General features: G+C 38.2%; 5 protein-coding genes and 1 pseudogene across 5 annotated transcripts; 1 reads left to right on the top strand and 5 right to left on the bottom strand.

The window, feature by feature from the left end:
• Positions 1-13,275: 13,275 nt before the first annotated feature.
• LOC112007207 (anthocyanidin 5,3-O-glucosyltransferase-like) lies at positions 13,276-14,678 on the bottom strand (annotated as a pseudogene).
• A 24,420-nt stretch (positions 14,679-39,098) lies between these two features.
• Positions 39,099-40,769, bottom strand: LOC136069070 (anthocyanidin 5,3-O-glucosyltransferase-like). Its single transcript, XM_065777160.1, has one exon. The coding sequence runs from the start codon at positions 40,692-40,694 to the stop codon at positions 39,276-39,278; it is 1,419 nt and encodes a 472-aa protein (XP_065633232.1). The 5' UTR covers positions 40,695-40,769; the 3' UTR covers positions 39,099-39,275.
• Positions 40,770-41,343: 574 nt separating this feature from the next.
• Positions 41,344-42,946, bottom strand: LOC111988380 (anthocyanidin 5,3-O-glucosyltransferase). The gene has a single exon (XM_024020169.2). The coding sequence runs from the start codon at positions 42,869-42,871 to the stop codon at positions 41,453-41,455; it is 1,419 nt and encodes a 472-aa protein (XP_023875937.1). The 5' UTR covers positions 42,872-42,946; the 3' UTR covers positions 41,344-41,452.
• Positions 42,947-51,381: 8,435 nt separating this feature from the next.
• On the bottom strand, positions 51,382-53,296 carry LOC111988369 (anthocyanidin 5,3-O-glucosyltransferase). Its single transcript, XM_024020157.2, has one exon. The coding sequence runs from the start codon at positions 52,947-52,949 to the stop codon at positions 51,522-51,524; it is 1,428 nt and encodes a 475-aa protein (XP_023875925.2). The 5' UTR covers positions 52,950-53,296; the 3' UTR covers positions 51,382-51,521.
• A 2,366-nt stretch (positions 53,297-55,662) lies between these two features.
• On the top strand, positions 55,663-57,533 carry LOC111988379 (UDP-glycosyltransferase 88B1). The gene has a single exon (XM_024020168.2). The coding sequence runs from the start codon at positions 55,782-55,784 to the stop codon at positions 57,204-57,206; it is 1,425 nt and encodes a 474-aa protein (XP_023875936.1). The 5' UTR covers positions 55,663-55,781; the 3' UTR covers positions 57,207-57,533.
• Positions 57,534-60,007: 2,474 nt separating this feature from the next.
• LOC111988373 (uncharacterized) lies at positions 60,008-60,877 on the bottom strand. The gene has a single exon (XM_024020162.1). The coding sequence runs from the start codon at positions 60,875-60,877 to the stop codon at positions 60,008-60,010; it is 870 nt and encodes a 289-aa protein (XP_023875930.1).
• Between the last annotated feature and the right edge of the window lie 11,212 nt (positions 60,878-72,089).

Raw genomic sequence — 72,089 nt, 5'->3', positions numbered from 1 at the left:
CCCATTTAACCTAAAACTTTTCATATTCTAAAGTTGGCAAACACCTATTAACAAATAGATATTAATATAAAATATTCAATAATTCCTTCAATATCGCAAGTTGTTCATGCTATAAAAAATTTGAGAGAATAACATCGCAAGCATCTTAACTCTTTCTTGCTTGGAACCTACAAAACACACACACCATATATATATATATATATATCATTATTACAATAGTGATGGAGACAAAACATGCCATTAAAGAAACAACCAATTATGATAGTGTTGGAGGCAAAAAAAAAAAAAAAATTATAAAAAAAAAAAAAAAAAACTAAAGAAGCAAGTGGTTTGGCTAGCATACCAGCTAGTTTATTTATATCAAAAGATATAAAAATCTTACAATCAAATAGAATCCTTCCCAAAAGTAAATAAGTACATGTGGTACATTCATGTAAATAAAATGTTTGTCAAGATGATCAGGTTTGGCAATAAAGAAGACAACAACTATTGATGAGGGTAATCTCCATCTTAAACTTGTGATAATGATAAAGATGCAATGACTAATAATTATGCAGATCTAGCATAATCTTATTTTTATTCAACTACAACAAAATGATGATAATTACCATAAAAAATTATATATAAAAAAGCCTTTTATGATATAGCACATCAAGGGGAATAAATAATAAACAAACCTATGAACCAAAGAAATTGCAGACACATATAAACAGAAGTAGAACACCCACTAAAGTGATTCATTTCCTTAGAAAATGTGGCTCAAGTCACATCAAACCCTAGAATAAAAAATTATGAAGATAAAAAAGACATTGTGACACTTCACAACAAAGGTTGGGTAATAGTGATAATATTTCTCCCTCTGTCCCAATTTGTTATTTAATTCAACCATTACTCCACATTAAAGGAGAAAGAATATGTATACCTTTCTAAATGAACTCCAAATGAAATTGTAAAATGGCAGCTTTATTTTTTTTTTCCCCATGTATGCCACATTCCATATGATACATATGTTTGGAAACCCATTCTTTTAGAGATATGTTAATTAATGTTAGCTACCTGAGGAGTTTCTCTTTCTCTCATACTGTAAAGCAATGTAATATTATTGTACATGCTTCAGCCCAAAAGCAAGACTTTCTTTTCCCTTATTAGTTGGATGGACATTGTTCCATTAGACGTTGATGTTTTTCTTTTTGCTGATTTTCCAGCTTCTTAATCACATTTCAAGCGTAGTCTTTTTCCTCAAAAAAAAAAAAAAAAAAAAAAACTAAACACATAAAGAAACAGAAAAATTTGTGTCTTGTGACTTCTTTTGTTATTCTTTAATGATAAACTTACCTTAATAGCTAATATTCCAGCTTCTTAATCACATTTCAAGCATAGTCTTTTTCCTCAAAAAAAAAAAAAAAAAAAAAAAAAAAACACTAAACACATAAAGAAACAGAAAAATTTGTGTCTTGTGACTTCTTTTGTTATTCTTTAATGATAAACTTACCTTAATAGCTAATTTTCCAGCTTCTTAATCACATTTCAAGCACAGTCTTTTTCCTCAAAAAAAAAAAAAAAAAAAAAAACACTAAACACATAAAGAAACAGAAAAATTTGTGTCTTGTGACTTCTTTTGTTATTCTTTAATAGAAACGTGGAACACTATGAATTTCTACTAGCATATGCTTATGCAAATTTCCAATAGTACTTAAATTTTAAAATTAGAATACATTTTTTTATAATTAAGAAATAAATACGTGGAGGAGTTTAAAATTGATCAATACCAGAATATAATTGATCGAATGCTCTACATCATATATTCAAGAATATATCCTATTTACTTTTTTTTCACTTGAGCTGGATTAATACATAATATTGCATACTAAATCAAATTAAACAACTTCAACACCACCAAAATAAAGAAGAACAATGAAGTGCTAATTTTTTTTTCTTTCTTTGTTGTATATTTGATGCTTTGCACAAAACTCGATATTTCTTTTTTGCTACAAAGGAAATAAGTTGCTATTCTACATAGACACTTATAGCAAAGGATAATGATACTAGCTAGTTCATGAGAATATCATCAACCCCAATTATTATTAGTATTTGAGAATACCAATAGTTCTTCAAATTCAATTTCTATTAGAAATTAGTACAATTTAATTTCATTAGACTATATATTCATGTTGGAACGTAAAAATTGAGCAAATCCACCTTAAACAGAGGCCCAAGAAGGTTAGCATCAAGAACTTCTGATATGTAACTACCAATTTTTGTGGGATTTGTTGGGTTAAGATAGCTTGACTCTGGTTAATTATTCAATTACTCAAGTTGATTAATTAAGATTAATTGCATGTAAAATGTGAAGGCACTAACAAATCACCAAAAATACTAAGTGTAGCGGAAAATAAATTAGACATGGTGATTTGTTGATAAATGGGGAAAACCTCGCAAGACAAAAACCCCACTAAGTGATTTTAATGTCACCACTCCCAAGAATCCAGTAATCAATAATCAAGTAGTTACAAGTATAAGGAATCTTACCAACTACCCTGGCTTATCCCGAAATTAATACCAACCTATAGTTGAACCTTTGCTCCAATACCCAATTGGACTTGATCTTGTAGTAGCCTTTTTTCCTTTGATGCATAAACCTCTGATTTGTGACTAACCCTTTGTACAGATCCTAGTATGTGACTAACTTCAGCAACTTGAATAGATGTTGTTGGCTGCAAAGTTCTTCACTTCATCAACAATGAAGATTGGAAAGCACTTGTTTACAAAACCCTATGGCATACAAACACTGTAGCTTCACACAGAGAAAATAAGTCTTTTGGCTTCTATATCCGTATGTGATAGCTCTTAAAATAAGCCTTATATATATTTAAGGTTGTGAGAAAAGCAACCCTGAAAAAATACTCAAGACTAGGCCAAATTTTAGATATGGAAATTCTAAAATCGTAATTCTCGATAGATCGAGCTGCTGTCAAGCTATCTATTGAGTTTCACATTAAGCCTCAATAGCAGGCATCTATCGAGACTTAATGAACAGTTTTTCTTCACTTGTTTCTTAGACCAATCTTTATGTCTTTAATACTTGACTTGAACAATATATTTCTTGAAGTATTAAACCTATCTTAAATCTACCTAATTACAACTAAAGTGTATTTTGTCAAAAGATTAGCCAATTACAATAAAATATGACCTTAACAGGATTCACGACGCTAAAGAACTTAATAACATATCACTGGTAAATTTTAATTATTTCAACCATCCCATACAAATAAAGAAAGCAATAAAAATTCTCACCAACAGCTATGAGTTGTAATACAAATTCTGGTCATCAATAGCCGTGAGTTGCAATACAAATTTCTAGTAATTCACTCCACACTTGAGTGATACTTATGCAACAACAATACAAATTCTCAATGTCAATGATACTCTGCATGAACTGTTCAACCTCTTTCATTAAACAATATCTACATAAACTGTTAAGCCTCTCTCACTTGTAGTTTCTACTTTAGTAGAAAATTCTTTTCCAATGTCAAGAATTCTCTACATATCATCAACTTTGGAGCCAAATATTCTTTTGGTTACCTAAACTATTCGGCCAGCAATGGAATATCCATATGAAGCAATAGGCATGTAATCGACTTATTTATATCCATGTGATGGCCCAGAGTACAATTAAATACAATAAAAGATAATAAAAGGAATTTTAAATTGATTCCAATGATGAAGGAGGGATTCACTTAAATGAGGAGACCAAGAAAAAAGGAGAACTATCATGTTTTGAGTATAGTATTGAATTTTAAACTTTATAATTCAATTCGCTAACTACTAAACACCTTACCAAATTGAATTTCTGTAGGTACGGATTACACCAGTCAATTGAATTTCTGTAGGAATGGATACTACTAAAACTCTATCATTCAATTTTCTAACTATTAAAACTCTATCATATGAATACTACTAAAACTCTATCACACGGAGTAAAAAATATAAACCAATAATGTTACAGTCTCAAACATTTAAAAAAAAAAAAAAAAAACTCAAATCAATTTTAAACATAGAAACAAACAATCATATGTCAATACAAATACCCAACCTGAATGCATAAAACCCCATTTATGACCCACAACACAAAAGAGGTAGTAACAAATTTAAAAAAGAAAGAAAAAAAAAGCAATAAAACTATTAATCTAATTCTTACATTGAACTATTATGCAAGACAGTCACAAGAATAGAGGTCAAGAGCAATTGGGATTTGGAGATACTTGAACTGAATCATCCAGCTTTTCAGTATTAATATAGTGTGAGGAGAGGAAGAGATGAAAGAGTTAGAAAGCCAAAGTCTGGCGTTAGGAAGTTGAAGGGTCGCTGTTTAAGATTGTAATTGTGGAACACAAAGGGTTGTCGTTTGAAATTGTAACTGTGGAACACAAAGGGTTGTCGTCTAAAATTGTAATTGTGAAAGAGATAAAGTTGGGAATTATTTTCTTTTTATTAGTGTATGTGCAAGTTGGATTTGAGCTTATATAGGAGAATAAAATAAGTTATCTAACAATACATCTACATGAGAAAGCTTGAAAAGATGCTAGTTTTGAAATAACACTCAAAAAAGAAGAAGAAAGTGATAGTAAGAACATGGAAAGACATAATATGTACGTGGAAAACCCTAAAAAGGGATGAAAAACCATGGTTTGAGAAAGAATGGAATGTTCTTGCTCTGCTCAGATTGTATTATGTGTGAAAAGAGGTCAATCTTGTATGATAAGGGTGTTATTCCTTCCTATCTTATCAACTTTCTACTCTCTTCTTCAAATAACTACTTGGGTTCTTGCCTAAAACTCTAGCTACATGTCCTTCTTATAATCTGAGGAATATGGCTGAGTACAAAGACAGGTGTCAAGTCATTATTTCTCTATTTTGGACATTTTCACAACTGTGATATTATCTACTGACTAGAGGATAGAAATTGCACCAATGTTGTACTGAGGCTCGTGGGTAGGTGACTTTGCCGCTGCTTAGGAAACAAGTCCTGAACATTGAGAGGGACATCAAGAGTACTGTGATTAATACATGTGTCTTTGAGTTGGTCTAACATGCATTCACCCAATAAAGGGTGTCCTCATAGTTTGTGACCTTATAAAGTCACTATCTCCCTTTTTGTGAGTGCTTGAGTACCATGTCAGGTGCAAATCTTAGTTCTTTCCCAAGGCAGTCACGCCTTTAGCACGTATCAAGAACAAGATCCCTTAGCCAACGCTTCATCTTCCTTTGCTCATAGCTGTTCCACGTGTAAGGTCCAGATTCCACCACATATGCATTCTCCCATGCCTTAGTGGTGATATGTACAATTAGTATTTTTAAATTTAGTAAAACTATTTTTAAATTGTAGGACAAATTCAGGAAAAAGAACAGTAATGACATGACTGCTGATGTAGTTCAACCTAAGCGTAGTAACATTTGTTAGGACATATGTATTTTCACTTGTTAAGAACATATGTCACTTATTTATGTAAATTGGCCAAATCCTTTGACAAAACGCACTCTACTTGTAATTGGGTAGTTCTAGGTGTTTTTAATACTTCAGGAAACAAGGTTTCAAGGTCAAGTATTGAAGTCATCAAGTTTGTCCAAGAAAAAGCAAGCTGAAGTGCAAATTCATTAAATCTCGACACCTACTCAATAGCTACCTCGACACTTGCTATCTGTCGAGATTTATAATTTCAGATTTTCTGATCTGATTTTCTTGGGATCTGTGAATATGCTTTTGTGCCTTCTTTTCTCCAAACCCTAAACATATAAAAGGATTGTTTTAAGAGCTGTCAAGTGGTACACAAGTTGGAAAAGCATTGAGCAATCTTTGTTCAAGCAAATTGTGATCAAAGATGAAGTTCTTGACCTAGTTTATCTTTTTTGAAGAAGTTGCTGGGTATTTGCACCAAAGGGTTTTGTGACCAAGCGTCTTCCTGATCTTCATCGTGTAGGATGAACTGAAGAACTTTGCAGCCAACCTCTCCTCCTTAGTTGGTGTTTTGAAGTCACGTACTGGGATCCACGCATTGGTTAGTCATGTACTTGGGAGTCGTGCATTAAAGGTGAAAATTGTCACTACAGATCAAGTCCAATTGGGTATTTGGATAAGGGTTCAATTGTAGGTTGGTAAGGTACTTGAGATTACTTTACTTGTAACCGCTTGATTTGATAATAGTGGAGTTTCGGGAGTGGTGACCTAAAAATCACCCGGTGGGGTTTTCGCCGCGAGGTTTTTCCCCATTCGTAAACAAATCACCGTGTCATTTAATTTCCACTGCATATTTAGTTTTTGGTGATTTGTTTGTGCTTCCACGCAATTGTATGATAAATTGATTAATTAATAACTTGGCTAATTAATTAATTGGTTTAATCAGAAGGGGTCATTCAGTTTGTGGCCTATCAAGTGCTATCAGAGCGGGCACACTCTGATTAGGTTTAATCTTTGCTGTGTTGATCCATTGACCCCTGTTTGTCATGGATAAAGGACAGTCATTAATCATACCTCCTTTATTTGATGACACTAACTATGCATACTGGAAAGTACGCATGAGAGCTTTCTTGCAGTCCTTAGATGAGAAGGTGTGGCAAGTTGTAGAGATTGGCTGGACTAAGCCAAAAGAAGAACTGGCCAATTGGGATGACGCAAAAATCAAGGCGGCTAACTTCAACAGCAAAGCGTTAAATGCCCTATTTAGCGCAATCACCAATGAGGAGTTCAAGAAGATATCCTCAACTGAAACTGCTAAGGAGGCTTGAACCATCCTCCAGACAACCTATGAAGGAACAAAGGCTGTCAAAGATTCAAAACTTCAGAGGCTCATTACAAGCTTTGAAGAAATTAAGATGGAGGAGGATGAGCCATTTGATGAGTTCTATGCCAAGCTCAAGGACATAGTGAACTCAGCCTTTAATCTTGAAGAAACCATCCCTGAACCTAAGGTTGTAAGGAAGGTGCTCAGATCTCTACCTGAGAGATTCCATGCCAAGATTACGGCAATAGAAGAATCAAAGGATATTGACAAAATTCCTTTAACTGAGCTGGTTGGAAACTTGCAGACCTACGATCTAGGACTATCTAGGATTGGCAAAACGAGTAAAGGCAAGAGCATGGCCTTGAAGGCAAAGAGCAGTGATACAGATGAGTCTTCCGATGATGAAGATTCCAAGATGAAGTCCTACATTACAAGGTAGTTCAAGAAGTTTATGAAGAATGCCAATGGGAGGAACTTCGACAAGGACCGCAGACAATCCAGTTCTTCTCAATTTAAGAGTTAAGACAAAGGGAAGAAGGATACTAAGGACAGCGGTCAGTACACTGTTCAGGCTGGACCAAAGTGCTTTGGATGTCATGGATTCGGTCACATGAAGTATGAATGCTCGATATATCTCAAGAGCATTGGGAAGAGTAAGGCACTTGCTGCAACTTTGAGTGACACTGAGCTTGAAGATGATTCCGACAATGAGGATGATGGAATCTTAAATGCCTTCACTACCACAGTCAATCCTACTAAAGGGATTGTTGAAGAAGTGGATGAAGAAGAAGAACTGGTGGAGTCCAAATTTGAGAAAATGGATGATCAAGATGATATCCATTCAGCCTATAAGAAGCTTTACAAACTCTCTGAGAAGCATGAGAAATTGTATAGGCTGGAAACCAAGAAGCTCAGTGATGTGGAACTTGATCGTGAAGAGTTGTCCACAAAGTTTGATGAGGCGAATCAAAATATTGGAGTACTGAGGTTTGAGAACAACTTTTTGGCTGAGAAGACCAAGAAGCTTGAAGTAGAGCTGTCTCAAGTCAGAGCTCAATTGGAGAGAACTTCAAGTGCAAAGCTTGAAGAGATGTTGAGCAATCAGAAAACTGCTTCGGATCGAACAGGCTTAGGGTATGGTCTTTCTTTCTCTAATACTGCTTCTACTAGTAATACTGTTTTTGTTTCTCCTGCTAATGACACTGAAATTGAGAACACTGATGTTAAAACTGATTTAGCTAGTGAGAACTTAGACAAGGGTAAATCTATCTTTGGAGCACCCCCTAATCAAGATAAGAAAGATGCTAAAAATCCTAGGGCTAAGAAGGCTAACTCTCAAAAGCCTAAACAAAAGAAGCAGCATCTCTGTTATTATTGTGGAGCTGCTGGTCATACTTGACCAAATTGCTATAAGTGCCTAACCATTCAATAGAGCAACGGCATTATAGCATCTGGAAGCCAAAATCAGTTTCAATCCTCTCTTGCTCCTCTTGGAGATCTTTTGAAAGCCCTCATGTTCCTTTCGAACTTGAACGGTTTCAATTCTTCTCCCTCACCGCCGATTCAAGGGTTTAATCAAAGGAAAGGTTCTTCCAAGGTGTGGAAGAAAAAGGACTCTAAGTGATTTCATCACTTTCTTTTCCCTTCTTGCTTTTCTTGTTTGTTGCATTGCTTGTGTGTTTTGCATTTTTTTTTAGTCAGTCTAGTTTTATGCTTTGTTTTGTTTAACATGTTTTTGTGTGTTTCCTTTCAGTTTTGTTTACTTTTGCTTTTAATATAAAAATTAAAAAAAAATTGAAAATCAGAAAAATACAAAAATAGTGTGTGTTTTGTGTACTTTGATACTTGTGTACCTTGGATGGCCATTGAAACAAAATTTCTAAACTTTGTATTTCTTGTAACTTAGATGAGCATCTCTATGCACAACTAAGCAAGTGAGCTTTGTGGCTCTTGTTTGTGATAAGTAAGATTAAGTTATCTCTTAAACTTAACACTCGTATCACTCTTTTTGACGGGTAGGACTAGAAAATCCTAAGAGAAAGGCATAAATAACCATCTCACCACTGTTGCCCGCCAATCATAATAAGACACCTGTATGCTTCGACATAGCAAAAGTGCAGTGTCAAAGACATTTGTATGCTTCAGCATATCAAAACTGCGATGTCAAATGCTTAACATCTTGGGTATTTCTTTTCTCTCTTTTTATGCCCATGTATGATATGCTAAAAAATAAAAGAAAATATGCAAAGAAAATAAAAAGCAAAAAGATTAAAATGTTTTAAATATGATTGCAAGCATGTTTTCTATGAGATGTGGGAGTTATAGGATGTACCTTAAAGGTGATAGTCCCCATCAAACAGTTATGATTGTGTGTGAGTTAAAGTTATTTTCTCATATCTCAGATCGTCATAACATGTATACACATATGCAATCTTGCGATATTTTTCACACATAACATGCAATATTCTTTGCTACTTTTGATACATGTGCAGGTACAATGTGATTTGGCCATCACAAGTGTTTACATGTGCTGATGTATGCTCACTAAAATGTCTTGACTTGTTTTTGAAAAATAAAATTGGTTAGACTTGTGCTTAATTCTTTGTTGAGAGATGATTTTGAGAGCTTTATATGTTATTTGGATCAATGATTGAGATGTTTGTTGGATTGCATTCATGGCTGTGTTTTTCAATTCTCGAAAAATTGCTTTTATTTGCTGGCTCGACACCTTCTCGATACCTGGTTATCTGTCGAGCTTCTCAAGCCTTTTTCTTATCGCAATCTCGACACCTCTTCGACACCTGATGGATCGATCGAGAAAGTTCTTGTCTCCTCGATACCTCCTCGATACCTGGTCGATCAATCGAGCTTTTGTTCTTTGAAACTGGTTCTTATTCCTCGACACCTTTCGATACCTGCAGCTGTCGACAGCCATTTCCTTGACACCTCTTCGACAGCTTCTTTGATACCTCTCGATACCTCAGCTGTCGAGAATTACTGAAGCTTCTATTTAAGGATCTGTCGCGATCTGCACTTCATTTTCTTGTTCTCTATCGATCTGCCCGCGGCTGTTCATCTCCCCAACCTCTTTTTCTCACTTAAATCCTTAAACCCACTTGATTTTCAGTCTTCCCTTGGTTTCTATCACTTGGTAAGATCTTATTTCCCTTCCTTTCTCATGCATTTCATGTTTTGAAACTGAGGTTTTGAGATTTTTGAAAATTTTTGGGGTTTTTCGAAATTGATGAGTTTTTCTTGAAATTTTGGTTTGGGTTTTCACTTAAACGTTTTCAAAATGTCATACATTGCATTTCATGTACATTAGAATGATATTTACATGCATTTAGATGTGTGCTCTATGTCTGTGTGCTGGTAGGATTGGATTGGGCTGAGTCCATGATGTTTTTCAATTTGCATGTCACATGTTCATGCATTCCCATGCATACGTACTTCTTGTTCAATATATTTGATATATGTGAACTGTGTTGGGTCTTTTTTTATTGTCTCTCTCTCTCTCTATCTCTTTCTCATTCTTTTACATTAGTAGTGTCTATGGCACCCAAACGTAAATCCACTCCGACTCGGAACCCTCTACGTTCTGGAGCTTCCTCTTCCTCTGATTCTGCTCCTCTTAACCTTCGGTTCCGTGATGGAGATGCCCACAAGGCATTTTTGGAGAACTTTTCTCGACGAGGTGTTCATTCGGAATGCCAAGTCATTTTAGCGGACTTCGTCGACACTGACCTTCCCTCTGTCATTCACAGTAGGGGATGGGAGTCACTGTGTGACGTCCCGGTCACTTGTCCTCTCGTGCTGATTCAGGAGTTTTACTCCAACATGCACGGGATAGATCGTTCAGTACCTCTTTTTTTCACTCACGTTCAAGGTATGCGCATCCTTGTCACACCGCAGCTCGTTGCGGATGTGCTTAGGGTTTTCCTGACTATCCTTCTTGTGAGCGTCTGAGGACTGTGTCCAAAGATGAGCTCATTTCTGCCTTTTGTCAGTGCCCTGCTGATTGGGGTGAGTATCAATACACATCATGTAGACCTTTTGCTAAAGGTCCTAGATTCCTAAACATGGTGATGACGTTTGTACTCCATCCACTCTCTCACTACAACTCCATCACAAAGCCTCGTGCTTGATTTTTGTTATCTATTTTAGAGCATCTTACTATAGATTTTCCCTCTCATTTTATCTTTTCTATCATAGATGTTCATCTAGATTTGGCGTCTCGTGATAAGCTCATCTTTCCTTCTACTATCACAAGGATTTTACGCCATTTTTCTATTCCCTTTCCTGTGTCTGACCACTTTACATACATCTGTACCATAGATGCCGCTACCGTAAAACATAGTGAGGCTCAGTTTAGTTCGAGACAGACGGATTCCACTCCTCCCTTCCGTTCAGCTCCATCCAGATCTGCTTTACCTACATCTGCTCCTTCTTCCTCTATGGGCGATGTATCTCTTGGAGACATCATGGCGCAGCTGTAGCGCATGGATGCTCGCCTCGATACACTCTCCTCCGAGTTGTATCAGGTGAATGTTCGTGTTGGTCGTATTGCACAACAGCAGGCGACCATGGGTGGTTTTACTCCAGAGGCTACTCCTTCATCACCTTCTCCAGCGGCTTCAGATTCTGAGGATGGTGATGATGATAACGCTTCGGATGATGATGATAGAGATGCTAGCTCCACTGATGAGATATCTACATGACACTCTACCATTTGTCATTCGTGACAAAAAGGGTGAGTAGTTTTGGGTTATGAGAGTAGTCATCTTAGGGGGAGAGTTAGTATAGGACATTTTTGATAGGGGGAGTGTTGATATTTTTAAGGGATATAGTGAGGTTTTGATGTATCTTTTCCTTTCTATTCTTTATAGATACATTGATTTTGTATATGAGGTCTTTTGACCAGTTTTACATATACTGTACTTATTTTCTCTATATATGGATGTATGTTTCTTTCACCTCTCTCTCCATGTGTTGTTTCTTCTCTATCTTTATACACATGTTCTTTATACTTGTATGCAATCTATTATTTCTGTTTCACACAAGATGCCTTGATGAGTTTTGTTTAAAGTGTTTCAGGAATACAGATTGTCAAAGTCTACTTGCCATAAATTTCTTCTTGCAAAGTTTTTCAAGAGTTTGTGTTAGGATAGATTTTATTGTACTCAACAAGTGAATATGAGTTTAGTGATTTATGACTTCTCTCATATGTTCATTTGTTTGTTGTGGTTTTATCACGGATTGCCAAAGGGGGAGATTGTTAGGACATATGTGTTTTCACTTGTTAAGAACATATGTCACTTATTTATCTAAATTGGCCAAATCCTTTGACAAAACGCACTCTACTTGTAATTGGGTAGTTCTAGGTGTTTTTAATACTTCAAGAAACAAGGTTTCAAGGTCAAATATTGAAGTTATCAAGTCTGTCCAAGAAAAAGCAAGCTAAAGTGCAAATTCATTAAATCTCGACACCTGCTCGATAGCTACCTCGACACCTGCTATCTATCGAGATTTATAATTTCAGATTTTCTGATCTGATTTTCTTGGGATCCGTGAATATGCTTTTGGGCCTTCTTTTCTCCAAACCCTAAACATATAAAAGGATTGTTTTAAGAGCCGTCAAGTGGTACACAAGTTGCAAAAGCATTGAGCAATCTTTGTTCAAGCAAATTGTGATCAAAGACGAAGTTCTTGACCTAGTTCATATTCTCTGAAGAAGTTGCTGTGTATTTGCACCAAAGGGTTTTGTGACCAAGCATCTTCTTGATCTTCATTGTGTAGGATGAACTAAAGAACTTTGCAGCCAACCTCTCCTCTTTAGTTGGTGTTTTGAAGTCGCGTACTGGGATTCGCGCATTGGTTAGTCATGTACTTGGGAGCCGAGCATCAAAGGTGAAAATTGTCACTACAGATCAAGTCCAATTGGGTATTGGGGTAAGAGTTCAATGTAGGTTGGTAAGGTACTTGGGATTCCTTTACTTGTAACCGCTTGATTTGATAATAATGGAGTTTCGAGAGTGGTGACCTGAAAATCACCCGGTGGAGTTTTTGTCGCGAGGTTTTTTCCCATTCGTAAACAAATCACCGTGTCATTTAATTTCCGCTGCATATTTAATTTTTGGTGATTTGTTTGTGCTTCCACGCAATTGCTTGATAAATTGATTAATTAATAACTTGGCTAATTAATTAATTGGTTTAATCACAAGGGGTCATTAACTTTGTAGCCTATCAATATTAAATGCTACGCTTCAATTTATAGATTTATATAGATATAGATGTTATTAGAAATATGGTACTAAACACATTTTTCCCATTATGAGTACTTTAAATACGTATTTTTACAATACTTTTTAAACCATATTTTTTTTTTATCATTTTGAACAATAATATTTGAAAGTTACTCTACGTTGTAAACCCTTTTTATTTAGCTAAAATAAATAATTGTGAACCCTTTTTATACATACTGACGAGAGAACTCATATTAGGTTTGCTTCCACAACTGGGCCAATTTGGCTAATGCAACATAAGAGGAACCACCTTCTTTCTGGACTACCATAGCTTCATCGCTGAAGCCCAAAACTCTCTCTCTCACCTCTCCCACCTTTTGACTAAAATAACTCCCTCACTCGCTTTTCCAACTCTTCTGTACTCACCAACCCATCTTCCGTCTCCTTCAAACCTAATGCCACCTTCATCACCAAAAACACCCTATTCAACCTTTGCTCCGCATCCAATGGCCATGCAACCATTGGCACACCAACACTGATTGCTTCAAGCACTAAGTTCCACCCACAGTGAGTCACGAACCCATCTATCGAGTCATGACTCAGCACTTCCACTTGTGGAGCCCATTGTTTCACCACAAACCCCTTATCCTTTGTCCTTTCCAAGAAACCTTTTGGCAATAATTCATCCAAGTTTGGCTCTTTCTCATTATGTGGCGGTGGATTTCTTACTACCCACAAGAACCTTTGACTACTATTTTCTAACCCGATCGCCATTTCTTTCAACTGTTTCGCTGCGAACAATCCTATGCTTCCAAAAGATAGAAACACAAAACTTCGACTCGGTTGCGAGTTTAGCCATTTCAAACACTCGTGCTCATCTCCATCGTGATTGCTGCTTGATATCAATGGTCCAATACAAAATATTGGGGGAGTTACTCCATCTGGGACACATAGTCCATCCGACATTGCCTTAATAGCTTTTGTTTCGAGTGAGTCAAACATGTTTAGAAGAATTCCATTTAATTTTGCCATGTGGGTCGCTGTGTTTAAGAAATACTCATAAATATTCTGACATACCTCCTGGCATGTCTGAAGCTGGGATAGGCGATATGCTAGGACTATCAATAAGCATGTTACTGAGATCTTTGAAGCTTTTATTTATCCACGTTTTTATGCAAGGTGGGCATGTATAGAAATAAAGCTAGACCATTTGCGCCAGAGGTAAAGAAATAGTAAGTGGGGATGTCAAGGTTTGAGGCCACTTCGAAAGCAGCATCACAGAAGAAATCAATGATAAAGGCTTTAAGTTTGGAGGTTTGGGAAATAGTTTTCAGGGTTTGGTGGAGATTTGGATTGTTGAGGCGTGGGATTAAGAAGCTGAGTTCTACAGGGGAAGCAGTACTGCGTGGAATTTCAGGGATGGGGGGTAGGCGTTGGAATGTGATAGATGGGGTGGTGGAATTGACTGTGGTGATGTATTGGTTGGTAGAGCTTGCTCCATAATTTGGTGCGGTGGAGTCAGTATTTTTGTTTGGTTCGCTTAAGATGAGGATTGTGATGGAGAAAGAAGGATGTTGAGTATGTGCTTGCCAAGCTCTACCATGGAGATCAGATGGCCTCTACCTGGAAAAGGGTACAGAACTATGACATCCTCCATTGTCCCAAAGAAAGAGAAGAATAAGTTGGTGCCTCTAGTGTTTCCAACGAATATGAAGGTTGATCCAGTGGTTTAAGTTCACACAGATTTTAACATAGCACTAGTTACTCCAAACACAATAGACATGAAAAGGCTACAGATAAGAACAGAAAATAAGAAAGATCCCGATAGAGAAAATAGAGAGAATGGTAGATGGGAAATAGACACCCACAAACTCCACACTGATAAAATCGGAATGAGAATTAAAAACTATATATAGACTACATACACCGCCTCTCCAATATAACAGATTTAAATATCAATTACTCTCGTCACAATTTATGGTTATATTAAAATTGTGAAATAATTGTGAATGGTAGTAGCTAGGATTGCTCAAATATTTCTTACTAGTTCCTTAAAAAAAAAGGATGGCTCAAATTGACAATAACAATACAGGACTCACATTCCCAAATAATAGTCAACTTAAATTTTAGGCATCTCACATGTGGGTAAGATTTAATTTTCCAATAATTTTTATGGACAAGATCTATCCACACACACCATCTTCAAGTATGTTAGGACATATGTGAATCATGTTAGGAACATATGTCACTATTTTATGTAATTGACTAATCTTTTGACAAAACACACTTTACATGTATTTAGGTAGATCTAGGATGTATTTAATACTTCAAGGAACAAGAATTCAAGTCTAGTATTGAAGCAATGCGAATCTGTCCAAGAAACAAGTGAAGGAGTGCTGATTTTTTGAAACTCGACAGCTACTCGACACCTCTCGACAGCTAGGCTATCTATCGAGATCTTCAACTGTTTCTTATCACAATCTCGACACCTCTCGACAGTTGGTAGATCGATCAAGAAAGCTCTTGTCCCCTCAACACCTCCTCGATTGATCGAGAATTACTAAGCATTACAAAATTCAGATTTCCAGATCTGATTTTCGACCCATGCTGACATGTATGTGTAGGGTTTCTTTTCTCACAACCCTAGACCTATATAAGGCTTATTTTAGAGGGCGTCACATAAGAAAATACAAGGAGAACATATGCAAAAGGTGACCGATGCCTTATTCTCTCTGAAAGAAGCTACTGCATCCTTTGTGTCTTAGGGTTTTGTAACCAAGTGCTTCTTGATTGTCATTGTTGATGAACTGAAAAAATTTGCAACCAACAACCTTCTCAAGTTGGTGAGTGAGTCACATACTGGGAGCTGTGCATCTTTGGTTAGTCACGTACTGGGATTCGTGCATAAAAAAGAGTGGCGTTCATATATTGAAGAGTTCAGAAGTTTTGAAGCAATAGAATGTTTCTGCTGTAAGTTCATCTACGGGGATTGTAGAGTCTGAGAATAAAGGTTTTGTACTAGATCTGAAACTTCTCTTTACTGTAGTAGATTGCTTTTCAGGAAGGTTTCCTCCCAAGTGTTTTTACTGTGAAACTAGTTTGTTTCATTGCTTTTCTTGGGTCATCATATCTTGTCTTATTTATTTTTCTGTTACATGATTTTGACATGATATTGATGTTTGTTTGTTTTAATAAGTTTTATTCATAATAAATCTAATTAACAACTTGGGTTTAAAACTTGTTAATTCTATCAACCGGGGTCTAATTTTTCCAACAAATGGTATCAGAGCGGGTTCACTTTGATTGGATTAATTTCCTAAGTGTGATCTTTGACTCCTGTTGTCATGGATCGTAGACAATCTTTTTTGATTCCTCATTTATTTGATAGAACTAATTATGCGTACTGAAAAGTTCGTATGAAAGTTTTTTTGTAGGCTCTAGGTGAACAAGTATGGCAAACTGTTGAAGTTGGCTAGATTAAGCCACAAGAAGCGCCGGTGGATTGGGATGATGCAACAATCATAGCGGCAAATTTCAACAGTAGGGCCTTAAATGCTTTGTTTTGTGGGGTGATCAATGAGGAATTCAAGAAAATATCATCCACAGAAGTTACTAAGGAAGCATGGACCATTCTTGAGACCACCTATGAAGGTATCAAGGCAGTAAAGACTGTGAAACTTCAAAGACTCACTAGTAGTTTTGAAAAAATAGGGATGGAAGAGGATGAGACCTTTGATGAGTTCTATGCTAAACTCAAGGATATTGTGAATTCTGCCTTCAACCTTGGAGAATCTATAACATAATCAAAGATTGTTAGAAAAATCCTTAGGTCCTTACCTAAAAGATTCCATGCTAAGATCATTGCCATTGAAAAAGTAAAGGACATTGATCACATTCCTTTGACTAAGCTTGTAGGAAACCTTCAAACCTATGAGATGAGATTAGATTTAATGAGAAAAATGGAAAGAGTAGAAACTTGGCTCTTAAAGATATAGAGGAAGAGACTGAGGACTCTGAAGATGAAGATGAGGATGAGGATAAGGATGAGGATCTAACCTTTATAACTGTTAAGATTATCAAGCTTCTTCAATTTAGGAAAAAGGATAAGGGTAAACCTCCAAGGAAATATAAATCCTCTAGGAAGGGCAAGAATGAGAAACCCCTCATCCAATGCCATGAGTGTAAAGGTTTTGGTCATATAAAGATAGAGTGCACAAACTACCTCATGAAGGAAAAGACTAAGGAGTCAAAAAATAAAGGGTTGGTTACTACTTGGAGTGATACTGAGAATGACTCTTCCGATGAGTATATGGAGGAATGTCGTCACATTACGACCTTTGTTGCTTCAATTGATAAGGTAATTGTGGAGAGTGCTAGTGATAGTGAGGATTTTTCTGATGATGAAGTATCCAAGAAGTTGACCATTTAGGAAGCCTATGATAAACTATGCACTTAATTTATAAAATCTAAAAAGACTTCTCATCTTTGTAAAAAGAGCTTAATGAGGTAAAAACTGAAAAAAAAAAAAGAAAAAAAAGAAAAAAGAAAAAAAAAAGAGTGAAACAAGTTGAAATGACATCTATATACATGTGTTTCTAATGTGTTCATGAAATGCATAATAATGACCCTTCAGAAGTTTACATGTGTTCATGTATGCTCACTAAACTGTCTTGACTTGTTTTTAAAATATAAAATTGGTTAGACTTGTTTAGTGTGTGTGTGTGTGTGTTTTGGGATTTTTGATTTTTCTTGTTAAGAGATTTGTTTTTCACATGTTTTGCATCTTTCTATTATCTTGTCATCCATAGCATCTTGTTTCTTTACATTCATGCATTTATATGGATTTCTTGTGCCCCTTTCATCATCCTTGATCATCTTTATGTTTCTCGGGTGAGGCTTTCTAGTTTCTTATACCCTTTTGTCAATCATGATAAAAGGAGAGAAATTGTGGAGACTTTGTGATTTTTTTTAAGATTCTACATGTTAAGGGGAGAAATACATTCCTTTGTAAGGGGGAGATGTGTTTCATCTTGTTAGGGAGCTGCTTACCTCCTTTTTCTTGTACACTGGTCTGGTGACTATTATTGACATACATTGTACTTATTTTCTTTATATGTTGATGTATGTTTCTTTCACCTACCCTTACATGTGTTGTTTCTTTACTCTCTTTATGCACATGCTTCTTATTACGTGTATGCAATCTATTATTTCTATTTCACACAAAGATGCATTGATGAGTTTTGTTTAAAGTGTTTCAGAAATACAAGTTGTCAAAGTCTATTTACCATAAACTCGCTTCTTGCAAATTTTTTCAAGAGTTTGTGTTAGGATAGATTTTATTGTATACAACAAGTGAATATGAGTTGAGTGATTTATGACTTCTCTTATATGTTCATTTGTTTGTTGTGATTTTGTCACGGATTGCCAAAGGGGGAGAATGTTAGGACATATGTGGATCATGTTAGGAACATATGTCACTATTTTATGTAATTAGCTAATCCTTTGATAAAACGCGTTTTACTTGTATTTGGGTAGATTTAGGATGTATTTAATACTTCAAGGAACAAGAGTTTAAGTTTAGTATTGAAGCCATGCAAATCTGTCTAAGAAACAATTGAAGGAGTGCTGATTTTTTGAAACTCGACAGCTGCTCGACACCTCTCGATAGCTAGGCTATCTATCGAGATCTTCAATTGTCTCTTATCGCAATCTCAACAGTTGGTGGATCGATTGAGAAAGCTCCTGTCCCCTCGACACCTCCTCGATCAATCGAGAATTATTGAGCATTACGAAATTCAGATTTCCAAATCTGATTTTCGGCCTATGTTGACATGTATGTGTAGAGTTTCTTTTCTCACAACCTTAGGCCTATATAAGGCTTATTTTAGAGGCCGTTACATAAGAAAATACAAAGAGAACATATGCAAAAGGTGACTGATGTCTTATTCTTTTTGAAAGAAGCTACTGCGTCCTTTGCGCCTTAGGGTTTTGTAACCAAGTACTTCTTGATCTTCATTATTGAAGAACTGAAGAACTTTGCAGCCAACAACCTTCTCAAGTTGGTGAGTGAGTCACGTACTGGGAGCCGTGCATCTTTGGTTAGTCACATACTGGGATTCGTGCATCAAAAAGGATGGCGTTCATATATTGAAGAGTTCAGAGGTTCTGAATTGGTAGAAGGTTTCTGCTGTAAGTTCATTTACGGGGATTGTAGAGTCTAGGAACAAAAGTTTTGTACTAGATCTGAAACTTCTCTTTACTATAGTGGATTGTTTTTCGGAAAGGTTTCCCCTAGGTTTGTTTCATTGGTTTTCTTAGGTCATCATATCTTGTCTTATTTATTTTTTTGCTGCATGATTTTGATATGATATTGATGTTTGTTTGTTTTAATAAGTTTTATTCATAATAAATTTAATTAACAACTTAGGTTTAAAACTTATTAATTCTATCAACCGGGGTCTAAATTTCCCAACAATGTAATACTGCAACTTTTATGTCACGGCACATCTCTTTAGTGTTTTAAATGTTGATTTTCTTTTGAATGCTTCCACGACCTTGCCAAAAATCAAGAAGGAAAAAAAGAAAGAAAGAAATTTTTCAAGTTAGAGTGACTAACATGTGACTGTTTAAGATCCTTTAAGAACTCCTTTTGATATTAAGATTTTGTTGTGGTCGTATGCAAATTAGAGTAGGATGAAATTGAAAGAACGCAAGGTATTTGACATTATCATATATCTCTTTTTTTATATATAATTAAAACTTTTTGTGTTCACTTTTCTATATTGTACTCACAAAAATAACCTTCTTATGGAACCTTATATTGTTCATCTCAAAAGGAAGAATTTAGCATATATAGCTAAATTTATCAACTCTTGATACTAATTGGAATAGTAACTGTTGCTGTCCCCCTTTTGTACTCTCACATCGGGTTGTCCATGGGTCGGGCCGGGTCGATTTTGGCCCCAACCCTAACTCGACCCGCCGGCGTTGGGTGGAGGAACCCAAAACCGACCCCCGAAAAAATCGGTTGGTTCGGTTTCGGGTGATACTTAGCGTCGGTCGGTTGCCGGAAATAAAAAAAGGGGAAAAAAAAAAAAAAAAGAGTTGCCGGAATCTAAGATTTACGTCAGAAACTAGAAAAAGTTTGCCGGAAACTTGAAAATTTTTGTCGGGAACTAAATTTTTTTATGAAATCTGCATTTTTTTTTTTGGCTAGAAATTGCTAGAATTTGGCTGAATCTGGCTAAATCCCACCAAATCTAGTCGGATCTGGTCGAGATCTCACTAGATCTAGTTGAGATCTCGTCGGATCTAGCTTGTTTTCCTAGATTTGGCCGGATTCTTTTGTAGCTCCAGTTGGGTTCGGGTTGCTCGGGTTTTGGAGATGCAAACCCGTTACTCAACCCGCCGGTGTCGGTTTTCAAGAACGGAAACCCGCCGCAGACCCACTGGACCTTCAGTTCAGGCCGAAATCGGGTCGACGTTGGGTGGTTTGGTTGGGTTGTCAGTTGCCAATCGAGTCTGGACAGGCCTTCTCTCACATGTCAATCCAAATATCAAATGGTACTATAGTGTAAAATGAATTAAGACCACTTGAACTTTTATGTTGTTGTAGTCAAATCTCTTCATTTTGTTAGGGTCAAATGTGTAATTGAGTTGTAGGTTTAGCATCTAGGATAGTGGTTGAAGATCTTCCTTGAAGACACAAGAAAACTACTCAAAATGTAGAGGTTTTGCTCCCTTGGCTATAAGTTGACGGTTCAAGATTCATTAAACCTTGACTAGTGGCGGAGCCATGTTAAGGCGGGGGGACCCCCTAAAATTTTGACAAAATTTTCAATACAGAATAATCCCTATCCAAGTTCAATTTGATCTCTCTAATTTTAAAAATTGGTTTAGAAGAAGCCAAAAAATGTAATTGGTGTAAACAACCAGAAAAAAAAAAATGGTACAAAAAAGATCCAAAAAAATACCATCAAATAGCCCATTTTTTAGCCCATGGCCCTCCACGTACCAAGAAAATAAAAACCCCAAATTCTAATTTTTAACACATTCTAAATTGCGACATATCTACAACTATAAATGGTAGGCTCTTTTGTAATTATACTCTAGTTATGTAATATATTATAAACCCGATTTAAAACACTATTATTACTATTTTTGTGCGTATTCTAATAAGTATTACTGCTTACTAAAAAAAAAATCACTACAGATCAATCCTTCAAAAACACCCCATATATTATTAATAATAATAAATAGGCGAAAAACACCTTTTCGTCCCTACATTTTCAGGCAATTCCTATTTTAGTCCCTACATTTTATTTTTACTGCTTTTAGTCCATATCCTGAAAAACGCTTCCCGTTTTGGTCCCTGCCGTTACATCAGAGACGGAAAATACACACTTGGCAAACGACAGAATTAAAAAAATATTAAAAATATTTTATTTTATTTTAAAATAAAATAAAATTTTAGTTATCAATAATAGAATTAAAAAAATATTAAAAATATTTTATTTTATTTTAAAATAAAATAAAATTTTAGTTGTCAATCGACAGTATTAAAATAATATTATTAATATTTTATTTTATTTTAAAATAAAAATAAGTTCTTCATGTTCTTCCCCCAAGAACATGATTGCCCAGAAAAAAAAAAAAAATACACGGTCAGATCAAAACAAAATACCAACACTCAAAGCCAATCCTCATCAATAAAATACACCAAAACACAATTATGGGCTAGTCAGATCAAACCACGGTGACCATCTGGGTTAAGAGAGAGAAGATCAGATCTTAGAAATAACTTTGGCAACTGATGTTTTGTTTGGACTCTGAAGCAAGTGTTGACAAATAGACCTGATCTGAAGCTAGTTGTAATGAGTGCAACTCTTGAGGCTGAAAAATTTCAGAGTTATTTTGATGCACCACTTATGAAAGTTCCTGGGAAGCTCTCTCTCTTTCTCTCTCATAAATCACCATCACCCTCACCGTCGTGGGTTTGAATTTGGTAGACAGCGATGTATTTACCGTTGTGGGTTGCTTTGGTTTTGATTTGTTGTGTTTTGGGTTTGAAGTTGTGGCTTTCAATAGATGTTGATTCAGTGATTTTGGGTTTGAATTAGTGGTGGTCTAGCTTGATTTCGGTGGTGCTAGGTTAGTTTCGGTGGTTAGGGCTTGTTCGACTTTGAATCAGTGTGGGTTTTCAGTGGTGCTATGTTGTTTTAATGGCTGGAGCTTCTTTGAATCAGTGTGGGTTGGTTGTTTCAGTGGTGCTGGGATGTGTACGGTGGCTGGGGCTTCTTTGAATCAGCGTGGAACCTGTTAAAGTAGTGCCTTTGTATTCTTCTCTTTCGTCGACTATGCAGCAGAAGATGTTTGAACGGGCTCCACCTCCTGTGAAAGAGAGTGAATGTTGTGTTTTGGGTTTTGTTAGTTGATTGTGTTAGAGTATCCAAGTTTTTTATCATGATTTTGTATATGTTTTTTGCTTTTGGATGCTAAGAAAATGAAATAAAAGAGAAGAAAATTTTAAATTTCTTATTTTCTGGGCAATCATGTTCTTGGGGGAAGAACATGAAGAACTTATTTTTAACTAAAATTTTTAATATTTTTATTTTAAAATTATTGATAACTAAAATTTTATTTTATTTTAAAATAAAATAAAATATTTTTAATATATATATTTTTTTAATGATAGGTCACAATCTGAATGACCCCTTGTGATTAACTCTAATTAATTAATTTAGCTAAGTAATTAATTAATCAATTAATCATGCAATTTTATGGAAGCACAAACAAATCACCAATCAACTAAATATGCAGCGGAAAATAAATAACTCGGTGATTTGTTTACGAATTCGGTGATTTGTTTACGAATAAGGAAAACCCTAATGGCAAAAACCCCACCGAGTGATTTTCAGGTCACCACTCCCGAAACTCCACTATTATCAAATCAAGCGGTTACAAGTAAAGGAATCCCAAGTACCTTACTAACCTACAGTTGAACCCTTACCCCAATACCCAATTGGACTTGATCTGTAGTGACAGTCTCCACCTTTGATGCACGGCTCCCAAGTACGTGACTAACCAATGCGCGGATCCAAGTACGCGACTTCAGAACACCAACTGAGGAAGAATGGTTGGCTGCAAAGTTCTTCAGTTCATCCTTTATGATGAATAGCAGGAAGATGCTTGGTTACAAAACCCTATGGTGCAAATACACAGCAACTTCTTGATGGAAGATGAACTAGGTCAAGAACTTCGTCTGTTGATCACAATTTGCTTAAACAGAGATTGCTCAATGATAATGCAACTTGTGTCACCCAAAACGGCTCTTAAAATAATCCTTTTATATGTTTAGGGTTAGAAGAAAAGAAGGCCCAAAAACATATTCACGGATCCCAAGAAAATCAGATTGGAAATCTGACTTTTTAAATCTCGACAGATAGCAGGTGTTGAGGTAGCTGTCGAGAGGTGTCGAGCTTTATAAATTTTGCACTTCAACTTGCTTTCTCTTGGACAGACTTGATGACTTCAACACTTGACCTTGAAACATTGTTTCTTGAAGTATTAAAAACACCTAGAACTACCCAATTACAAGCAGAGTGCGTTTTGTCAAAGGATTAGCCAATTTACATAACTAAGTGACATATGTTCTTAAACAAGTTAAAACATATATGTCCTAACAATCTCCCCCTTTGGCAATCCGTGACAAAACCACAACAAACAAATGAGCATATGAGAGAAGTCATAAATCACTCAACTCATATTCACTTGTTGAATACAATAAAATCTATCCTAACACAAACTCTTGAAAAACTTTGCAAGAAGAGAGCTTATGATAAGTAGACTTTGACAACCTGTATTTCTGAAACACTTTAAACAAAACTCATCAAGGCATCTTGTGTGAAACAGAAATAAATAGATTGCATACAAGTATAAAGAACATGTGTATAAAGATAGAAAAGAAACAACACATGAAGAGAAAGGTGAAAGAAACATACATCAACATATATAAGAGATAAGATAAGTACAATGTATGTAAAAATGGTCAAAGGACCTCATATACAAGACCAATGTATCTAAGAGATAAGAAAAAAATACATATAGCCTCACTACATCCCTAAAAAAAAATGACAACACTCCCCCTATCAAAAATGTCCTATACTAACTCTCCCCCTAAGATGACTACTCTCATAGCCCAAAACTACTCCCCCTTTTTGTCACGAGTGACAAAGGGTAGAGTGTCATGTAGACATCTCATCGGCAGAGCTAGCATCCCCATCATCATCATCATCATCATCCTCAGAATCTGACGCTGCTGGAGTAGATGGTGAAGGAGTAGCCTCTGGAGCAAATCCACCCATGATCGCCTGCCGTCGTGCAATACGACCCACACGAACATTCACCTGATACAACTCAGCAGAGAGTGTATCAAGACGAGTGTCCATGCGCTACAGCTGCGCCATAATATCACCAAGGGATACATCGCTCGAAGAGGAAGAAGGAGCAGATGTAGATGGAGCTAATCTGGATGGCGCTGAACGGGAGGGAGGAGTGGCACCTGGCTGTCTCGACCTGAACTGCGCCTCACTACATTTTATGGTAGCGGCGTCTATGGCAGATATGTGTGTGAAGTGGTCGGACACAGGAAAGGGAACTGAAAAATGGCGTAGAATCCGCGTGATAGCAGAAGGAAAGATGAGCTTATCACGGGACGCCGAATCAAGATAGACCTCTATGATAGACCGGATGAAGTGAGAAGGGAAGTCTATGGTAAGATGCTCAAGCAAAGAAAGCAAAAATCGAGCACGAGGCTCTGTGATAGAGTTATAGTGAGAAAGAGGATGGAGAACAAAAGTCATCACCATGTTAATGAATCTAGGACCTTTAGCAAAAGGCCTACATGATGTGAACTGATGCTCACCCCAATCAGCAGGGCGCTCACAAAAAGCAGAGATGAGCTCATCTTTGGACACAGTCCTCAGACGCTCACAAGAGGGGTAATCTGGAAACTCTATCCTAGGTACTCTAAGCACATCCGCAACAAGTTGCGGTGTGACAGGAATGCGCATACCTCGAACGCGAGTAACAAAATGAGGTACTGAAAGATCAATCCCGTGCATGTTGGAGTAGAACTCCTGTATCAGCACGAGAGGGCAAGTGACCGGGATGTCACACAGTGACCCCCATCCCCTACTGTTAATGACAGAGGGAAGGTCAGTATCGGCGAAGTCCGCCAGAATAACTTGGCGTTCCGAATGAACACCTCGTTTAGAAAAGTTCTCCGAAAATGCCTTATGAGCATCTCCATCACGGAACCGAATGTTAAAGGGAGTAGTATCTGAAGAAGTAGAAGCTCCAGAACGCAGAGGGTTCCGAGCAGGAGTAGATTTACGTTTGGGTGCCATAGACACGACTAACGTAAAAGAATGAGAAAAAGATAGAGAGGGAGACAATCAGAAAAGTCCCAACACAGTTCAAATATATCAAATATGTTGAACAACAAGTACGTATGCATGGGAATGCATGAGCATGTGACATGCAAAGGAAAAAACATCATGGGCTCAGCCCAATCCAATCCTAGCAGCACACAAACATAAAGCACACATCTAAATGCATGTAAATATCATTATAATGCAAATGAAATGCAATGTATGACATTTTGAAATCATCTAAGTGCAAACCCAACCCAAAATTTGAAGAAAAACTCAACAATTTTGAAAAACCCCAAATTTTTATGAAAAATCCCAAAAACTAGGTTTTCAAACATGAAATGCATGAAAAAGGAAGGGAAAAGTGATCTTACCAAGAGATTGAAGCAAGGAATGAGCAAGATCCAAGTGGGGTTGAAGATTGAGTGAGAAAATCAAGTCTGGAAGATGAAAAGCCACGGACAGATCGAGTGAGATCGAGAGAAATGAGTGAAAAATCGCGATCTGCTCTTAAATAGGCACCTCAGTAATTCTCGACAGCTGAGGTGTCGAGAGGTATCGAGGAAGCTGTCGAGGAAGGTATCGAGGAAAATGCCTTCGACAGATGCAGGTATCGAGAGGTATCGAGGATCAAGGCCAAATGCAGAATCAAGAAGCTCGATCGATCGACAAGGTATCGAGAAGCTGTCGAGAGGACAGAAGAAATCTCGATCGATCCACAAGGTATCGAGACAGGTGTCGAGAAAGAAGACTCAAACAGCATAAGTGAATCTCGATCGATCCATCAGGTGTCGAGAATCTATCGAGGGGACAGAGACTTTCTCGATCGATCCATCAGGTGTCGAAGAGGTGTCGAGATTGCGATAAGAAACAACTTGAGAAGCTCGACAGATGACAGGTATCGAGGAGGTGTCGAGGGAGGTGTCGAGCCAGCAGTAAAAACCAGTTTTTCGAGAAAGGAAAAACACAGACATGAATGCAATCCAACACACATCTCAACCAAAGATCCACTCAACATATAAACCTCTCAAAAACATCTCTCAACAAGAAAATAAGCACAAGGATCATGCAAAACACACACACACACTAAACAAGTCTAACCAATTTTATATTTCAAAAACAAGTTATGACAGTTTAGTGAGCATACATTAGCACATGTAAAACCTTTGTGATGGCCAAATCACATTGTACCTGCACATGTATCAAAAGTAGCAAAGAATATTGCGTGTTGTGTGTGAAAAACATCGCAAGATTGCATATGTGTATAAATGTTATGACGATCTGAGATATGAGAAAATAACTTTTAACTCACACACAATCATAACTGTTTGATGGGGACTATCACCTTCGAGGTACATCCTATAACTCCCACATCTCCTAGAATACACGCTTGCAACCATATATAAAGCATTTTTAATCTTTTTGCTTTTTATTTTCTTTGCATGTTTTCTTTTATTTTAGCATATCATACATGGGTATATAAAAGAGAGAAAAGAAATACCCAAGATGTTAAGCATTTGACATCGCACTTTTGCTATGCCGAAGCATACGAATGTCTTTGACACTGCACTTTTGCTATGCCGAAGCATACAGGTGTCATATTATGATTGGCGGGCACCAGTGGTGAGATGGTTATTTATGCCTTTCTCTTAGGATTTTCTAGTCCTACCCGTCAAAAAGAGTGATATGAGTGTTAAGTTTTAAGAGATAACCTAATCTTACTCATCACAAACAAGAGCCACAAAGCTCACTTGCTTAGTTGTGCATAGAGATGCTCATCTAAGCTACAAGAGATACAAAGTTTAGAAAACTTTGTTTCATTGGCCATCCAAGGTACACAAGTACCAAAGTACACAAAACACACACTGTTTTTGTATTTTTCTGATTTTTCAATTTTTTTTTTTTTTAAAAAAAACAAAATGAACAAAACTGAAAGTAAACACACAAAACATGTTAAACAAAATAATGCAAAAACTAGACTGACTCAGCAGAAAAACAAAACACACAAGCAATGCAAAACACAGAAAAACAAAAAGGAAAAAGAAAGTGATGAAATCACTTAAAGTCCTTTTTCTTCCACACCTTGGAAGAGCCTTTCCTTTGATTGAATCCTTGAACCGGCGGTGAGGGGGAAGAATTTAACCCGTTCAAGTTCGAAAGGAACATGAGGGCTTTCAGAAGATCTCCAAGAGGAGCAAGAGAGGATTGAAGCTGATTATGGTTTCCAGATGCTATCACGCCATTGCTCTGTTGAGTGGCTAACCACTTATAGCAATTTGGTCTAGTATGACCGGCAGCTCCACAATGATGACAGAGATGCTGCTTCTTTTGTTTAGGCTTTTGAGAGTTAGCCTTCTTAGCCCTAGGGTTTTTATCATCTTTCTTATCTTGCTTAGGGGGTGCTCCTAAGATAGATTTACCCTTGTCTAAGTTCTCACTAGCTAATTCAGTTTTGACATCAGTATTCTCAATTTCAGTATTATTAGCAGGAGGAACAAAAACAGTATTGCTAGTAGAAGCAGTATTTGAGAAAGAAATACCATACCCCAAACCAGTTCGATCCGAAGCAGATTTCTGATTGCTAAGCATCTCATCAAGCTTTGCACTTGAAGTCCTCTCTAGTTGAGCTCTGACTTGAAACAGCTCTGCTTCAAGCTTCTTGGTCTTCTCAGCCAAAAAGGTGTTTTCAAATCTCAGTGCTCCAATAGTTTGATTCGCCTCATCAAACTTTGTGGACAACTCTTCACGATCAAGTTCCACATCACTGAGCTTCTTGGTGGCCAGCCTGTATAATTTCTCATGCTTTTCAGAGAGCTTATAAAGCTTCTCATAGGCTGAATGGATATCATCTTGATCATCCATTTTCTCAAATTTTGATTCCACCAGTTCTTCTTCTTCATCCACTTCTTCAACAATCCCTTCAGTAGGATTGACTGTGGCGGTGAAGGCATTTAAGATTCCGTCATCCTCATTGTCGGAATCATCTTCAGGCTCAGTGTCACTTAGAGTTGCAGCAAGTGCCTTGCTTTTCCCAATGCTCTTGAGATATGTAGGACACTCATGTTTCATGTGTCCGAACCCATGACATCCAAAGCACTTTGGTCCTGCAGGAACAGTGTACTGACTTCCATCCTTAGCATCCTTCTTCCCTTTGTCTTGGCTTTTAGACTGTGAAGAACTGAACTGCCTCCGGTCCTTGTCGAAGCTCCTTCCATTGGCATTCTTCATAAACTTCTTGAACTGCCGAGTGATGTAGGACTTCATCTTAGAATCTTCATCATCGGAAGACTCATCTGTATCACTGTTCTTTGCCTTCAAGGCCATGCTTTTACCTTTACTTGACTTGCCAATCCTAGATAATCCTATCTCATAGGTTTGCAAGTTTCCTACCAGCTCAGTCAAAGGAATCTTGTCAATGTCCTTTGATTCTTCTATCGCCGTAATCTTGGCATGGAATCTCTCAGGTAGAGATCTGAGCACCTTCCTTACAATCTTGGGTTCAGGGATGGTTTCCCCAAGATTGAAGGCTGAGTTCACTATGTCCTTGAGCTTGGCATAGAACTCATCAAATGACTCATCCTCCTCCATCTTAATTTCTTCAAAGCTTGTAGTGAGCCTCTGAAGCTTTGAGTCTTTGACAGCCTTTGTGCCTTCATAGGTAGTCTGGAGGATGATCCAAGCCTCCTTAGCAGTTTCAGTTGAGGATATCTTTTTGAACTCCTCATTTGTGACTGCGCTAAATAGGGCATTTAACGCTCTGCTGTTGAAGTTAGCCGCCTTGATCTTAGTATCATCCCAATCGGCCGGATCTTCTGTTGGCTTAGTCCAGCCAATCTCTACAGCTTGCCACACCTTTTCATCTAAAGACTGCAAGAAAGCTCTCATGCGTACTTTCCAGTATGCATAGTTAGTGCCATCAAATAAAGGAGGTATAATTAAAGATTGTCCTCTATCCATGACAAACAGGGGTCAATGGATCAACACAGCAAAGATTAAACCCTAATCAGAGTGTGCCTGCTCTGATACCACTTGATAGGTCACAATCTGAATGACCCCTTGTGATTAACCCTAATTAATTAATTTAGCCAAGTAATTAATTAATCAATTAATCATGCAATTTTATGGAAGCACAAACAAATCACCAATAACTAAATATGCAGCGGAAAATAAATAACACGGTGATTTGTTTACGAATGGGGAAAACCCTAATGGCAAAAACCCCACCGGGTGATTTTCAGGTCACCACTCCCGAAACTCCACTATTATCAAATCAAGCGGTTACAAGTAAAGGAATCCCAAGTACCTTACCAACCTACAGTTGAACCCTTACCCCAATACCCAATTGGACTTGATCTGTAGTGACAGTTTCCACCTTTGATGCACGGCTCCCAAGTACGTGACTAACCAATGCGCGGATCCAAGTACGCGACTTCAGAACACCAACTGAGGAAGAATGGTTGGCTGCAAAGTTCTTCAGTTCATCCTTTATGATGAATAGCAGGAAGATGCTTGGTTACAAAACCCTATGGTGCAAATACACAGCAACTTCTTGATGGAAGATGAACTAGGTCAAGAACTTCGTCTGTTGATCACAATTTGCTTAAACAGAGATTGCTCAATGATCATGCAACTTGTGTCACCCAAAACGGCTCTTAAAATAATCCTTTTATATGTTTAGGGTTAGAAGAAAAGAATGCCTAAAAACATATTCACGGATTCCAAGAAAATCAGATTGGAAATCTGACTTTTAAATCTCGACAGATAGCAGGTGTCGAGGTAGCTGTCGAGAGGTGTCGAGCTTTAAAAATTCTGCACTTCAACTTGCTTTCTCTTGGACAGACTTGATGACTTCAACACTTGACCTTGAAACATTGTTTCTTGAAGTATTAAAAACACCTAGAACTACCCAATTACAAGCAGAGTGCGTTTTGTCAAAGGATTAGCCAATTTACATAACTAAGTGACATATGTTCTTAAACAAGTTAAAACATATATGTCCTAACATTTAATTCTGCCATTTTTCATGTGTGCATTTTCCTTCTCTGATATAACGGCAGGGACCAAAACGAGAATCATTTTTCAGGATAGGGACTAAAAATGGTAAAAATAAAATGTAGAAACTAAAATGAAAATCACCTGAAAATATAGGGACAAAAAGGTGTTTTTCACCTAATTCTGCCATAGTCGCCTTCCTTGAAGGGGGGATGACGATCTCCATGGGGCCGGTGATGAGGGATTACCTCATGCACTTTCGGTTGGCCCCCACCCAGTGTGGGATAAACGTCTTTAGGATTCTGGACTGTGTGGACGCCCTGAACGAGAAGATGTGGCTGAGGTTGACCCACCACGACGTGAACTGGTGTTACAACCTTCAGCTTCTTAAGGGTAAGTCGTATTACCTGAAGACGGGAGACGACAAGGTGCGGCTCATTCAATATCTCCCCGAGTCCAGCAAGGGGTTCAACGAGGATTTCCTCATCGTGTCAGGGGAGTGGCACGATGGCCTTCACTGCCCAACAACAGAGGGAATACCAAGTGGGGCAGTGGGAAACAGGGGAGGTTTCAAGTTCTCGTCTTTTTTCTTCCTTTTTTTTTTACTAACGCGGTGGTGCTTTCCGTTTGCAGACCCGCACGCTTTTGAGCGTCACTTCCATCTGGTCAATCGGGAAGATTTGCAGAAGGTGTTGAGGGCGTCAGTGTATATAAACGAGGACGACAATTAGGTTTGGGCCGCCCACATAATTTTGGGGTATAAACCTACCCAAAAGTCGTTCCCAGTTCCAAAGCACGTCATCCGAGCCAACAATCCTCAGTTTCAGAGGATTACTGTGACCGAGGACGGATTTTCATTCCCCGAGGAGCCCTCCGACCAGGAAGCTGTCACACTAGCCGTCCCCTCCTCTTCCCAACCGTTCGCCGAGGCCACCGAGGAAGCTCCAGAGGGGGAAGGGGACGCGTTTGACGTTTTCGCTCAGCTTGATCAGTCCGAGGACCCTCCCAGGGACTTGGGTGATCCCAATTTGACCGAAGCAAACCTCCTTGCTTCAGAAGCCCCTCCTCGACCGACAATGGGTTACAAGAGGAAGCCCACCACCAACTTGCTGGACCTGATTGAGGGCCAGCCGGGGGAGTCCCAACAGAAACTTCCCACTCCACCTCCGAAGACTAGGTCGACTTCCGCTCGGCAGAAGCTCCCTCCTTCTCCTTCTCAGACGCGCTCGCCCTCTGGGTCTGTGCCTGCTGGCCCCAAGAAGAAGAAGGATAAGGGTAAAAGACCTGTGGAAGATAAGATGGTGTCCTCGCAGGAGGAGGACACTACTCTGCGGTCGTCCAAGCAGCTTAAAATAGGCGACAAGAGCCAGGAGAGGCAGGTCGTCGACACCACCTCTTCCGAGGCCCAGGCCTGGCTCCCAGCCTCGATGCTCCGTGGGGAGCCCTTGAGGGATAACGCCTCCCTCAGGGACTTCAATGAGGGCGAAGGTGCGCGCGTGGTTGATGCGCTGGAGAGGAGCCTGCTACTCCCAGCAAATATGGCTGAGCTTAACTCTTTGACAAGCGAGCCGGTCTTCCTCAGCCTTAAGCGATATGTGGGGATGGTAAAGGCTACAACCTCGACTCTTCTCCTACTCTTTTTCTTTTATTGGGCTTATAGCACATTGGTTATTCTGGCAGGCTGTCCAAGCTATCTTTATGTTGGAGGGGGCGGCAAACGACCAGATGGAGGCCCTCAAACGGGAGCGTGATTGGCGCTTCCAGGCCACCGGGGTTCTGAAGAATTCCGAGGCTGACCTCGCCAAAGCCCGAGAGGATTTAAAGGCGGTGACCAGGGAGCGGGACAGTGCCCTGTTCGGTCTTGAGGGTGCCTAGAACCAGGCCAATGAGCAGACAAGGCGCCTGGGCGAGGTGGAGGAGCAATTGCAGACCGCGAGGGATCTGATCGCAGATCTGCGGGCTCAGGTGACAAAGGCCGAGGGGGCCCAGAGGGAGGCAAAATGGGCCAGAGACCAGGCTCGGCGGGCTAAGGACGAGGTTAACCATGGCAGGGAGATGGCCGAGAGTGCCAAGGAGGAGGCTAAGACCGCAGCCTACGCTGATGGGGTGGCTGCGGTAGAGGTCCTCTACAAAGCTCAAGTCCCGGGGGTGTGTAGGCAATATTGTTCCCAGGTCTGGGCTGAGACCCTCAAACAAGCTGGGGTGGAGGCCACGTCCGACCTATGGAAGGCAGAGAACGTGTATTACCCCCCCCCCCGCTATCTGCGAGGCCGCCCCTGATGGCGCTAAGGCCGGGGAGATTGTTGAAGAGGTAAGGGCAGCTGAACTAGGGGAGCACTCGAGCGAGGAGGTGCCCCAAGAGATAGTGGAGATCCCTTCTGATGATCCAACCCTCACCACTGAGAAAGCAGCTGTTCTCGCCGCACCCTTGCAGGCCGTCCCCTCAGGCCAGGGCTCGGAGGGGTCAGGGGTTGCCCCTGTCTAGCCTGAGCAAAAAGAGTAGACTCTCCGGCGTCTCGGCTCATCCTACTTTCACGCCATTTCATTTTATTTTGTTGTGCTTCTCCTCTATGTACTGTGGCTCTTGCCATGCAATTTTTACGAACTAATTGTTGTAATGTGAATTTAATTTCCCTTTATATTTATTTGAATTGCTTATTTGTGTACACGCTGCCTGCTTTTCCTTTTTTCCTTTGATCTGCACGATTTTAGCTTAAATTGTATGTCGGCCAATTGCGCCAGTAACGATGATAAGGAGAGAGAACGTATGCATGAGCAGCTTTCTTGCATCTCAAGGGCTAGGTGGGGCTTAATCCTTTCCTAACTTGGGATATTTTGTAGTTAGTCTCCTTGTAGGCCTGAGTCCGAGGGCCATGCGATGCCCCTGTTCTGTTCAACACCCAGGTATAGTTTAGTGGTTAGTTTCCCCATAGGCTTGAGTCCGAGGACCATGTAATGCCTTGGTTCTGTCTAACGCTTTCATTTCTCTGTAAGTATCTAGTTTCCCCATAGCTTTGAGTCCGAAGACCATGCAATACCTTGGTTCTGTCTAGTACCCAGGTATAGCTGAACGGTTAGTTTCCCCATAGGCTTGAGTCCGAGGACCATGCAATGCCTTGGTTCTGTCTAACGCTTTCATTTCTCTGTGAGTACCTAATTTCCCCATAGGTTTGAGTCCGAGGACCATGTAATACCTTGGTTCTGTCTAACGCTTTCATTTCTCTGTAAGTATCTAGTTTCCCCATAGGTTTGAGTTTGAAGACCATGCAATACCTTGGTTCTATCTAGTACCCAGGTATAGTTGAGCGGTTAGTTTCCCCATAGGCTTGAGTTCGAGGACCATGCAATGCCTTGGTTCTGTCTAACGCTTTCATTTCTCTGTAAGTATCTAGTTTCCCCATAGGTTTGAGTCCGAAGACCATGCAATACCTTGGTTCTGTCTAGTACCCAGGTATAGCTGAGCGGTTAGTTTCCCCATAGGCTTGAGTCCGAGGACCATGCAATGCCTTGGTTCTGTCTAATGCTTTTATTTCTCTGTGAGTATCTAGTTTCCCCATAGGTTTGAGTCCGAGGACCATGCAATACCTTGGTTCTGTCTAATGCTTTTATTTCTCTGTGAGTATCTAGTTTCCCCATAGGTTTGAGTCTGAAGACCATGCAATACCTTGGTTCTGTCTATTACCTAGGTATAGTTAAGCGGTTAGTTTCCCCATAGGCTTGAGTCCGAGGACCATGCAATGCCTTGGTTCTATCTAACGCTTTCATTTCTCTGTGAGTATCTAGTTTCCCCATAGGTTTGAGTCCAAGGACCATGCAATACCTTGGTTCTGTCTAGTACCCAGGCATAACTGAGCGGTTAGTTTCCCCATAGGCTTGAGTCCGAGGACCATGCAATGCCTTGGTTCTGTCTAACGCTTCCATTTCTCTGTAAGTATCTAGTTTCCCCATAGGTTTGAATCCGAAGACCATGCAATACCTTGGTTCTGTCTAGTACACAGGTATAGCTGAGCGGTTAGTTTCCCCATAGGCTTGAGTCCGAAGACCATGCAATGCCTTGGTTCTGTCTAACGCTTCCATTTCTCTGTATGAAGGGTTTGTCCTCAGACCGCCTTATTGGAGACGATTCCTCCTTGGGTCGGACTATGATGTTACACGTGGCGTTGATCTCGCCTCCAGCTTGAGTCTCTATCTTTTTCATTTATGAGGCGTCCCTTGGCCGTTCGCGCTCCGCGCTTGACGTTTCGGTGTGCGAGACGCGCCTTCATTAATGTCCTCATGAATTAACACAAATCCAGTGGTCTACGGTCCCCTTGGAATTTGGTAGCTTCGTGATTAGCACTGCTGATACTTCTCTTTTCGAATTCTGTGTGGATTAATGCTCACTAACCTTCATGCTTTATATAAGGCTTTCTGGGGGGATGGTTTCTCTATACTCCATGAACTTCCCAACACAAACAGAAAACACGCCCTTTCAGCTCCCCAAGCCCCTTTAATAATCCCGCCGGAATTGTGACTGGAGTTGGCAGATATGGGGCGGCTTTGGGCGGGTGTGAGGACATCCATGCCAAGAGCCGTTGTGACCGCAGCCCCCACTGGGCTTCCAGCGCGGCAGAGTCTAGACGTAACACTGACAGTGCCGTACGCGGTGGCCAGGAGGGATGTCGCTGAAGTACCTAATTTCTCTCCCCGGAGCGCACCCCCGATGGAGGAGACGCGCGAACTCATGTCATGGTTGGTGCCCGAGCGTTGCCATCTCCAAAGGCTAACGCTCGTGAGGATTGGAGAGAATCAAGGGAACATCACGGGGGAGGGCGTCCCGGTGCCCCTGCATCTGATCCTCGCTTTGTTCAAGCTCCGCCGCACCGAGAAAGGATTTGTTGGTGGCCTTGAAGCAAGCTAGCCTCAGCCTCCTTCCCCCATCCTATTGTCAAGTTCTCCCATTCTCTTGATGCCAATAAAAGCATGGGTTGACACTTCCCTCTAGCTTGTTTTAGGACGGGTCCACCTGGGCCTCTGATTGTAGAACTAGCTTGTAGGAGTAGTTTTTAAAACACACCTACCTGAGCCTCTGATTGTACATTGTAATTTTTTGTTTAATAAAGTAATGTGCAGCTTCTTTCCGTTTCTGTTAAATCTTCTGTTTCGAACTTTTATCTTTCTGCAATGTTTGTATGGTAGTTCCCTTTTTTTGTTTTTTTTTTTTTTTTTGAATCACCACCAATCTTCCGTAGAATGATTACTTAGAATGATTGCCTGTTGCGCTGGTCAGCGCACTAATCCTTCCCACAGATGGCGCCAATTGTAGGGTCAGTTTTTGTAGCCCAAAAGATATGGGTTTCCCCTAGGCCCAACGAACCCAGAACAATGAATTTGTAGAGAGTGGATCGAAGGTTTAGGCGCTCACCGGCCTGCATGAGGCATGAACTACTTTCCTTTTATTGAAAAATACTAAGAACAATTTACAACTGGGGGATGCTCCTCAGCCCGTGACCGAGGAGGTTTTTCCTCCTCCCTTTTTCCCCAAAAAACAACCCCCATTACACTTTGCTTCCCTTCCTTATATATCTCTCACTCTCCTCCTTCCTTCTTCCTTCTGTCGATCATCTATTGGCCTCCTCCCTGACCGTCTGTCCCATTAAAGGTCATATCCGTACTCAGGTGGCTCACCTTGATCGATGCTGCCCTGTCAAAGGGTTACATCCCCATTAATGCGGCTAGAAAGGTTAGGTGAGTGTATTCAATGCCGAGGTGACAGTTCGCCCAGGGCTTGCCCCTTCTCCGTACTTCCGTTGCCAACGCGTGGCTCTGGGCCCTCTCCTCCTCGGATATTCCATGAGTCCTTTGGTAGGGTGGTCCTCGTGTTTTCTCGAGGTCTCGGACGCCCAAGGACAGGGTCATCCTCGGACTTATCGTGCATCCTCGGTGTGGGCCATTTGGGCCTGGCTTGGAGTGGGCCAAGGCTACCCGATTTTCTGGCCCCACAACTAGTTTAGAGCATCTTTAACAAATTCATTAAATTTTTGTACTGTTTAAATAATGAACAGTGACTTTTACTTTTTATCTACCCACTTTTTCAAATACACTTTACAACAGATTCTCTATCTCATTTAAATATTATTTCTTCATTCATTATTTTTTTTTTTTAACAAGTACATATCTTCCAATATTTTTTTATTCAACGCCTGATTATTATAATAGAAAAAAAACATTTGAAGAATGAACAGTAGCCCATCAGATTTGATGAGCTACTGTTCATGAGCCAAAAAAAATTTAGAGTTTAGAGAATCTATTGGAGACCATTTTTTTGGTCTCATTCTCTATTATAGAGAATATTTTGCCTTTAGCTACACCATCGGTGATTCTCTTACAAAATTCAATATTAATGTTTTAAAGTGTGATTAATTTATGGGAAAAAAAAAACATTCACAATTCAATTCATGCATATTTTAAAGGAAAAAATGTTCAAGATTCAAGTTACACTTCAACCCACTATTCCCAAAAAAAAAAAAAATGCTATAGTTTTAGATAGTGAATCCTTATAAAGGCCCAAAGATGTGAACCTAAGTAAATAGATATTCGTTTTCTTAGAATGGGATCTTGGAATTTTACTATTTAGCATGGCCCCCCTAGATAAAATTCCTGGCTCCGCCACTAACCTTGACTCTTAACTCGACTCAAGGTATCCATTGAAGATCAAGGAGTGTTGCGTAGAAGACTTTACATGGATTTTGCAATTAAGTTGTTGCTGTGGTGAGTTAGACATGGATTGGGTATGCATGCATTGAAAATATTTACAAGGTAGAAAAATCCAACTACGTTAGAACTGCATATAATCACATGTAGTGTAAATTTTACTATAACTAACAATACTAAGATTAGGATATTTTGTATCCTAAACTTTCTAGGAATTTCTTCTCCATACCCTGCTAATTATATCATTTAAAATCGGCATGGTTCATGCTTATAACTCTATCTAAGAATTACTAACATAGTAGTAACAAGTTAATTCCTCGAGTTGAAGTCAATTTAGAATTATTTAAAAACATTTTAATAAATTGTAAACAAGAGTTCTAGACTACACCTAAAGCCTAAAGGATCTTCTTGTTTAAACACTAATCTATATGCGCATGTACTTTATATAAGTTTCATTATGTAGACTTAATTAAATTTTACTCCCTAAATATATTATTTTTCTTTTTTTTTTTAAGGCAAAAATACATTTTTGGTCACTACTTTTTTGGAGCGCCTATATCGGTCTCTGAAAATTGAAAATTGTTACCATTTTGATCCATACTGTCATCTTAGTAACGAAAATTGCCTACGCAGCTGACAGAGTGCACCGTTGGTGTGTTAGATGATGACATGTCTAATAATAATAATAATAATAATAATAACTTTTTTGGAGCGCCTATGTTGATCTCTGAAAATTGAAAATCGTTTCATTTTGATCCATACTGTCATCTTAGTAACGAAAATTGCCTACGTGGCTTACAGAGTGCACTGTTGGCGTGTTAGATAATGACATATCTAATAATAATAATAATAATAATAATAATAATTTGGCAATTAAAAAATGCCACATCAACATCAAAATTAATTAAAAATAAAAATTGTTAATATCTTAATTTTAATTTAAACTAAAAAAATTTAAAAAATAAAAATAAAAAGCTTTTACAGTTTTAAAGATTGAAACCCGCACAAACTCAGATCAAAAGCCCAAATCAAAAGAGAATTAAAACATGCAAAAAAAAAAAATGAAGAACACAAATTTGAACACAAGAACACAACCCATAACATAAACACAACCCATAACATAAACACAACATCTCCAAAACACAAGAACACAAACCAATGGCGGCACCACATTGTGTTGAGGGGGTTCAAATGAAACCCCTAACTTAGGGAAATTTTTTTTTAACATAAAATATTAAAATTTTATTTTTTTGACCATTCTAAAATAAAAATTTGAACCCACTGAAAAAGAAGCCCAATAATAAATCAATTCAACACCAAGCTTTGTCTTGGCATTTTAAACAAAAAGAAATAAAACCCAACAACAAACTAATTTGATCTAAAATTTGATAAAAAAAAAAAATAGTTAGTCCAACAACAAAAATTAGTAATTTGTTCATCTTAAATCTTATAAAAAGACAATTAAGTGGGCCGTAAAGTGTAAAGTATAAAAGACAATAAAGTGTGACAAAGTGGAAGTTGGGCGTGGGACACTAAAGATTAAAGACAAAGGTTTTTTGTTTTTTTTTAATGATTGTATTGTTGTGTTGAATTCTTAATAGAGTAATGCAAAAAACATGTCAAAATTTCTTCTTAATATATTACAAAGACTAATAAGTTGGCAAAAAAAAAAAAAGTCAAAAATGAATTAAATTTTTAAATAAAAGAATTGAAAAGAGTAAAGATAATTAAGTGGGCAATAAAGTGTAAAGTCTAAAAAAGTCAACAAAGTGTGAGACAGTAGAAGTAGTGTGTGAGGCAATGAAGATTGAAAACAATTTTTATTTATTTATTTTAATGGTTCTATTGTTGTGTTGAATTCTTAATAGAGTAATACAAAAGACAACAAAAATTCTTCTTAATTGATTATAAAGACCAATAAATCCACACCCATTTAAGCATACACTAACTAACAGTAATAATAGTAAGTAGTCTCTTTATTTTGTCAAAAAGGAAATCGTAAACCCTTTCTTCAATTCAGCCAAAAAAAAAAACATGAAAATTTTAGACATACTGATGAGTGAACTCATGTCTTTCTTTTCTTATATGGTAAAAACAAAAAACAGAACCTGACTTGCACAATAACGCTGCCACATCTGTCAAGTTTGCTCCAACAACCGGGCCAATTTGGCGAATGCAACATGGGAGGAGCCACCTTCTTTCTGGGCTATCATAGCTTCATCTCTGAAGCCCAAAACACTCTCTCTCACTTCTCTCCCAGCTTTGGACTCAAATAACTCCCTCACTCGCTTTTCCAACTCTTCTGCATTCACAAACCCATCTTCCATCTCCTTTAAACCCAATGCCACCTTCATTTCATCCACCAAAAACACCCTGTTCAACCTTTGCTCTGCATACAAAGGCCACGCAACCATTGGCATACCAACACTAATTGCTTCAAGCACCGAGTTCCACCCACAGTGAGTCACGAACCCACCCACCGAGTCATGACTCAGCACTTCCACCTGTGGAGCCCATTGTTTCACTACAAACCCCCTATCCTTGGTCCTTTCCAAGAAACCCTTTGGCAATAGTTCATCCAAGTTTGGCTCTTCCTCATTATTTGGCGGTGGATTTCTTACCACCCACAAAAACCTTTGCCCACTATTCTCCAATCCCACCGCCATTTCTTCCAACTGTTTCGCTGAAAACAATCCCATGCTTCCAAAACACAGAAACACAACACTTCGACTCGGTTGGGAGTTCATCCATTTCAAACACTCATGCTCATCTTCATCTTGATTGCTGCTTGATATCAAAGGTCCAATACAAAATATTGGTGGAGTTGGTCCATCTGGGACACATAATCCATCCGAAATTGCTTTGACAGCTTTTGTTTCGAGCAAATCAAACGTGTTTACAATAATTCCATTTGATTTGGCCATGTGGGCTGCTGTGTTTAAGAAATACTCATACCATTCAGCAGTACGATCTGTTATACTTCCTGGCATGTCTGAAGCTCGGATAGGCGGTAAGCCAGGAATGTCAAGAAGCATATCACCGAGATCTTTGAAGCTTTTTTCCACTTTTTTATGCAAGGTGGGTATGTATAGAAACCAAGATAGAGCGCTTGCGCCAGAGGGGAAGAAATAGTAAGTGGAGATGTCCAGGTTTGTGGCCACTTCGAAAGCAGCATCACATAAGAAATCAATGATAAACGCTTTGAGTTTGGAGGTTTGGGAAATAGTTTTGAGGGCTTGGTGGAGATTGAGGTTGTTGAGGCGTGGGATTAGGAAGGCTTGTGCTATACGGGAAGGAGTGGATGGGACTTCGGAGATTGGTGGGAGGTGGTGAAAGTTGATTGATGGAGTGGTGGAATTGACAGCGGTGATGTATTGGGTGGTAGAGCTGGCTACATATTGGGGTACGGTGGAGGCAGTACTTGTGTTTGGTTTGTTAAAGATAAGGATTGTGATGTTGAAAGAAGGATTATGTTTGAGTATGAGCTTGCCAAGCTCGACCATGGAGATTAGATGGCCTCTGCCTGGAAAAGGGTATAGAACTATGGCATTTTCCATGTTCACACAGAAGAGAAGAATGGCTCAGGGAGGTTTCTTAACTATGTGTGATTCTGTGTGGTTGATATACCATTATACAATTGTAATTAACTCAAGGATTGATGTATATGTAGTAGTTTTCAAGGGGCTTTTGTCCTTTATGACCTTTATGAGGCCCTAGGTTAAGTCTGCAAACTTTTTTAACATAGTAATTACCCTTGTCACAATGGAAGAGCCACATGTTCAAATATAAAATTTCTATGTAAATAACAAATTCTTGGTCCAAACACACTGTAAATGGTATCCAACCCCACTATAGATTGAAACATTTTTTAATGACTAAAGTCTGATTATGTTGTGTGGTTTGAAAACTTTCCTCTTACATTTTTGGCTGCTTTGCAAGCTAATTAATCACTAAGGAAATTGAAATATACCCAGCATATTGCTCTTAGATGCTGCTTTGTTCTGATTTGTATGCGTTAGTTTCTAGCAGGCCGGCCATCCTTTTGGATTTGGATCAATATCAAGGATAAAAAATGCGATAGCTCATAACATAACCTAATATTAATCTTAACTGTGATTAAACACTTAAACTAGAGGGCTTTTTAACTCAACCGGACAAATTTTACTGGAAAAAAAAAAAAGAAAAAAAAAAAGAGGAGATAAAAAAAAAACATGAAAATTTTAGACATACTGATGAGTGAACTCATGTCTTTCTTTTCTTATATGGTAAAAACAAAAAACAGAACCTGACTTGCACAATAACGCTGCCACATCTGTCAAGTTTGCTCCAACAACCGGGCCAATTTGGCGAATGCAACATGGGAGGAGCCACCTTCTTTCTGGGCTATCATAGCTTCATCTCTGAAGCCCAAAACACTCTCTCTCACTTCTCTCCCAGCTTTGGACTCAAATAACTCCCTCACTCGCTTTTCCAACTCTTCTGCATTCACAAACCCATCTTCCATCTCCTTTAAACCCAATGCCACCTTCATTTCATCCACCAAAAACACCCTGTTCAACCTTTGCTCTGCATACAAAGGCCACGCAACCATTGGCATACCAACACTAATTGCTTCAAGCACCGAGTTCCACCCACAGTGAGTCACGAACCCACCCACCGAGTCATGACTCAGCACTTCCACCTGTGGAGCCCATTGTTTCACTACAAACCCCCTATCCTTGGTCCTTTCCAAGAAACCCTTTGGCAATAGTTCATCCAAGTTTGGCTCTTCCTCATTATTTGGCGGTGGATTTCTTACCACCCACAAAAACCTTTGCCCACTATTCTCCAATCCCACCGCCATTTCTTCCAACTGTTTCGCTGAAAACAATCCCATGCTTCCAAAACACAGAAACACAACACTTCGACTCGGTTGGGAGTTCATCCATTTCAAACACTCATGCTCATCTTCATCTTGATTGCTGCTTGATATCAAAGGTCCAATACAAAATATTGGTGGAGTTGGTCCATCTGGGACACATAATCCATCCGAAATTGCTTTGACAGCTTTTGTTTCGAGCAAATCAAACGTGTTTACAATAATTCCATTTGATTTGGCCATGTGGGCTGCTGTGTTTAAGAAATACTCATACCATTCAGCAGTACGATCTGTTATACTTCCTGGCATGTCTGAAGCTCGGATAGGCGGTAAGCCAGGAATGTCAAGAAGCATATCACCGAGATCTTTGAAGCTTTTTTCCACTTTTTTATGCAAGGTGGGTATGTATAGAAACCAAGATAGAGCGCTTGCGCCAGAGGGGAAGAAATAGTAAGTGGAGATGTCCAGGTTTGTGGCCACTTCGAAAGCAGCATCACATAAGAAATCAATGATAAACGCTTTGAGTTTGGAGGTTTGGGAAATAGTTTTGAGGGCTTGGTGGAGATTGAGGTTGTTGAGGCGTGGGATTAGGAAGGCTTGTGCTATACGGGAAGGAGTGGATGGGACTTCGGAGATTGGTGGGAGGTGGTGAAAGTTGATTGATGGAGTGGTGGAATTGACAGCGGTGATGTATTGGGTGGTAGAGCTGGCTACATATTGGGGTACGGTGGAGGCAGTACTTGTGTTTGGTTTGTTAAAGATAAGGATTGTGATGTTGAAAGAAGGATTATGTTTGAGTATGAGCTTGCCAAGCTCGACCATGGAGATTAGATGGCCTCTGCCTGGAAAAGGGTATAGAACTATGGCATTTTCCATGTTCACACAGAAGAGAAGAATGGCTCAGGGAGGTTTCTTAACTATGTGTGATTCTGTGTGGTTGATATACCATTATACAATTGTAATTAACTCAAGGATTGATGTATATGTAGTAGTTTTCAAGGGGCTTTTGTCCTTTATGACCTTTATGAGGCCCTAGGTTAAGTCTGCAAACTTTTTTAACATAGTAATTACCCTTGTCACAATGGAAGAGCCACATGTTCAAATATAAAATTTCTATGTAAATAACAAATTCTTGGTCCAAACACACTGTAAATGGTATCCAACCCCACTATAGATTGAAACATTTTTTAATGACTAAAGTCTGATTATGTTGTGTGGTTTGAAAACTTTCCTCTTACATTTTTGGCTGCTTTGCAAGCTAATTAATCACTAAGGAAATTGAAATATACCCAGCATATTGCTCTTAGATGCTGCTTTGTTCTGATTTGTATGCGTTAGTTTCTAGCAGGCCGGCCATCCTTTTGGATTTGGATCAATATCAAGGATAAAAAATGCGATAGCTCATAACATAACCTAATATTAATCTTAACTGTGATTAAACACTTAAACTAGAGGGCTTTTTAACTCAACCGGACAAATTTTACTGGAAAAAAAAAAAAAGAAAAAAAAAAGAGGAGAGAGAGAGAGTTACAGCTCTTTTAGGAGAGAAAAGTGAAAGCCAAAGAATACATTCAAAGCTTCAAAGAACACATTCAAAGGTTCAGAGAACAAGTTTAGAGCACATCTCTATTTCTATTTTGCCAAAACAAAGGTATATCCGTAAAACTTGTTTATGGTTATCTTATTTGATGTTTGATAATTTTTCTGCATTTATATTGCTGTCTTGGTGAGTTTATATTGTTGTCTTGGTGGCTGGATGCAAGTTAGAGGATCTATCTGAATTTTTAATTTTAATTTTTTGAGATAAAGATTGAGTCTTTTTAATAGCTGGATGATTCTTGGAGTCTATCTCATTTTTCTATATTTATATTGTTGTCTTGGTGAGTTTATATTGTTGTTTTGATGGCTGGATGCAAGTTAGAGTCTATTTGAACTTTAATTTTTAATTTTTTAAGATAAAGATTGAATCTTTATAATGGCTGGATGATAATTTGAGTATCTTTTTTTATTTTTTTGAGATAAAGATTGAATCTTTTTTTTTTTAAAGATAAAGATTGAATCTTTATTAGTAAATGGCATATTTGATTGCCTGGTCTATCCACACCAATGGTCCCTGTTTTACCTGATCTATTTCCCATTTGATTGCAGACATTGAAGACTTGGCTATGTCTTTTGTTTCTTGCAATTTTTGTTGGATTAGTAGATGCTGTAACTCCAACGACAAAATTGATGGTGCAGGAGATCTCTTGACTCAAGGAAGTATGGCAAGCGGTGGTCCCTTGACGTAAGGAAGTGTTGCAAGTGGATGGAATGAGACAGTTCATAAAGTCGAGCCATTTTTCTAATTTAGGATCATGTTTTATAATTTATGACACATGTTGTGATTAAGTGCTCTTGTTTTGTAATTTTCCTAGTTTAGAACTAAAGTTTTGATGGTCCAAAAAATTAGTCACATTTGGCCACATTCAAATGTTCAGATTTTTTATTAATTATTTGGAGTGAATACTTTCCAAAGGAAAATTTCCTTTTGTTACAAAAAAGCACATCTTTGTTTATATCTAGCCAAAATAGAGGTACAAGTTGTGATTCTAGGATTTAATATAATTGAAAATCAATATGGATATTATTGGCTTCTTGATTTACAACTACCAAAACTTTAGCTCTCTCTCTCTCTCTCTCTCTCTAAGTTTCAATCACTAGATCAGAATTTTATATGGTTTGATGAATTTTGGAGCATAAAGATCTATTAAGTTGTCTTTCTCAGCGTTCACTTCACATGTAGCTGCATAGTGTTAATTCATGATTTATTTTGCTATTCATATAAAATGTTCTTTTGATAAGTTCGTGGATAAATTTATGTTTCATTTGGTTTGGTTATTTGTTGTTGTGTATATTTTTCTCTTGTTAAGCTTTCCTTGTTATGATATTTTGGAGTCGACATTAATAAATTGCTATGTGCTACATGAACCTCTTTATACCAGTTCAGGGTTGAGCATGTGCTATGTTTGATTAGAGCTTTGGCTTTTCAAGTAGACTCTTAGGAATGGGTTGGGAATTTATAGGCCTTGTGCTTGGCTTAATTAGACAGCTTCTCTTTAGAGATCTGGCATTAACTTGATCAAGAAATAGCACATTCATGTGAACTCTGTGTACTTGCATTGCAAATTGGTAAGGGAGCCAGTTAATCACTTTCTTTTACATTGCTTAGCTAATCTATGTACTTGGGTTGCACCCCTATGAGTTATTTGGCATTACAATCAAAATTCAATCCAACAAAGTAGACAAGAAGAGAATTTAATTAAAAAAAATGAACAAATTTTATTAAAATGTACACTTTGACCACATAACAAGAATTTCATTGAAATAAACACTTTGATTATATGATTATGATAACATGAAACTTCTACAATTGGTGTGCTTCTTGCTTTACTATACATTTCACCTCTTGCTTCTTGATTATACATTCCATCCAAAGTCTACAATTTTCAATCTTAGCTTGATCACTTCGACTTGCCTCGTGTTAAACAACTTGCCTCATCTCTTGGTATGAACGTATGATGCTTCTTTGTTATGTAAGTTCTTTTGGTATCAAAGTTTTGCGGTGTATCATAGCTTTAGAATCCTAGGTTTCACTGCACATGAAATGTAGTTGCCTAGGGTACTTGGGACTCCAAAGGCCCTTCCAAATTACTAATGATTAGGATAAATGAAACCTACAAGCAATATTAACAAATCTCAATCCTTCAAAATTATAGAAAAACCAATAACAGATCTTGTCCAAAATATTATCCAGACTTTCTAAATGGATAACCAAAAGGCCAATACAAGAACCAATCTACAAAAAGAGAGGCACAAAAAAAAAGCCAGGAAATTCAATTATTTTTCCTATAAGAGCCTCAAATACCAACCACAAAAGTGTTCTCAAGAATCCCAACAACTCAGATTTTTGAAAATAAAAAATTCATCTGCCTTACCATAAAAAGCCAGTGTATATCAACAGCCAACAACCAATAAATATAAATCTAGCCATAGGCTGAATATTTTCTTTAATAGTTCATCATCAAAATACAATTATGTGCATTTCATTCCTACCAAGGAAAATTTACACACACCCAATTTTGCAATCTGTAGCATGACAAGGAAACAAAGAAACATTCACAATACATTCCCTGAAACCTTTCATAATAGAGTGAACAATTAAAAATTAATCGAGTGAACAATTATGATTAAGTAAAATAGTAAGCTTGTATTTTGATCATTAATTAATTCTATTTCCTCCTACGCCCTTCCAGTATTAGCTTTGCTTGTTGTTTTTGTTTTTCAGATTTTTCATCCTAGACTCAAGAAACTTGGGTGTGGTATCAAAACAACCCAAAAATCTCATACATTTTGGAACAGATTCAGATCAAAACAAACCATAAACCCTACAAAGCTTAAACACCCACCATATGTTTTGTTTTCAAACAATCCCAAAGCTCAAGAAAAAAAAAAAAAAAAAAACACTCAGAGAATAGAAACCAAACTGAACTAAAAAAAAAAAAAAAAAAAAAAAACACTCAGAGAATAGAAACCAAACTGAACATGATGAAATCAATAAAAAAAAATAGCAGTATACTAATTTATTTTCCTTTGTTTTCCAAGCAACCAAACAGAGCTTATAAAGAAGAAATAAGATTGGGAAAATTTACCGAGCAATGGGTTCGGTGATGTTAAGCTGGTGTGAGACATGGTTGAAGAAACAACAATGGCTTGGCATATGTTGGTGATTGTGGCAGTGGCAACGACAAGGTTGAGAGAAAGCAAAGCACGGCGATGGAGAAGAGAGATTGAGAGAGATCAAAGCATGGCGTTGGTGATTTTGATATATTTGAATCTCAGATAAGATGGGTTTGCTGAGTTAACCCTTTTGTTTAACCACAATTGAGCTTCCAGAGTTAAATGCTTTAAATTTTAATTGATGTGGCAGTTTTTACACCCTAGATTTATTTTAGATGTATCATGTCCCTTAACTGGACACTCTCCATTTCTCTTTGAAATTGAGAGGATGCGGATCCCATCCTTTTGGCTTTGTTTTCTTTCAATTTTTTGAATAAAGACCTAACTTCTTTCAAAATTTAAAATAAAATAACAATAAGTCTAAACCTATAGTGGCATTTGTAAAACATTGCTATAGGTCCTTTCAAAAAAATATCTAAAAAAAATAAAAATAAAAAGGACCTATAGTAGTGTTTCATAAACGCCACTATAGGTCCTGGTCTTAATTAGCCACTCATTAAAACTTCTCTAAAAAAGTGAATAATAAGCCACTCATTAAAGGAAGAAAGAAGTCGTCTAATCTTATTGATATTTCCAATAGCTAGTGAGGGGAAGTCAATGAGTTTTTAAGGGATAATTACATTTAGCGCCTCTTCTTCACAAATCACAAAGAGAACTTTTAATATTGTCCATACACAGAGAACTTTTTTTCTTCTTATGTAGACCATTAATGTTATACATGCTTTCTCCTTAGCAAGGGCAGCATCATAATTAACTTTCAAAAAAGGGGGTGGGGGTTCCCAAGAACTAGTTCTGTGGTTTTCATCCCTCGAAATGTGAGAGAAAGGAATTTAATAATCTCATATTCAAGGTGGACGCTACTATGAATTTAATATGAGTCATGCTAATGAGTGCCCTTAGGGTACTTATTAATAATTTAGTTTAGAAAAATTTTGATACCACTTTTATGGGAAATAAAAAAATCTGTCAAAATATTAATTACTTTTTTTTTTTTCATTTCCCATAAAAATTTTCTTTAAATGAATTATTAATCAGTACCCTAAGGGCACTTGTTAGCATTTCTCATTTAATAATTGAACTCTATAATAAATGTGAGAGAAAGGAACATCACTTTTCGTGTTCTGAAAGTACTTAAAAATTACTCTTCGTCCCTTTAAGCTACTACGAGATCAATAAATATCTTATTAATTTGTCAACTTAAAAGAAAAGGATTAAGTACTTCTATTTAAGATTTCCATAGGAGGTGATTTCTTGTCCTCCCAATTTATATCACAGTAAATTACCATGAATAAAATGAAGCTTCTTGCTTCTTTCTTCGGGAATTTCAACCTATTTTTTGATTGGAACACAAATCTCGCATATTCTTGAATTGAAATTTACTTCAAAGAATTCGATGAGCCATGAGGAGTTAGCCCATATGATTTTTCTATTGGACATTTAATAAAATGGTGTTCAAGGGTTCTTCCTTAGGCTTGAAAAGATGCATTACTTTTCCTCAATTTTTTCCCCCGATCACAAATCTTGTTGTGATAATTTTCCAAGCTATTTTGTTTTTGGTTTTGTAGGAGGGGTGAGGTTGATTACAAAATGGAAACTGTGGGCCCAACTAGAAGTGGAAAAGGCCCATTTGCACACCAATCTTGGCCCAATCCACGAATTAAAGCCCGAAGAGGAAAGATGAAGAGGTTGACCTCCCGAGGAGCCTGAGGAGCAAGGATTCCTTAGGAATTACCAAGCAAGCCAATAGTACCAGAAGACAAAAGACTAAAGACAGTGGAAGAAACGTATGAGCATAGAAGAAAGGAAATATATAGATAAAGTAGCCATTATCTTCGCATTTAATACACTGTATCAACTCAAATGGTCGCATTAATGAAGGAGTGACCATTGAATAGTGGCCTCACAGCTTGTAGCACATTTTACCACCTCCAGCGATAAGCATCCAAAAGAAGGCCCCTATTGGAGGGTTAGGATGCAATCTAAAGGTAATGGGGGGTGAGGGGGGGGGGGGATGAGAAATTGAAAGAAAAGAGTAGAACTATGTAGGGAAACCTTGTATCTAAAAAGTTGAAACTTTTTATGAATATTGGCTCCTTGGCTGGACTCGTGATATTGTTATTTCCAAATTTAGTACTTTTTACGATTCATCTAGCCCTATCTTCACTAACCTAATAGTTGGACAATAAGAAAGCATTAAAATTGACCTCACTAGCCCATACTCTAATAAATTAATTGCATTGGGCTTATAAAATCTAACTCCACTATTCTAAGTGGGCTTAGCCTTTTTTGGGCCCTTACAGGTTCTCAAAAACTTGTATTAAGATTTTTTTTTTTTTTTTTTTGTGTGTTTTTCCGAAGTCAATTGTTGATGTCAATTTACTTAATTGAAAGGATTTTTGTTACGACTTTTTCAATAGTTTGTCAATTTTATAGTTTTTTGCTTAATGACAAGTATTTGTGTCATGACTTCTAATTTGATGTCACTATCCTTTTTTTTTTTGGGTTAAATTTAAATGCATTTTGTATAAAGTATTTAAATCAAAGGTAACTAATTTGATTTAAATTAAAATTATTTAGGACTGAATATTTAAATTTGTGTTCTTTATGAAATCGTTGAATGAATTTAAAATTTATTAATATGTAAATTTGAATTACAATCGTAACACAAATATGAAAAAATATATCATATCATATCATCATATACTATATAATAAAAGTTGGGCTTAGAAACCTTGGTTGTGCCAAGTGACTTCATGAAATTATAGCAATATTTTGGATAAAACAATATTTTAGAAAGAGACAACAGTTTATTTGTACTTATCAATTTATTTAGATAAACTAACAATAACCTTTCAAAAAAAAAAAAAAGATAAAATAACAATAAGTGTTTTAACAAAACATGCAATATGCATTTAAGTTTCATTTGATAGAGACAACAACTTATTTGTTCTTATCAATTTCTTTAAATAATGTAACAATAAGTATTTTAACAAAAAATGCAACATAAATTTTAGATAAAATTACAAGTGTTTTAACAAAACATGCAATATTTGTTCTTATCAATTTCTTTAGATAATGTAACGATAAGTGTTTTAACAAAACATGCAACATGTGTTTTAGATAAAATAAAAATAGATGTTTTAACAAAACATGCAATATGCATCTAAGTTTTAGTTGATAAAGACAACATCTTTTTTTTTTTTAATCAATTTTTCTAGATAAAACAATAATAAGTGTTATAACAAAACATGCAACATGCATCTAAGTTTCGAAATTTTAAATCCTACTCCAACTAAAAAATCTATTATCAAAATTTCAAAACTTATATATATGCACCAATGATCTTTCCATAAAATCTCTCTTGCAACCCACATTTTTTTTTTTGAGTTGCAACTTACGCATATTTATTTGTATTAGAATGATATATATGTTATATATATATACATAGGAGTTGATAAATTTATATGGTACTCTCTCTCTCTCTCTCTCTCTCTCTCTCTCTCTCTCTCTCTCAATTTTTTTCCTAATAAAAAACTACTCTCATTAATTATTAAATTATTTTTTTATTAATTGTTAGGATATACTTCCTCAAATTAAAGAATAAAATTAAGAATAGTTTAACTTACATAAAAATTTATCATTTAAATTTTATTCAAACTAAAAATCTATTATAATTTTTTTTTTTAACTTCCTTCCCTAGAAAAAAAAAATTAACTGAAATCTGGAATCCCACACAACACCCCATGCTTTTTCCCCTCAAGTTGCATCTTTGTTTTACTAATTATTTAAAAAATTTATTTTATTAATTATTTGAATATATTTTCTTGAATCAAGGGATAAGATTTAATTATAATTTAATTTAGATAAAAATTAATTATCTAAGTTTCAGAAATTTAAATCCCACTCCAACTAAAAATCTATTATCAAAATTTCAAAACTTATATACATTCACCAATAGTTTTTCCATAAAATCCTTCTTGCACCCCTTTTTTTTTTTCTTCAAGTTGCAACTTACGCATATGGCAAAGAAAGTCTACTATAAAGAAGCAAAACAAAGGACACCCATTTAAGTTCTTGATTTTTCTTAACTAATTTTTTTATAAAAATAAAATCTAAACTTTTGAACTATTTTGTGTGTTTTAGGTTTTGGTTATTCTATGTATGTAGTTTGTAGTATTTTGATTTTTCAACTGGCTATCACTAAAAAATATTTGGTTCAAAACATGTTTTTCCTGTGTTGTAGTGCAATTTATTCATGTTTATCTATTTTTATATTTTAAAAATTCTGTTTTTACTTTGTGTTAATTTCTTAGCATGCCTCCCATACTAATTAGTATGCTACCATTGGCACACCATTCTTTTCATTCACTCTCTACCAAAACATATCCCATTCACTCTTTCCCATTCATTTTCATTCCTAACAGTCAATACAACCATTCTTCTTCCCTTTTTTTATTCCCTGAATCTTTCAATTATACAAGCACAATTATTCGGCCTCACATACGAGATACTCTTTTTTTTTTTTTTTTTTTTAAGAAATAAGTTTTTTTAAGAAAGAAATAAGTTATTTTATTCAGTTATAGGCAAATCTGCCTGATAAGCAGCAAGTGTGTGAGATGAAACATCTTTCATTTACACTGAAAAACTAATGACATATAAGATACCGTTATTCCGTTAACACTATTATTCCTTGGAAACTGGGCAACACTATTGTAAATCAAGGTAATAAATTAATCACACGGTATATCATTCATGTTAGGTTTGCTTCCACAACTTGGGCCAATTTGGCTAACGCAACATGAGAGGAACCACCTTCTTTCTGGGCTACCATAGCTTCATCTCTGAAGCCCAAAACTCTCACTCTCACCTCTCTCCCAACTTCTGACTCAAATAACTCCCTCACTCGCTTTTCCAACTCTTCTGCACTCACCAACCCATCTTCCATCTCCTTTAAACCCAATGCCACCTTCATTTCCTCCACCAAAAACACCCTATTCAACCTTTGCTCCGCATACAATGGCCATGCAACCATTGGCACACCAACACTGATCGCTTCAAGCACTGAGTTCCACCCACAGTGAGTCACGAACCCACCCACCGAGTCATGACTCAGCACTTTCACCTGTGGAGCCCATTGCTTCACCACAAACCCCTTATCCTTTGTCCTTTCCAAGAAACCTTTTGGCAATAATTCATCCAAGTTTGGCTCTTTCTCATTATGTGGTGGTGGATTTCTTACTACCCACAAGAACCTTTGACCACTATTTTCCAACCCCACCGCCATTTCTCTCAACTGTTTCGCTGAAAACGATCCCATGCTTCCAAAAGATAGAAACACAACACTTCGACTCGGTTGGGAGGTTAGCCATTTCAAACACTCGTGCTCATCTCCATCTTGATTGCTGCTTGATATCAATGGTCCAATACAAAATATTGGGGGAGTAAGTCCATCTGGGACACATAGTCCATCCGATATTGCGTTGATAGCTTTTTTTTCAAGCAAGTCGAACGTGTTTACAAAAATCCCATTTGATTTGGCCATGTGAGTTGCTGTGTTTAAGAAATATTCATACCGTTGAGAAGTACGATCTGATATACCTCCTGGCATATCCGAAGCTGGGATAGGCGGTATGCCAGGAATATCAAAAAGCATGTTACTAAGATCTTTGAAGCTTTTATCCACGTTTTTATGCAAGGTGGGCATGTATAGAAACAAAGCTAGACCACTTGCGCCAGAGGTGAAGAAATAGTAAGTGGGGATGTCAAGGTTTGTGGCCACTTCGAAAGCAGCATCACAGAAGAAATCAATGATAAAGGCTCTGAGTTTGGAGGTTTGGGAAATAGTTTTGAGGGTTTGGTGGAGATTTGGGTTGTTGAGGAGTGGGATTAAGAAGCTGAGTTCTACAGGGGAAGCAGTACTGCGTGGAATTTCAGAGATGGGGGGTAGGTGTTGGAATGTGATAGATGGGGTGGTGGAATTGACGGTGGCGATGTATTGGGTAGTAGAGCTTGCTACATAATTTGGTGCGGTGGAGTTAGTATTTGTGTTTGGATCGCTTAAGATGAGGATTGTGATGGAGAAAGAAGGTTGATGTTTGAGTATGAGCTTGCCAAACTCTACCATGGAGATCAGATGGCCTCTACCTGGAGAAGGGTACAGAACTATGACATCCTCCATTGTCACAAAGAAAGAGAAGAATGAGTTGGTGCCTCTTGTGTTTCCAACGTATATCAAGGTTGATCCAGTGGTTAAGTTCACAAAAATTTTAACATAGCACTGGTTACTCCAAACACAATAACAGACATGAAAAGGCTACAGGTAAGAACAGAAAAAGTAAGAAAGATCCCGAAAGAGAAACTAGAGAGAATGGTAGATGGGAAATAGAAAACCAGAGACTCCACACTGATAAAATCAGAATGAGAAACAATATATAATATATACTACACACTGCCTCTCCAATACAACATATTTACATATTAAAATTGTGAAAAAATCGTGAATTGTGGTAGCTGCGATTGCTCAAAATAACAATACATGACTTCACGTCACCAACAAAAGTTTGCTCAAAAGTTAATAAATATTCATTTCATATAATTTTCCTGGACAAGTTCTGTCCACACGCACCATCTTCAAGTAATACTGCAACTTTTACGTCACGGCATATGACATCTCTTCGGTATTTTAAATGCTGTTTTTCTTAAAATCTAATTTTATTAAATTTTACAAAATCTAAAAAAAAAAAAAAACAGGTATTGTATTTTTTTTTATGAGAAATATTAACAAGTGCTCTTAGGGTACTGGTTAATAATTCGTTTAAAGAAAGTTTTTATAAGAAATGAAAAAAAATTAATTACTATTATGACAGTTTTTTTCATTTCCCATAAAAATAGTATCAAAACTTTCCTAAAGTAAATTATTAACGAGTGGCTTAAAGGCACTTGTTAGTCATGACCCTTTTTTTATTTATTTATTTTTTTTAGGAGGGATTTGGAAAAGGAGGGGGGAGGGACGAATTGAAGCGATACAGGATTGAATTTCAATGGATCATAACAGTAAGGTCACTCTGTTACTTACAACATCCATCACATATTGTGCTTGAGTTTTTTTCTCACACACACATATATATATATATATATTTATTTATTTATTTAAAAACTTTCATCCATATCAGTTATGTAAGTCCATATAGAATGGAATGACAAGTGTATTAGTTCTTATCATTTGAAAATTGAAAGTGGCGGTGCAGTTTTGTTCTGCCCTCCCACCAAAAAAACGAAAATTGAAAGTGGATTTTTTTTTTTTGTCATAGTTCTTATCAACAAAAAATAGGCATGGCTCTTAAATAAGTGCCACATGTGGATGTCTCTTGTCTGTTGACTGTTAGCTAAGAACTGCATAAATCCCATTCATCTCTCCCATTCATTTTCTTGGTGAAACGTGTCATTCCTAACATTCAATACAACCATTCTTCTTCCTTGTTTTTTTTCCCCTAAATCATTCAACACAATCATTGCGACTTAGATACGAGATAGTACTGTTTACAAGGATATTCCTTTGAATCTGAGCAACACTATTATAAATCAAGTTAATTATAAATTAATAAAATAATTCACATACAATTTGTGAGTTTGGATCCGTGTCTATGTTTATGCGTTTTTTTTTTTTAAGCACATAAACAGTAAAATCACATGAATTTACTGTGCAGGGAAAACAAAATGAATTGTTTATGCACTGTTCACGTGTCCTACAGTACTATTCACACATTTAAATATTATTTTCTTACAGTATTTTCAGTTTTCAGTTTCAGTAAAAACAATTTGTATCCAAACGGATCCAATATATCATTCATTTTGAATACATAATTATCGTACATATCACGTTTACAAAGTGTAGCATTAAAACCATATCATATGATAAAATTTATAAATAAATAAATAAATAAAAATAAAAATAAAAGATCACATTCTACCCTAGTTCTTCTCAACCTTTTTCATTTCTAGAGGCTCAAATTTACACTTTGGAGTAAGATGCTATTAATTTCAAATTGTGTGTGCGATTTTATGTGAGTGTGATAATCACCACTCTTTTTTAAAATTACTTTTATATCCTTATAATTAATAATTAATTTATAATTTATTAAAATAAAATAGCAAAATCATTTTTTATGATTTTTTTTCTCATTCATCTCATTCCCTTCTTTTCTACGTGCCTCCAAATACTAAACACCTACAAAGAAGTGTTTTCTTTCCCTTTGTTTTTTCCTCCAAATGCTAAACATCGACTTTTGCCCCCTCACACTCTACAAGTACTTATACTTATGAAATAACTAACGCACCAAAGGTGTGTTTATTGCACATTGCCCAAATACAATAAAAAATGAATTTAATATTTTTAATGTATTTTTGCAATATCAAACAGATTGTTATTGCAAACTTTGGGAGTATACATGCTCCCTACACTGTGTACGTTAGTTTTCTTTTTTTTGCTCTACATGAATTAACTCCTCAACCCCAATGCAAGAATTTCAAGTGACAAATGTGTTCAGTATGCATGTGCATGGGAAGGAAATCTATCATATATGATAGATATAGTACCATATATCTCTGCACTTGAGTATCTGTTGAATTACTATTATCTTAAGATATAAAACTAATTTCACTGTATTTGGTATACCTGTGCGTGTTTAATCTGTTGACTTACTACTACAAACAACAAGTCTTAAGTGAATTTGGTATACCTGTAAATAGTAGTTCGGAACTGTATTGTCAACACTCAACACGCTTACCTTTGTAGTCCAAGTCAATAGAAAAAAGACAAGACTCTTTAAAAATGATGATATGCTTACTTGCCACATCATTCCAACCAATGGAAAACATATGACTCTTTAAAAATGGATGATATCCTTACCTGCCACGTTATTCCAACACACCTATGTGCACTACTATTTACAGGTATGTATACACACACTGCGAAGCTCTCTTCACACACGCATAGAGTCGAGAGACCAAAATGGAGACCATAGTATTGTATCCATTACCAGCCATGGGTCACCTAATCTCCATGGTAGAGCTAGGCAAACTCATCCTCAACAACCACCCTTCACACTCCATCTCCATCCACATCCTCATCAGTACTCCATCCATCCACTTAGGCTCCACCGCCCCATACATCGCTTCCGTCTCCGCCGCCACCCCTTCCATCACTTTCCACCACCTCCCAGCTCCCACTCCCCCTCTCGACCCAATTTCCTTCCCCTCCTTCGAACTTTTCTTGTTTGAGCACGTTAACCGCACCAACCCTCATGTCCACAACGCCCTTTTATCAATCTCTCAATCTTCCCCTATCCAAGCTTTCATTATTGACCTTTTCTGCAGCACCGCCCTCAAAATCGCCACTTCACTCCACATCCCAACCTACTATTTCTTCACATCCGGCATCAGCTGCCTCTCCTTGTTCATTTACATACCAAGCCTTCACAAAAGCACCACCAAAAGTTTCAAAGATTTAAACCACACACTCCTTCACGTCCCAGGCTTACCACCCTTCCCTGCATCCCATATGCCTGACCCAACGCTTGATAGAACCAAAGAAACCTATTCACGGTTCCTAAACATCGCAACCCATTTGCCAAAATCCGCTGGAATCATTGTTAACTCGTTTGACTCACTCGAACCAAGAGCCTTGGAAACTATATCGAATGGACTTTGTGTCCCAGACGGTCCCACCCCACCTATCTTTTGCATTGGACCATTGATTGCTTCAAATGAACGACGTGGTGATGAAGCTGAGCAGTGTTTGAAATGGCTGGACAAGCAATCTAGCAGAAGCGTTGTGTTTTTGTGCTTTGGAAGCATGGGCTTGTTCTCAAAGGAGCAATTGAAGGAAATAGCTGTAGGGTTAGAGAGAAGTGAGCAAAGGTTCTTGTGGGTAGTTCGGAGCCCACCTACAAAGGAAGAAAGCAAAGACTTCTCGCCACCACCTGAACCAGATTTGGATTCGTTACTCCCAGACGGGTTCTTGGATCGGACCAAAGAGAGGGGACTAGTGGTGAAGCAGTGGGCACCTCAGGTGGCTGTGTTGAATCACGACTCGGTGGCTGGGTTCGTGACTCATTGTGGGTGGAACTCGGTGCTGGAATCAGTTGTTGCAGGCGTGCCAATGGTGGCGTGGCCACTGTACGCGGAGCAAAGGTTTAACAAGACTATGTTGGTGGAGGAGTTGAAGCTAGCTTTGCCGATGAACGAGTCGGAAGGAGGATTGGTGAGTGCGGCCGAGGTGGAGAAGCGAGTTAGAGAGTTGATGGACTCGGAGGAGGGAAACTCAATAAGGGAGCGCGTCAAGGCTAAGAAAGAAGAAGCAATTGTGGCAACGAATGAAGGTGGGTCTTCACGAATTGCATTGGCCAAGTTGGTTCAGTCATGGAAGCAAGGATGAGATATTATCAGCAGCAAAAAAAGATGTTTCACCATCACTTTACCAAACACAGAGTGTAGCGGTTTACACTTTAATCTTTATCTTCCTTTTGGGACGCTTGCAGCTTGATGCTCTGTTCTCTGCATTAGTAAGAGTACCTACTTGCTTTCTTTAAGAGCTGGTCCAGCTCTTCTGTTATCTCCTCCATTTTGGCTCTACTTGAAGTAAAGAACTGGATTTTTTGCTTGTGTTCAAATTGCTTTTGGGTATGGTACAATTTATGTTGCTCAGAGACTTTGGTGGTTTGGATGGTTTGTAATAGGGGAAAAGTCTTCTCATATTTTATTCTTTTGCCTCTCTCTCTCTCTCTATACGTACATACATATATATATATATATATACACTTTTTTTTTTTTGACAGAATAGATAGAAGTATATTAAAGAAACTGAGGGAGTACAAAGTGAGCCTTAGGGGTGGTTCCCACTGACCAAACCCCACCAGCCAATACACTCAAAGGAAAAAGTAAACTTATAACGTATACGAAGGCCTCAAAGGTGAGGGCAGCACACTCAGGTGTTCAGTTGTTAGGCATGCAACGAGTTAACCGTTGGTATTCTTCCATTAGCGTTTCAGCGCTCTTAAGGATTGCATGCGGCAGGGTCTGATAAGCTTCAAAGTATAGCCTGTTACGTGCATTCCATATGGACCATGCCACCATAGCCCACGTTTCAAGCTCCTTCCTGGACAACCTTTCCTTCAAGGTTTGGGCTAAGCTAAAAAACGTCCTAGCCGAGGAGTCACTTTTCTGCAGCTTTCCTTTGACAAGCGCCCAAACATTGTGCGCTAAGGGGCATTGCCAGAGTATGTGGAGGACCGTCTCATTGCTCGAACCACAAACCGCACACTTATGATCAATGGGTACTTTCCGACGGGCTAAGTTTGCTCGGGTGGACAGGATGTCCGAGCTAGCCCGCCATATGAAGTTTCTTACTTTAGGTGGAATGAACAGCCTCCACAGCCTGCTCCAAATCCGCTTGTCTTCTTGCACCCTCGAGTGTTCTGCGAAATCCGTCTGACTCATCCGGAGTGCTACTTGATAAGCAGGTCGCACCGAAAACATTTGGGCCATATTTTCATTCCATAACAGTGTATCCCGGCTCTCCAGACTCCCCAATCGAATCCGCAAAACTTCATCTCTTGACGGTGGTTGAAACCAAGCATTGACTTTTCCCCTGTCCCATTGCTTGGTTTGTGGGTTGATGAAGTCAGCCACCCTCAAGGTTTGGTCTACCCCGTCATGGAACATCGGGGGGTGGGGTAGCCACTTATGAGTCTGAATACCAACCGAGCGACCATCACCGATTTTCCAAATTGAACCCACCCGAATCAGCTCCCTAGCACTAAGGAGACTACGCCACACGTAAGAGGGGTTGGTCCCTAGTTCGGCCTCCATGAATGAGCAAGCGGGAAAGTACCTTGCTTTGTATACTCGGTAGAACAGCGAGTGTGTTCCATGGATGAGTCTCCATGCCTGTTTAGCCAACATTACAAGGTTAAAAGCATGAATATCGCGAAAGCCCACCCCACCTCTATTCTTAGGAGTGCACAATTTGCCCCAGTTGATCCAGTGAATTTTCCGATCATTCCAAGTCTGCACCCACCAATACTTAGCCAACACAGAATTCATCCTGTCACACACTGCTCTAGGGATCTTGAAGATGCTCATTGAGTATGTAGGTATCGCTTGGGCCACCGTCTTGATAAGGACTTCCCTCCCTGCCTTAGAAATATTCTTTTCCTTCCACCCCATCACCCTACGACTAACCCTTTCCTGAAGATCCTTAAAGGTATTAACCCTTGATCTGCCTCCCACCATGGGTAATCCTAAGTATTTCTCGCAATTTGTCATTACCTGTGCCCCAAACATGGTCCTGATGTTTTCCTGAACCTCACGACACGTGTTCTTGCTAAAAAACAACGTAGTCTTTTGGCGGTTAATAGCCTGCCCCGAAACATTTTCATACTGGGCGAGTACGTCCATCAACCGGTGGCACTCTTCCGGCTTGGCTTCACAAAATAGAAGACTATCGTCGACGAACAGAAGGTGAGAGATGCGCACCCCACCCTGACAAGAAAGAAGTCCTCTTAGCTGGCGAGTTTCAGTCGCCTTTCATAGCGAGGAGGAGAGCCCCTCCACACAAAAAAGAAATAGGTACGGAGACAACGGGTCCCCTTGCTTGATCCCCCTAGATTGCGAGACATATCCGCAAGGTTCGCCATTAATAATGATGGAGTAAGAGGCTGTTCGTACTGTCAGCATTGCAAGCTTCACCCACTGTACTGGAAAGCCGATTCTTAACATGATTTTTTCAAGGAATTCCCATTCCACCCTATCGTAAGCCTTACTAACATCAAGCTTGACTGCCATGTGTCCAATCCTCCCTTTCCACCTATTTCGCATCCTGTGCAGCATTTCAAAAGCAATGGTGGTATTGTCTATGATAAGCCTGCCAGGCACAAACGCACTTTGGGAGTCAGAGATAATATTTGGTAAAATAGGTTTCACCCGATTCGCGAGTACCTTTGAGATAATTCTTGAGACAACTTTGCCCAAGCTTATAGGCCGGTACTCCGTGATGTACTGTGGGTTCTTCTTTTTAGGAATTAGCACAATATGTGTATAGTTCATTTTGCGCAAATACCTTCCCGAGTGAAGCACAGACAAAATCGCTGTAGTGATGTCGTGACCTACAATGTGCCAGAATTTTTGGAAAAAGAAAGGAGACATACCGTCCGGACCAGGTGACTTAGAAGGGTGCATCTAGAAGAGGGCCACCCGTACCTCCTCCTTCGTGTATGACCGCGTTAAGCTCCTTGCCATCTCTTCAGTAACTACACTATCCATTGAGGTCAGTACACCCTCCATGTTAAGGTCTGTCGAAGCAGTGAACAAACCTTTGTAATATGCTTTTGCAATGGTTGCTATCTGCCTGGTATTTGTACACCACACCCCATTTGTGTCATGCAAGCCCTCAATGGTATTTTTCCTACGCCGTTGGCTTGCCCGTTGGTGAAAGTACTTTGTATTCTTGTCTCCTGCAAGAAGCCAGATAGACCGAGACCTTTGCCGCCAGAACACCTCTTCATAGTGCAGAAGGTCATTAATCTCTCTTCGAACCTCATTTATTCTATCCAAGTTTTCCCCGAAGCCAGCTGCCCTTAGCTCCTCCAGCTCACCTTGTTTGGCGTTTAACCGGTCCTGAGTGTTTCCGAAGGTAGCCTTGCTCCAAGCCACCAGGTCCATCCTACACCTTTTTATTTTTTCAAACAAACAGAACATAGGGCTTCCAATAGGTTGCCCTTGTGCCCAGGAGGTTCTAATCCGCACCTCGCACTCGGGGTGGGCCACCCACTTTTCCTCAAATCGTTGTATCTTTGTTCTTCGGTGATGGTGTAACCCATGGGGCTCAGTTGTTAACAAAATGGGGTCGTGGTCAGAATAAGTTGCTAACGTGTGAAGGACTTTTGCTTGAGGGTAAAGCTCTCGCCATTCCTCCGATGCACAAAACCGATCAAGCCTTTGTTCCACAAAGTCATCCCTATGTCTCCCGTTTCTCCATGTGTATCTATATCCTTGAAAACCCAGGTCCGCTAGCCCACAGTGAAGAAGCGTGGTCTGGAACTCCTGCATGGGCCGTAACGGTTTGGGGATTCGGCCATTCCTTTCATCAGAGCTAAGTATTTCGTTAAAGTCACCGAGGCACACCCAAGGGAGTGATGCTCAGCCCCGTAGGTGCCTCATCAGCCGCCAAGTTTCACTCTTCAAGCTTTCTTCGAGGTGCCCATAAATTCCTGTCAGTCTCCATATTCGTTGCGATGGGGAAGAAACATGGGCGTCAATGTGGTTGGGGGAGTAGGTCTGAGTAGAGACCACCACCTTATTCTTCCAAAACAAAGCAAGCCCACCACTGCGCCTCACACTAGGTACAGCCAGCATCGAGGGAAACTCCAATTCTGTTTTAATAGACTGCATTTCACTTACTGTCAATTTTGTTTCCATAAGAAACAAAATTGTGGGTCCTTTTTTCCTTACCAAATCGGTAAGTACCTGAACTGCCTGGCGGTTCCCAAGCCCCCGACAGTTCCAACTCATGATGATCATGATGTTCGGAGGGGCTGAGAGGCAGCCGCTGCCATTGGAGTAGTTGGTTTAGTTTCATCGGCCAAAACCTTATGCCGCTTACTCTTTCCTTTCTCTATGCTTGGACCCTCTTTGTATTGGTGGTCTCGTTCTTCTCTTTTCTTCCCTACCCGAGGCAATCGGTCATTGGTTTTTTCATTTTTTTCATAGCTTTGGATTTGTGTAGTCCTTTTCCACGTAGTTGCTTTTTGCGGAAAATTACTAATAGGCCCCTTTTCCCATGCATGTGGACGTGGTTTATCAATTGGCACTGTTTCAGTCACGTGACCACCTTTAGTTGCATGTTTATCCATGCTATACAAAATAGGTACAGTAAAAAGATGGTCCCCTTTTGGTGTGTCTGAACCCATGAAATGTTGGTGTGGGCTATCATGGGGATGGCAGGTGTGTAGCAGTGTAGAGTCAGATTCCATGGGGTTGGGTTTCAGGGTGTCAGGGTCTGGTGGCGCCTTTTCCGTGATTTGAGGCGAAGGCCCATCCTTTTCAGTCCCTGGGATCCCGATTTTCCTGCTGCTATTGTCTGCATTTACTGTGCCTCGGAGTTCGGTGTCACCGGTCACGTCAGTCATGGTCAAAGCTAGAGTTTGAGTGTCTCGTGGGTTCCTTCGTGATGTCTGCGGCGTCGGCGTTGGGCTGTGCCGTGGAGGGCTATTCTCGGTGCTCCGTGGCCTGCCCGACGCCATTCGGTAACCGGCGCGAAGCCATTCTCCATACGGCTTGGTCTCCGTGTTCCCTTCATACGGGTGGGGGCACCGAATAGCATCGTGCCCCACTCTCCCACACTGAAAGCACATACCGACGAGCCTCTCATACCTATACGCCACCTTGATTCGTTCACCTTCCGGACTTACCACCTGGCCTCCTCTTCGTAGAGGTTTCTCAATCGGTATCTCCACCCGAATCCGCAGAAAACGGGCTTGATCCGAGGCAAGTGCCTTACAATCCACTTCCACCATGCTACCGATACCCCGCCCGATATCCAGTCTCGCTTCCTCGTTGATAAGGTCGAAGGGTAGACCCCAGACCTGGACCCACATCGGTAAGCTCCTGAACTGTACCGTCCTGGTGGTCAGACCCTTCTCCCACCTCTGTAGCGCCAACATATTGTTCTCGAAGCTCCACGGTCCGTTATCCCACACCCATCGTAGTTGGCTTTCCAATGAAAATCTGAACTGAAATAAGCCTTCCCCCACGTCAACAATTTTTAGATCGCTACCCATTTTCCAAACCGTTCGTAGGAGGTTTTTTGCTGCTCTCACTTTGAAAGGGCGAGTTGTCATGAACTTACCGATGAGGCTAAGGGAGCATTCTTCAAGGATCGCTTCCCTTCGTGCAGCTCGAATGGTGATTGGCTCGTCCTCTTCAGGTATCAGTGAAATGTTTTGGATCCGTTCTAGGAAGTCAGAATCCATTTAGGAAGAAAAGAAGGGGAGGAGGGAGAGACACTGTATGGGGAAGAAGTATTTACGAAGACTTCAGCTCTTTATCTCCACAGGTAGTACCTAGCCGGAGGATAAGAGAAGGAGGACTCACCCTTGGTGAGAAGAAATACTCCTACGAGAGGAGAAGGAAGATAATTGGCCCAATCTTATATATATATACACTTTAAGTGTCTTTAATTTCCTCAGTACATTCCAATTGGAGTTGAACTGATGAAACAACTACAAAGGGGCAAGATCCCTTAAAGTTGCTGCGCCCATTTAATGCGATGAACCCATGAAGAGTAAATAGTTTATATTAAAAAGGGTACAGTATAAAATAAAGAGTGAATAGTACATAACACTCTCACCACTTGTTAAGAATCTGCCAGTTAAAATCTTGTCAAGGAAAAACCCAATGAGAAAAAACCAGTGACGAAAGAAAAAGAGTACAATATCTTAGTGAGTTCTTAAGTGCCTTTAGTGAGTTTTTAAGTGCCTTTAAATTGTCTCATTAATACTTTGCAAAAGAAAACCCAGTGAAAAAAACCTAAGCGGAGGGAAAAGAGCACAATCAACACAGATAATTTTCTCCCCCTCATGAGTACAAATATCTTCAAAGATCTTTAAGCCGATGCATGTCAATATTGTGTACTATCTTTTTAAATGTTGCCGCTGATAATGACTTAGTGAATAAATCTGCCAAATTGTCACTTGACCATATTTGCTTGACATCAATTTCACTGTCCTTTTAGAGCTCATGTGTATAAAAGAATTTTGGTGAAATATGCTTGGTTCAATAACCTTTGATATATCCTCCCTTGATCTGAGCAATACAAGCAGCATTGTCTTCATATAAGATTGTGGGGCTTTCTTTGATTGATAATAAGCCGCATTTCTCTCAAATGTGTTAAATTACTAATCTTAGCCAAATGCACTCACGACTTGCTTCATGGATCGCAATAATCTTCGAGTGATTGGAAGACGTAGTAGATAACGTTTGCTTGACAGATCTCCATGAAATGGCAATGTTGCCACAAGTGAACAGATAACCTGTTTGTGGTTAGCCTTTATGTGGATCAGAAAGATAATCTGCATTTGCATATCCAATCAATTGTGAATTTGACCCTTTTGGATAAAACAATCCCAAGTCAGCCGTTCGACGGAGGTAGCGTAATACATGCTTGATTCCGTTCCAATGTCTTTGAGTTAGTGCAGAACTATATCTTGCTAGCAAATTTATTGAGAAGGCTATGTCAGGCCGTGTGCAATTTACAAGATATATTAGAGCACCAATTACACTAAGATATGGTACTTGGGGACCAAGAATTTCTTTATCATCTTCTCAAGGACAAAAATGGTCCTTTTTGACATCTAATGACCTACCCACCATTGGAGTATTCAAAGGGTGAGCTTTATCCATTAGGAATTTTTTTAGGACCTTTTCTATGTATGTTGACTGATGAACAAAGATTCAATTTGGAAAATGTTCAATTTGCAATCCAAGGAAAATTTTTGTCTTACCGAGATCTTTCATCTCGAAATCATTCTTTAAATAATTTGTGGTTTTTGTGAGGTCTTCTGGAGTCCCCACAAGATTTAAATCATCAACGTATACCGCAACAATAGCAAATCTAGATTCTAAGTTTTTATTAAAAATGCATGGACAAATTAGATTATTCACAAATCCTCCTTTTAATAACTATTTGCTGAGGCAATTGTACCACATCTGTCCAGATTGCTTTAATTCATATAAGGACCTTTGTAGCTTGATAGAATACATGCTTTGAGACGTGGAGTCCTATGCTTCAAGCATTTTATATCCTTTAGGGATTTTCATGTATATATCATTATCTAATAATCCGTATAGATATGTTGTGACCACATCATTAAACACATGTCTTAATTTTCTGTTACCACTAAGCTAATAAAAAATATGAATGAAATTGCATCCATTACAGGAGCATATGATTCCTTATAATCAATGCCAGGCCTTTATAAGAAACCTTGTGCCACAAGTTGTGCTTTGTACTTCGTAATTTTATTTTTCTCATTACCCTTTCGTACACATTTCCATTTATATCTGATAGGCACTACACCCTTAGGTGTTTGGACTACAAGTCCAAACACTTCACATTTTTCAAGTGAATTTAATTTTTCCTGAATTGGCTTTAACCACATTGGCCAATCATTTCTATGTTGACATTCTTCGATGGATTGTGGTTCCAATTCAAGATCATTACTTCCGGTAATGTCAATGGCAGCTTAGAATGAAAATACGTTGTCAACGACAATTTTATTTTTATCCCTATATCTCCTGTACTCATATAATTTATTGAGATCTCATTATTTTCAAGTACCTGATCCTTTTTAGGGGATAACCCTTTAGGTGACTCCTCTTTAGGAGGGTCATTTTTAGAGGGTTTATTTTCAGGAGAATTATGAATTTTGGATAGATTAATTATTTCTTTTGCCTGTTTCATGGGTATAGCTTTTTCAGGAGCAACGACTTGATTTTCTTGCATTTTTCTCTTTCTAGGGATTTTATCTTTAGACCTAATAGGTCTTCCACGTTTTAGGCATGATTTAGACTCATTTGCTGTTGTATTAATGGATTGTCCTATAGGAACTTCAATCCTTGTTGGGGTAGTAGCAACTGGAATGTGAAATTTCACAATTTTCTTACTGTCAGTGAATACATTTGGTAATTGATTTACAATACCTTGCAAATGAATAATCCTCTAAACTTCAAGTTCACATTGAATTGTGCGAGGATCAAGGTGAGATAACATCAAATCATTCCAAGTTATCTCTCGTCGTGCTTTTGGCAACAACGTTTCTTGCCCTAATGTCAGGAAGACTATTTCATCAAAATGACAATCATTAAAACGTACCTTAAAAACATCACCAGTTGAAGGTTCAAGATATCTAATAATAGATGGAGAATCAAAACCAACATAAGTTCCAAGTCTACACTAAGGACCCATTTTAGTGCATTGTGGAGGTGCAATGGGAACATATATAGCATAACTAAAGATTTGAAAGTAAGAAACATTTGGTTCTTAACCACAAATAAGTTGCATTGGAGAGTGTTTATGGTAAGCAGTTGGTCTAATAAGAACTAATGATGCAACATGTAATATGGCATGTCCCCAAGTAGAAACAAGTAATTTTTTTTCATAAACAAAGGACGAGCAATCATTTGAAGTCTTTTGATCAATGATTTAGCTAAACCATTTTGAGTGTGTGTATGTGCAACAGGTTGCTCAACATCAATTCCAATTGAATTGAATGCTTGAGATGTATATTCTCCTGCATTATCTAAGTGAATATTCTTAATTGGATGATCAGGAAATTGTGCCTGCAACCTAATGATTTGAGCAAGCATTCTAGGAAAATGCAGCATTCCTAGTAGAAAGTAGACAAATATGTGACCATCTTGTTGATACATCTATTAACACCATAAAATATCTAAATGGTCCACAAGGTAGAAGTATAGGTCCACAAATATCTCCTTGAATTCTTTCTAAGAATGATGGAGATTCAATACCAATTTTTGATGATGATGGTTTGATAATTAATTTTTCTTAAGAACATGCACTACATGAATAGTCATTTGGTGAAAGAATCTTCTGATTCATTCAGGGGTGTCCATGGGAGTTTTCATTGATTCTACACATCATTGTTGATCTTGGATGTTTAAGACGATTATGCCAAAGTATAAAGATCCTTGGATCAAAGCACTTCTGGAGCACTGTAACATTTGTTTCCATTGATTTCAACGTAGTATAATATAACCCAAAAGAGAAAATAGACAGTTTTTCTACTATGATCTTTTAGCTCGAAACCATTGAAGTAATATAAAGATATTCTACACTGGCTTCATTATTGGTTTCAATATGATAACCATCACTTTGTATATCCTTAAAGCTAAGTAAATTTCTTCTAGATTTAGAAGAGTACAAAGTATTATCAATACAAAATTGTGTGCCCTTAGGCAACATGAAATTTGCTCTTCCAGAGCCTTCAATTATGTTTGATGAACCAAATAAGGAATTGACCTTAGCTTTAATTAAAGTTAAGTTTTGAAAATACTTCTCATTTTTATGTATTGTGTGCATTGTTGCACTGTCTACTAAACAAAAATCTTCCTCAATCATCTTGGAATCAAAGCCATGAGTAAGATCTATGTCTCTTCAAGTATGCAAAACATGTACTTTGAATTTAATACTTTGAAAGAAAATAAACACATAATGAAGTAACTTTAAATTCATTAATGATAATTGGAATACAAAGTAGAGTAATGATATTGCACAACTAACATGTAGAGATATAAAAAGATCATAAGGAGAATACAAAGGAAAAATAGGAAAAACATATTGCTAATACCAAATCTATATCTCTATCTTCTCTTTATTTTTTGATGTGTTTTACAATGGATGTATGCAAATCTATATATAGAGGGAAGTGGGAAAGCTTTAGCAGTTGAAAGCTTACCATTTATGGGACAAAATCCCTTGGATATAAAGCAAAGGATTCCTTAGGATAATGCTTTTAGATTTTTTCCCCCTTACTGCAATGGGTGGATGACTGATAAGCTACTCGCGTGAACAATGAATGGGTGTGTCAGGATAATGGATGTGATTTCCAAAATCATAGGTTCTTCCTAGACTGATTAATTTGTGAGATCTTATATTTGAAATTTAAATTGAACTTCATTAACTTAAACACAAACATAATTTACATAGGATAATGTAATGATACAATGAGAGGAAATACTTAATATGTATGATCATTTTGATCACCAATCAGATTCTAAGCCTCTCTATTTATATCCCCAAAGAAGTTAGAAGTTTCAAGATGAGTAATATTACTCCATCTAAGGCATCAAGGTAATCTTCTACATCACCAAGTTCAACAAGGTTCACTTTAACTCTTTTTCCTTTCTCTTTCAATGAGGCTTGGTACAAGTCTACCAAATGCTTAGGCGTACGACATGTACGTGGCAATGCCCTTTTATGCCACACCTATAACATTTATTTTCATGGCCCTTTTGAGATTTGTATTGTAAATCCCTGCCATTTTCATGTTGTTTTATCTCATTTTGATTCAGCCTTTTGTTATAAGGTGTGTTTTGCCCGTTTGAAGGATTATGAGCATGTCTCCCCCTGTTTTGGGTGTTTTTACCACATCCACGCCCACAATCTCTATTTCCTCCTTTTCTTTCAAATGATATTCCATTCACTTTAGGGACTGGCGTGGAGCCAGTTGGGCGAGACTAGTGATTTCTTAATAGAAACTCATTCTTTTGTTCAGCCACTAGAAGACATGAAATTTCGAATATTTTTCGAACTTACACTCTCGATATTGCTGTTGCAAGAGCATATTTGAGGCATGAAATGTAGTAAATGTTTTCTCTAACATGTCTTCCTTAGTGACGTGTTCACCACATAATTTCAATTGTGAGGTAATCTTAGATAGTGTTGAATTATACTCACTTACACTTTTGAAATCTTGCAACCTTAGGTGCATCCATTCATAATGAGCTTTTGGGAGGATTACACTTTTGTGGTTCTCATATCTCTCCTTCAGTTTTTTCCGCAGGGTTAAGAGATCTTTTTCTGTGAGGTACTCAATTTTTAATTCCTCATGTAGATGATGGCGAATGAAAATCATTGTTGTGCGGCGCCCGAACTGTTGGGCCCACTCAGTCCCAAATCTCCGCTCCAAATCGCACCATCGTTGGGCCCAATCCTCATTCGCTCCAAGGCCCAACCTTTGCTATCACAGCTCGGGGGTGCCGGGCTTCACTATTGAGTCATGATCGGCACATTTTTCACCGAGCATGTCCGGAGGTGTCATTAAACGGCGCATCAATCGTGTTCGGCTCAAAGAAGGCCCTTCAAGCGCCACCACCTAGCTCTAAACTGAAGTGGGCACCAAGTCCCAAAGCCACCCAGGCTCAGACACCCACCTACCGTCCCCCTAATTGGACCTTCCGTAGCACTAAGCGCGCACTAACTCTGCCGAGCTGCCGACGGAGGTGGGAACCAAGTCCCAAAGCCACCCATACCTGACCTCCCACTTAGAGAAGATCCTACTGGACCCTCTGTTGCACAAACATGAGAGCATTGATAACCTACGCCTGAGCTGAGCACTATAAATAAGGAGGGAGGATAGAAAAAAGGGTTGGTCAGAAAAAGGGAGGAAAAGAGAACAGGGGAAATAGAGAAGCAAAACAGATAATCCGAGAGGAGTTGGAGGAGGAATCGTATTGTCGAGAAGAAGAAAAGTGATCTCATTGAGCCCTGGGTCATAGAACTGCCCATAGTAGGAAATCCAGCCCAACAAACAAATAAGTTGTGAGCCCAAGTGGGGCTGAGCCCATTGGCCTCATTTGCGCCACGCACAATTGNTCTTCAAGGATCGCTTCCCTTCGTGCATCTCGAATGGTGATTGGCTCGTCCTCTTCAGGTATCAGTGAAATGTTTTGGATCCGTTCTAGGAAGTCAGAATCCATTTAGGAAGAAAAGAAGGGGAGGAGGGAGAGACACTGTATGGGGAAGAAGTATTTACGAAGACTTCAGCTCTTTATCTCCACAGGTAGTACCTAGCCGGAGGATAAGAGAAGGAGGACTCACCCTTGGTGAGAAGAAATACTCCTACGAGAGGAGAAGGAAGATAATTGGCCCAATCTTATATATATATACACTTTAAGTGTCTTTAATTTCCTCAGTACATTCCAATTGGAGTTGAACTGATGAAACAACTACAAAGGGGCAAGATCCCTTAAAGTTGCTGCGCCCATTTAATGCGATGAACCCATGAAGAGTAAATAGTTTATATTAAAAAGGGTACAGTATAAAATAAAGAGTGAATAGTACATAACACTCTCACCACTTGTTAAGAATCTGCCAGTTAAAATCTTGTCAAGGAAAAACCCAATGAGAAAAAACCAGTGACGAAAGAAAAAGAGTACAATATCTTAGTGAGTTCTTAAGTGCCTTTAGTGAGTTTTTAAGTGCCTTTAAATTGTCTCATTAATACTTTGCAAAAGAAAACCCAGTGAAAAAAACCTAAGCGGAGGAAAAGAGCACAATCAACACAGATAATTTTCTCCCCCTCATGAGTACAAATATCTTCAAAGATCTTTAAGCCGATGCATGTCAATATTGTGTACTATCTTTTAAATGTTGCCGCTGATAATGACTTAGTGAATAAATCTGCCAAATTGTCACTTGACCATATTTGCTTGACATCAATTTCACTGTCCTTTTAGAGCTCATGTGTATAAAAGAATTTTGGTGAAATATGCTTGGTTCAATAACCTTTGATATATCCTCCCTTGATCTGAGCAATACAAGCAGCATTGTCTTCATATAAGATTGTGGGGCTTTCTTTGATTGATAATAAGCCGCATTTCTCTCAAATGTGTTAAATTACTAATCTTAGCCAAATGCACTCACGACTTGCTTCATGGATCGCAATAATCTTCGAGTGATTGGAAGACGTAGTAGATAACGTTTGCTTGACAGATCTCCATGAAATGGCAATGTTGCCACAAGTGAACAGATAACCTGTTTGTGGTTAGCCTTTATGTGGATCAGAAAGATAATCTGCATTTGCATATCCAATCAATTGTGAATTTGACCCTTTTGGATAAAACAATCCCAAGTCAGCCGTTCGACGGAGGTAGCGTAATACATGCTTGATTCCGTTCCAATGTCTTTGAGTTAGTGCAGAACTATATCTTGCTAGCAAATTTATTGAGAAGGCTATGTCAGGCCGTGTGCAATTTACAAGATATATTAGAGCACCAATTACACTAAGATATGGTACTTGGGGACCAAGAATTTCTTTATCATCTTCTCAAGGACAAAATGGTCCTTTTTGACATCTAATGACCTACCCACCATTGGAGTATTCAAAGGGTGAGCTTTATCCATTAGGAATTTTTTTAGGACCTTTTCTATGTATGTTGACTGATGAACAAAGATTCAATTTGGAAAATGTTCAATTTGCAATCCAAGGAAAATTTTTGTCTTACCGAGATCTTTCATCTCGAAATCATTCTTTAAATAATTTGTGGTTTTTGTGAGGTCTTCTGGAGTCCCCACAAGATTTAAATCATCAACGTATACCGCAACAATAGCAAATCTAGATTCTAAGTTTTTATTAAAAATGCATGGACAAATTAGATTATTCACAAATCCTCCTTTTAATAACTATTTGCTGAGGCAATTGTACCACATCTGTCCAGATTGCTTTAATTCATATAAGGACCTTTGTAGCTTGATAGAATACATGCTTTGAGACGTGGAGTCCTATGCTTCAAGCATTTTATATCCTTTAGGGATTTTCATGTATATATCATTATCTAATAATCCGTATAGATATGTTGTGACCACATCATTAAACACATGTCTTAATTTTCTGTTACCACTAAGCTAATAAAAAATATGAATGAAATTGCATCCATTACAGGAGCATATGATTCCTTATAATCAATGCCAGGCCTTTATAAGAAACCTTGTGCCACAAGTTGTGCTTTGTACTTCGTAATTTTATTTTTCTCATTACCCTTTCGTACACATATCCATTTATATCTGATAGGCACTACACCCTTAGGTGTTTGGACTACAAGTCCAAACACTTCACATTTTTCAAGTGAATTTAATTTTTCCTGAATTGGCTTTAACCACATTGGCCAATCATTTCTATGTTGACATTCTTCAATGGATTGTGGTTCCAATTCAAGATCATTACTTCCGGTAATGTCAATGGCAGCTTAGAATGAAAATACCTTGTCAACGACAATTTTATTTTTATCCCTATATCTCCTGTACTCATATAATTTATTGAGATCTCATCATTTTCAAGTACCTGATCCTTTTTAGGGGATAACCCTTCAGATGACTCCTCTTTAGGAGGGTCATTTTCAGAGGGTTTATTTTCAGGAGAATTATGAATTTTGGATAGATTAATTATTTCTTTTGCCTGTTTCATGGGTATAGCTTTTTCAGGAGCAACGACTTGATTTTCTTGCATTTTTCTCTTTCTAGGGATTTTATCTTTAGACCTAATAGGTCTTCCACGTTTCAGGCATGATTTAGACTCATTTGCTGTTGTATTAATGGATTGTCCTATAGGAACTTCAATCCTTGTTGGGGTAGTAGCAACTGGAATGTGAAATTTCACAATTTTCTTACTGTCAGTGAATACATTTGGTAATTGATTTACAATACCTTGCAAATGAATAATCCTCTAAACTTCAAGTTCACATT

Source organism: Quercus suber, unplaced genomic scaffold (assembly GCF_002906115.3).
Source record: "Quercus suber isolate HL8 unplaced genomic scaffold, Cork oak 2.0 scaffold_149, whole genome shotgun sequence".
Lineage (NCBI taxonomy): Eukaryota > Viridiplantae > Streptophyta > Magnoliopsida > Fagales > Fagaceae > Quercus > Quercus suber.
Note: the sequence above shows the minus strand (reverse complement) of the source record. Positions and strands in the feature narration are given on the sequence as shown.

Excerpts from the sequence above, each read along its gene's own strand:
- LOC111988373 (XM_024020162.1), bottom strand. The coding sequence starts at position 60,877 with ATGCAGGAGTTCCAGACCACGCTTCTTCACTGTGGGCTAGCGGACCTG.
- LOC136069070 (XM_065777160.1), bottom strand. The coding sequence starts at position 40,694 with ATGGAAAATGCCATAGTTCTATACCCTTTTCCAGGCAGAGGCCATCTA.
- LOC111988380 (XM_024020169.2), bottom strand. The coding sequence starts at position 42,871 with ATGGAAAATGCCATAGTTCTATACCCTTTTCCAGGCAGAGGCCATCTA.
- LOC111988379 (XM_024020168.2), top strand. The coding sequence starts at position 55,782 with ATGGAGACCATAGTATTGTATCCATTACCAGCCATGGGTCACCTAATC.
- LOC111988369 (XM_024020157.2), bottom strand. The coding sequence starts at position 52,949 with ATGGAGGATGTCATAGTTCTGTACCCTTCTCCAGGTAGAGGCCATCTG.